Source organism: Nicotiana tabacum, chromosome 12 (genome assembly GCF_000715075.1).
Source record: "Nicotiana tabacum cultivar K326 chromosome 12, ASM71507v2, whole genome shotgun sequence".
In the NCBI taxonomy this organism is placed as follows: Eukaryota; Viridiplantae; Streptophyta; class Magnoliopsida; order Solanales; family Solanaceae; genus Nicotiana; species Nicotiana tabacum.
This window is the reverse complement of record NC_134091.1, coordinates 101706423-101778511: the sequence shown is the minus strand read 5'-3', so window position 1 is coordinate 101778511 and position 72089 is coordinate 101706423. Positions and strand designations below refer to the sequence as shown.

General features: G+C 39.9%; 3 protein-coding genes across 14 annotated transcripts; 1 reads left to right on the top strand and 2 right to left on the bottom strand.

Annotated features, from left to right (window-relative positions):
* Positions 1-28009: 28009 nt before the first annotated feature.
* On the bottom strand, positions 28010-34431 carry LOC107798941 (F-box/FBD/LRR-repeat protein At1g13570). Of its 10 annotated transcripts, none has more exons than XM_075226749.1 (7): positions 33861-34278; positions 33557-33752; positions 33374-33435; positions 32491-32999; positions 32242-32406; positions 31847-32170; positions 30216-30553 (listed from the first exon to the last, which is right to left on the bottom strand). In XM_075226749.1, the coding sequence occupies exons 3-6, from the start codon at positions 33381-33383 to the stop codon at positions 31874-31876; spliced, it is 981 nt and encodes a 326-aa protein (XP_075082850.1). In that variant the 5' UTR covers positions 33384-33435; positions 33557-33752; positions 33861-34278; the 3' UTR covers positions 30216-30553; positions 31847-31873. The 10 variants fall into 10 exon arrangements, 7 of the variants coding, with proteins under 7 accessions (XP_075082850.1, XP_075082852.1, XP_075082853.1 ...); XM_075226751.1 differs by having other exon boundaries at positions 33627-33752; XM_075226752.1 differs by having other exon boundaries at positions 33374-33432; positions 33627-33752.
* Positions 34432-48572: 14141 nt separating this feature from the next.
* On the bottom strand, positions 48573-53154 carry LOC107805862 (F-box/FBD/LRR-repeat protein At1g13570-like). Of its 3 annotated transcripts, XM_075226748.1 has the most exons (5): positions 52902-53154; positions 52014-52819; positions 51776-51931; positions 49156-50685; positions 48573-48995 (listed from the first exon to the last, which is right to left on the bottom strand). In XM_075226748.1, the coding sequence occupies exons 1-4, from the start codon at positions 52909-52911 to the stop codon at positions 50587-50589; spliced, it is 1071 nt and encodes a 356-aa protein (XP_075082849.1). In that variant the 5' UTR covers positions 52912-53154; the 3' UTR covers positions 48573-48995; positions 49156-50586. The 3 variants fall into 3 exon arrangements, with proteins under 3 accessions (XP_075082849.1, XP_016485444.1, XP_016485442.1); XM_016629958.2 differs by lacking the exons at positions 48573-48995; positions 51776-51931 and having other exon boundaries at positions 50460-50685; positions 52902-53040; XM_016629956.2 differs by lacking the exons at positions 48573-48995; positions 49156-50685 and having other exon boundaries at positions 51542-51931; positions 52902-53040.
* A 1246-nt stretch (positions 53155-54400) lies between these two features.
* Positions 54401-58156, top strand: LOC142167300 (uncharacterized). Its single transcript, XM_075227464.1, has 7 exons — positions 54401-54650; positions 54720-55709; positions 55853-56213; positions 56766-57198; positions 57325-57511; positions 57593-57672; positions 57851-58156. Exons 1-7 carry the CDS (start codon positions 54401-54403, stop codon positions 58154-58156), a joined length of 2607 nt encoding a protein of 868 aa, XP_075083565.1.
* Positions 58157-72089: the final 13933 nt, after the last annotated feature.

The window sequence follows — 72089 nt, the reverse complement described above, 5'->3', positions numbered from 1 at the left end:
TGGGTCATGACACATAGATTAATAACTTAATAGCGGAAAAATCATGAAATATCTGATGTGAATAACAAAAATATAGCTACAACCTTTCCCAAAATCTAGTGTAACGAGTACATGAGTACTACTGAATAACAAGATACAAGCAAAATCCTCTAATACAATTGTCTGAATAATAGAATAGTAAAGAGAAATCACATAAAGAGAATTTCAAGGACTGCAGACGACATAGCAGCTACCTCGTAGTCTCCCAACAACTAATAGCAACTCAACTCTGAAAATCGCCTCGACCGGATGCACATGGATATGCTCACGAAGTGCTAAGTGTAGTATGAGTATAACCGACTACATGTACTCAATAAGTAACAATATTAACCTTGGGCTGAAAGCAGTGACGATCTTAGAAACAATAGTCAGATGCCAATATTAATAACCAGTAACAATTTAGAATATAAAGGGAACCAGTAGAAACAAGTAACTCAATGATATTGTGTACAACTTATTCACATTTTAGAAAATTTAGGCATGCTTTCAAGTATAACAGTTAAAGCCCGACACAGACAAAATATTTCAATTATCAGTTAGCATGAAGAAAGTACATCTCTATGCCTACATGTCAATTAACAATATCATAGTGGATCCATCAATATTCACACTTAGCACTGTACTGGTGCCTGGCATAACTGCCCATCATCAAAGCACGTATATAAAATATTATGTCTGCGCCCACTGCTGGCATGTCAGACTCCGGAGGGGCGGATCCTGCCCAAGCGCTAATCATAATCATTTAGCCCAATGGTAAGGCGTGGTGCATGCATCGCCCCAAAACAATAACACTTAGCCCAATATGGGCCTGGCGGACGCGTCACCTCAAAATCAGTACCAAACCGGCTCTATGGCACAAACTCAGTCATTTACTGTTCAAGTCTCAGATAAACACATCTCAAAATACTCAGGTTATCAATGTTATACATAAGCGGAATCAACAACATGTGAGGAATCAAATAGAAACACCAAGATAGTGATATCACACACAGATATTGCATCATGACTGAGAACATCTGTACAATAAGGCAAATAGCTCTGAAACAGCAAGGATATCCCTAACAAGTCTCAAACAGGTAGAACATAGCCTAGACATGATGTCTAACATGAATCACAGTTCAAATAATCAAGCAAGTGGGGAACATGCAGGTATAACAAGGTATAATAGTAAAACCAGCCCGGCAATAGCCTAAAGGCCTCCCCACACCATGAACACACCAATGTACATACACACACCTGTCACCTAGTGCGTACGTCACCCCAATGTCTTTCATATAACGTAGTTCTCTGGGTTCTCAAATCCAAGTTTAGATGTATTACTTACCTCAAAGAGCGCGAATCAATACTTCAAAAGGTCCTTGCCTCGTGAAACGGCCTCCAAACAACTCGAATCTAGTCACAAACAACTTAATAACATCAAACAATGTCGTAGGAAATAACTCCAAACAATAAAGCTAAAGTATTTAACTCAAATCAAAAAGTCAACCCCGAGCTCCCACCTGGGAACCTGACAAAATTCATAAATTCTGAAGACCCATTCAATAATAAGTCCAACCATACAAATTTCATCCATTTCCATCCATAAAATAGACCCTCAAATCATCAAATCCCACTCTTCAATACCATGATCTAAAATTCACAAATTTCACCTCAAACACACTTAAACTAGGTGTAATAATCAATTTGTAATCAATATCTATCAATAAATGTGATGAATCTTCACTTACCTCTTCAATGGTAGCAAAATACCTCACAAATATAGCCCTTAGCCGATCCTCAAAACTCTCCAAATGATAAAAACCACGAAACCCTTCGAAATATAACATATCCATTCAATCCGCACCCGTGGCTCACTTAACCGCATCTGCGGTTCCGCAAGTGCGGTCGAATTGCGCATTTGCGGTCTGCCTGAAGCCTACGCTTTTTCGCTTCTTCGAGTCCGCCTCTGCGGACCACCTTCAAACATGTGCTTCCACAAATGCGGCTGCCCATCTGCATCAACAACCACAGCCTTGCCCAGCTCAACTAGGGGTAGGCGTCGGTTGGTTCAGTCGGTTAGTTGGTTTCCTCTTCCGTATTCGCGAGAGGAGCCTCGCATTCGTGAAGAGTGTTTCTGAGTTGGTGAGATTTTGCTCTACGCGTCCATGAAGGAAAGGACGCAAACGCGAACACGAATGTATGGCAGTGTGTGCATCGCGAACGCGTGGGTGGCGTCGCGTTCGCGAAGAGAGTAAAGCAGCTGGGGACTCCCAGTGTTTTGTTCTACACATTTACGGGTGAGGGACACATTCGCGAAGGTCTGAGTTTGCAAAGCTTCACGTTCGTGAAGCGTAGGTCGCATTCGTGAAGAGCTAAGTTGAGAGGCAGTCTGAGTTGGTCTAGGCGAACGCGAGAGGACAGTCGCGTTCGCGAAGAAGGAAATCTGGGCAGGCAGTATTAATTTCAAAAATGAGGGTTTGAACCCATTTTGCATATTTTGAGCTAGAGAACACGGAATTTGGCGATTCTTGAAGGGAATTTTGTGGAGTTGATTGGGGTGAGTGATTCCTACTTGGTTTTGGTTAAACCCCATGATTATATCTTTAATTTTATCATCTAATTTGTGATTTGGGGTGAAAATTGGGGAAGAAGATGAAGTGTTCTTGAGTTAGATTTTTGGGGTTTTGAATGGGATTTTGTTATCGGATTGGAGTAAATTTGGTAGGGTTAGACTCGTGAGTGAATGGAATTTCGGGTTTTGTGACTTTGGTTGGATTTTGTGACGTGGGTCCAGGGGCCGTATTCGGGCCAATTTTGGATTTTTGGCTTATAATTTCATGTTTTCTTGTGGGATTGATTATTTTATCTTATATTAATTATCTCGTACTGCTTGTGGCTAGATTCGGGGATTTGGAGACTGATTCGAGGGGCAAAGGCATTATATAGTAGCATTTTTCCTGATTTGAGGTAAGTAACAGTTTTAAATCTGGTCCTGTGGCTATGAAACCCCGGATTATTGGATAATGTGAGTATTTTGGAGGTGACACACATGCTAGGTGACGGGCGTGTGGGCGTGCACCGTAGGAATTGGTACTTAGTCCATTCCGTGAAACTGTAAAGTTGAATAACTTGTTGAGCTATATGCTATCCCTGTGTTATAGAAATTTAACTGCAAATCATGTTGGAAATCATGCTTAGGCTATGTGATGGTATTGTTGGTAACCGCAGAGGTCGCGTACTTGTGGAATTACTTGCTAATTGTTGTGTTGTACTCACTCATGGTTTTACTTGCGTATCATATCTCAGCCTCTTCTTGATTTTGTTGATACACTATGCTACATTTGTTTGGGCTGATCTTTGTGATTTTCGAGAGCCCGAGAGACTAGAGAGGTTGATGACTGAGTGAGGCCGAGGGCATGTCTGTGTGGTATTGATACTATGGAACGTGAGTTGTCCGTGCAACATGTTAGTTGTCCGTGTAGTTCCACATATTGATACAATAGCACGTAAGTTGTCGGTGCAGCACGTTAGTTGTCCGTGCGAATTTTAGCACTTGGGCTGAAAGGAGCCCCTCCGGAGTCTGCATACCCCCAGTGAGTGCAGGTATCTATTGAGTGCGAGTACTGAGGGCTGAGAGCCGAGCGATTGAGCTGTTGTGATGAGTTGAGTGTCTGTTGCCCTGAAAGGCTGTACTTGTTTTTCATTTGTTGATGCACTTAGTTGCTATCTGTCATTGTTGTGAAATTTTTGAAAGATTCTATATCCGGATTACTTGTACTATAATTGTATAAACTGATTTGACTTGAACTACTAGATTTAAAAGCTTGTCTATTTTTTGCTGGAATTATTGAAAATGAACTGTATTTGTATAGCTCGTCACTACCTTCTCAGTTCTTTATTTATTTCTATTACTTGCTGAGTTGTTTGTACTCATGCTACACCCTGCACTTCATGTGCAGATCCAGGTGTGTTTGATCTCAGAGGTCGTTGAGTTCGTGTGCGATCGAGTACCGGAGACTACAAGGTAGTTGCCGGCGTCCGCAGACCTTGTCTCTCCTTCTATGTTTTCTTTCTTTTCAGTATTGATATTCAAACACTGTTTGTATTATACTGGATATTTAGATGCTTATGATTCAGTAATACCCCGATGTCGGGCTATTTTTCCATACTTTTGTTTTATTTGGGTTTTACCCCCATTTTTTTTGAAAGACTCTGGTTAATTTAAATGTCTTAATTCATTTCTATTAAATTTTAAAATTATTTTGGAAAGATCGGCTTGCCTAGTATCACGATAGGCGCCATCACGACGAGTTAGGTTTTGGGTCTTACAGGCATAGTGAATGGTAGTATCGGCTACCTCCCATTAAATGGCAGCTCTGTAAAGCTGGTAACTTTTCCCAACGTTGGCACCAACTCGGAGTCAGCAAACTTGAAAACCACTTTGGCCGGATCGCAGAATTCTATCAGCAAACGGGTAAGCACCCTATCGGCCCGGATGTTCAGTAAGGCAGTCAATGCTCCTAGGTGCGACCTGATTTTATCTCGATGCTCTCGGTGGATGTTATTCCACCATTGCTTTAGCTTGTGCGGTGCTCATATGACCATATTGATATCGGGGATGTTCTGATTTATTTCCATTTCTGAATAGGGTAGAAAAATAGTTTGATAAGTGTTTGCTCCGGATCTTTAGTGTCTCATCATGATTGGTTCGTCGTTCCACAAAAGTCATGTCGTTGGGTGCATGACCCGTTGACATTAGGGTGTCTTTCCTAATTATGTATCGATACCAAGGGCCGACTCACCTAAGGTTTATGCAATATGACCTATGTTTCTAGAGTGTAGTGTTTCCTAATTTTGAGTTGGACTGAATACTGCGAGAAGTTATTTCAGTTGACCTGACAAAGCCATTCTCTAAACATACGCCCAAGTCCAAAATCATCATACGAACCTATTAGGACCGTCAAATCCCGGTTCTGAGGTCGTTTACTAAAAATATTGATCCAAGTCAAACTTAACCCTTTTAACTAATATTAAGGAACTAAGTATTGCGATTTCAACCCGAACCCTTCCAAACTCGAACTAACCATCCCCCCCAAGTTATAAAACAGTAAAAGCACATACGGGGAGTCTTATTTAAGGGAACGAGGATCTAGAAAGCAAAACGACTGGTCGGGCCATTATAATTATCCTTGACTTGAGGAAACTTTTCCTAAAATGGACTTTAATGCTAAATGCTATATGCTTGGAGGTGATGTATATGCAAAGTAATGAGCGTATATGCAGATACAAAGGTTGTACCATGCTTGGGTGGATTTTAGGCTTCTTTATACCTTGTTTTGATAAATGTTCTACTCGTGATATGCTTTACTTATTTGTATGACTACTTGAATACTATTACTCATGTTAGAGATCATGTCTAGGATTTTGGCATTTTATTTGCACATGAGGGCTAAATATGAGTTGGATTATGTGTTATATCCATGGTCATACATTATGTGTATTCATATACCATGCATATCGAGTATTTTTTGTACATATACATGCACCATGCATAATTATCCCTCTTGTACATATGCATTGCATCATGCATGGCAGTCTCTCATGTATATGCATGGTGAGGATGAGATGGATATTGTTACGATGGGTATTTCTGTGCGGATTGATATATATGTATGGTAAGGATGAGAGTGATATTGACACGATGGGTGTTTTCGTATGGATTTATATATATGCATGGTGAGGATGAGAGGGATATTGACATGATGAGTGTTTCTATGGAGATTTTATATATATATATATACACACACACACACACATGGTGAGGATGAGAGATATATTGGCATGACGGGTGTTTTCATGCTTATTTGATGATTGATTTTGGAGCTATTATACTCATATGGCACATAGATTAGATCCATCCCTTTGGAGTCACATGATTTCCCATGTTACTTTATTTCGTGTGTGTGCATGATGAGACAAACCGACGGGTTTTTGTTTTAACATGAGATACACATATCCATGCATTGTTACTGTATCATTCATGTATATCATCCTCATATGATATTCGATGCATTTTGCATATGCACAGGAGATATTAGCAGAGCGTTAGATACTTGGAGGTTGTCGATTGATGTAAAGTTTGAATCTTTACTATGTGTTGATTATCTCCTTTATATGCGAAAGTGGTGCATTTGTATATGCTTTTGACTTTGTTATCCGAAAAGGCATGCTTATTATCTTCTTCTTTGACGATGCCCCTTATTATTGATACTCACTATTTATTGGCAATTTTTCTGTTATTGTATATGCTTATGAACTACAAAGGTTATATAATGTGAGTATATTTTGATTAAAATCTTGCCACTACTTCATTGAGGCTAATCTTGATATTTACAGAGTACTCGGGGCCGGTTGTATTCATGTTATACTTCTACACTTTGTATGTAGATATTAGAGTTCAGATGTTGCTGAGTTCGAGAACGAGCTTTGGATATATTCTTGCTTTCCGCTTACAAGCTCTCATATTGTTCATAGTAGTTTAGAACTTGTATCTCCTTATATATATTCAAATAGATGTTGTATCTATCTTCATATTGGGATTGTAAATCTGCTCTTAATGGCTCATGACTTGTGACAACAGTTCTTGGATAGCTATTGAAATTTTATATTTTTGCTTCTTATTTATATGATTGTCTTATATTGTGGGTTGCACTTGAATTCGCTGGTTTGCCTAGTGGGTTGGGTTGGCTGTTATCATAACCTGATGGAATTTGGGTCATGACAATAAACACTAGGTTTACATCCGCGATCAGGATTTGTCATAAACTATAACGACTCGGCTGGTCATTTTGAGTATTACAGCCTCGTTCCCCCATTCACTACTCATTTGTGCCTTACAGTAGTTATGTGACTTGTCGGGGTAGTTGGTTCGGGTCCGGTGAGGTTTCGAAATGAATTGAGGTACGTAGTCTCAAGAATAAAAACTAAAGTCGAAAAGGTTGGCCGGATGTTGACTTATGTGTAAACGACTCCGGAATAGAGTTTTGATGATTCCAATAGCTCCGTATGGTGATTTTGGACTTAGGAGTGTGTCCGGATAATTATTTGAAAGTCCGTAGTTAAATTAGGCTTGAAATGGCAAAAATAAGAAATTAAAAATTTGGAAGGTTGACCGAGAGTTGACTTAATGATATCAGGGTCGGAATCTGATTCTGGAAATTGAAATAGGTCTGTTATGTCATTTATGACTTGTGCGCAAAATTTGAAGTCAATCGGACTTGATTTGATATATTTTGGCATCGAATGTAGAAGTTGGAATTCGTTAGTTTTCATTAGGCTTGAATTGGGGTGCGATTCGTGATTTTAGCGTTGTTTGATGTGATTTGAGACCTCGACTAAGTTCGTATGATGTTTTGGGACTAATCGGTGTAATTAGTTGAGGTCCCGGGGCCTCGAGTGAGTTTCGGATGGTTAACGGATCAAAACTTGGACTTGGAAAAAATCTGAAAAGTTTCCAGTTCTAGTGTAATCGCACCTGCGATGGAATTGGTCACAGGTGCGCGACCGTAGAAGCGAAATGGTGATAGCAGAAGCGGGCTGGAGCAGTGTGGGCATAGGTCGCAGATGCGTGGGAAGTTCCGCATCTGCAAGATCGCAGATGCGAAGATGCGATCGTAGAAGCGAGGAAACCGCATAAGCAAAGGAATTCTCGCATCTACAAGACCGCATATGCGGCTAAAAATTCTGCAGAAGCGAAAGCACTGGTCTGGTTGCAAAAATAGAGGGGTCTGAGATTTTCTCATTCTTGGACATTTCAAACACGGTTTGGGGCAATATTTCAGAGAGAATTTACGGAAAAATTTGAGGTAAGTCTTTTGACCATTGTTAATCAATAATATTGGATTATCATTGAGTATTTCGACTAGATTACGTATTTTTGAGATGAAATTCGAGGATTTGGGCCTAGGAATTTCAAAATAAGAATTTAAGATTTGGAGGTCAAGTTGATGTTAGAATTTGATAAATTTGGTATGGTTGGACTCATGATTGAATGGGCGTGCATATTTTATAACTTTTATCGGGTTCCGAGACGTGGGCCCCACTGTTGATTTTTGGGTGAATTTTCGGATTTTATTGGAAAAATTTAGTATCTTTATATGAAACTGATTCATATAATTTGTGTTGATTGTATCGAATTATTGTGACTAGATTCGGGGCGTTCGAAGGCCGATTCGCGAGGCAAGGGCTTGCTAGCGGAGTGATTCAAGTTGCTTGAGGTAAGTATCGTATTTATACTCAGTTGAGGTACTAGCTGCCTGAATTGTTGTGATATCCACGTGCTTTTGGGTGCGCACATGTGTGGGGATGGTCCCATGTGTAGGCGTCGGGATTGTTTATTCATGTTTGGGTTGTGCTCAGGCTGCTATAAGACCATAAATGACTGTTAAGTTTCGAGCTTCGATATCTAATATGTGGTAACAATTTATGTGATTGAAGTAAACTATGATGTGTTTACTCAGAGGTTTAAATCCAGGAACAAACTTGATAAATGCGTTTCATTGATGAAATTTCCAGATTTGTTATGATAGCATACTTAACATGTAGACTCGTGATTGAATAGGCTTTCGGGATTTGTAAGTTTTATCAAATTTCGAGACGTGGGTCCGGGGGCCGGCTTATGAGCCAATTTTTTATTTTAATTAATAGCTTAGAATTTTCTTATGGAGTTGATTCCTTTAGCCCGTATTGATTATATCACATTGTTATGATATCATACTTTGCACAGGCCTACACTTTAGCATGCTATTTATACCAGTTCGGGTAGAAAAAATCTTATTTCATTCATTATATACTTGTACCCTTGCTTTATAGCTATTGTATGATACTTTGGCACGTGAGTTGTCCGTGCAGCACATGAGTTGTCCATGCGGATCTATATATTGATACTTTGGCACGTAAGTTGTCCGTGCAACACGTGAATTCTCCGTGCGGATCCATATATTGATACTATTGACACGTGAGTTGTCCGTGCAGATTCTATTGTTAGCACATGAGTTGTCCGTGCAGCACGCGAGTTGTTCGTGCAATGTATGAAACTTGTATTTTCTTGATCATTATCTGATTTACTTGCTTTCTTCCCCCTACATGCCCTAACACTGTTGAGCAGGATATAGTTGTACTGATTTAACTAGTGAATTCAACAAATTAAGCTTCTCTTACCTTGCCCTATTTATTTGCAATACTTATTGAGTTGGTTCTACTAACAATATACCCTGCACCTCGTGTGCAGATCCAGGTACTTCCGGATACGGCGGTTGCTAGATTTGTAGATTTATCTGTTAGAGACTATCGAGGTAGCTGCTTGGCATCCGCAGACCCTGACTCTCTTCCCTTTCAGTTATTTGTGATGTTCTATATTTTCAGACAGTATTTTTACCAGTCAGACTGTGTCGTCATTTAGATGCTCATGTACTCAGTGACACCGGATTTTGGGAGTGTGTTGTATAAAGACAATATTTTATATCAAAAGTTTGTGGGATTTTACTCTTAAATTTATTTATTGTGTTTTCAACTTAAAAGAAATAGTGATTTATTGAGGTTGTCGGCTTGCCTAATATTAAGATAGGCATCATCACGACAGGTAAGATTTTGGGTTGTGAAATATAGTAATAACCTATACTTAAAGAATTTGAGCTTTATCAATACAAAATTATATTATTACTGTGTGTATTGATGTCAGCATTCATATTAGGACGACAAAGAAACATAGTAATAATTGTAGTGCATATTCTCATACAAACGTTTAATAGTTACGTGAGTCTGTTACTAATAAAACATGAATGCTCTTTTTCATAATGTACTAAAATTATATGCCTACGAAAACAAAAGACAATTTCATAATATACGTTCTTTATTATTTACAACTCATTTTTTATCATGTAGATTTGCTTCAAGTGGCTGGATTTAAACAATCACCAATATTTAAAGAGATGAAAAAACATAATATCATTTTAATGCATATTCTCATAAAGTTTTTTGGTAATTATATAGTTCCGTCATCATTGGGTACTAAAATAAAGCAAAAAACAATTCAACAACATTGGTATTGCTACTTATAAAATTAAGGGATTTTTACCCAGCTATACTATAATAGAAACCTATTTATCATCTTTATTTAGGTTCCTTATTAATTACTTTATATATCTATATTTACAAGTTATATACAAAGCCATAAAAAAAAATCAAGATCCCTTAATTTTAGCATGTCAGTTACACGATATCCACCCCCATTTCCAATAATCCTCCCCTACATTTAAAATTCTGTTTCTTTTTTCTCTCTTTCTTAATAATCACCCAAAATCTCTCTTTTATTTTACTCCCTCCCCCCAAATTTTCGATTCTTTTCCTTTTCCAAAGATTTTCAAACTCAATTTCTCTTTCTTTCTAATCACCCAAAATCTCTATTTCTTATTGATACAATGTAGACAAAATTCAGAATATTACTATATAATCAAGTTGTGGGTAGGTTTCAAATCATGTTTTCTTTCTTTCTAAATTTTTTATTGTATGTGACTTGTATATGGGGGCTTTTGCATCTATACCTGGTTTTGGGGTCACAATTGAATCTATACGCACTTTGCAAAAATATTTGCAAGCCTACCCACTTTACGATCAACTTCAAACTTATCGGGTCTGAAGTTAAAAAATATTAGTCTGAAGTAAAAAAATTACACTTTAGATGCACTTAAGGTCAAATAGGTCTGAAGTGTAACCAATGATTTCATGCACTTAAGGCCAATAAGTCTGAAGTAAAAAATTGCACGTCAGATGCACTTAAGGCCAAAAGGTCTGAAGTGCAACAAACGTTTTCCTACACTAAAGGCCAATAAGTCTGAAGTGAAAACTTGCACTTCAGATGTATCCAAATGGCACCATTTGAGGCATTGTATGGTAGGAGATGTAGATCTCCCATTGGATGGTTTGAGATTGGGGAAGCTGAGTTGATAGGGCCAGACTTCATGCATCAGGCTATGGAGAAGGTTAAGATCATTAAGGAGAAGTTGAAAATTGCTCAGAGTCATCAAAAATCCTATTCGGATGTTCGTCGCAGAGACTTAGAGTTTAAAGAAGAATAATGGGTATTCTTGAAAGTTTCCCCCATGAAGGGTATAATGTGGTTTAAAGGAAAGGGAAATTGAGTCCGAGGTATGTCGGGCCATACAAAATCATTCAAAGGATCGGTTAGGTATCGTACAAGCTTGAGCTACCACCTGAGATGTCATTAATACACCTGGTGTTCCATGTGTCTATGTTGAAGAAGGTAGTTGAAGATTCGGCAGCTATTGTGCAGGTTGAGACCATAGAAGTTAGTGAGGAACTGTCATATGAAGAAATTCAAGTTTCTATTATTTATCGGCAAGTCCAAAAGTTGAGAAATAAAGAAATTGCATCTGTGAAAGTGCTATCGCGAAACCAACAGGTTGAAGAGGCTACTTGGAAAGCCGAGGAAGAAATGAAGAAAACGTATCCTTATTTGTTTGAATAGCCATGTATTTATAAAGTTGTATTCTATGAAAATTCTAAGGGTTACCTTCTACGAATTATGTATCTTTTGTACAATTGTTGTTAAGGGTATTCTTTTTCTAGTAATATATTGCTCATGAGGTCATAGTAGGTGTTGTTATTGTGTTATATTGCGTCATTGGATTATATATATATATATATATTGAAGATGTGTTTTTTGGTCTCTATGACAGATGGATAGGCCTAGTCACAGGAGAAACTCTAGCGAACTTATTTTTGAAATTTCGGGAGTTAGTCAAATTTGGGGCTGCTGGTGTGTGGTGTGAAAACTGAGTTGCATAAGATGCTTATAGTGAACCTTGACCTTCATTCAAGGACGAATGATCTTAAGTGGGGGAGGATGTAAGGTCCCGTAAAAATATTTTCCTAAAACCAGGGGTTCCGTGATGCCGGGGTAGGCATAAGGGTTCTGTGATGCCGTGTTGCCGGGGTAGGCGTAGAGGTTAAATCTTCTACCATATCCTGCCATGTCGTCCAGTTTCGCGGATCTTGTCGAGTATACCAAGTAAGTGCTTCCCTTGTCAAGCTCCTGATGAACAGCTTCATTATCAACTTCTCGTTTCTTCCTACTCTAACTAACTTTTCACAATAGGCTCTTAAGTGCGTGTGGGGTTCACCTGTCCCATCAAAGATATCAAATTTTGGAGGCTTGTACCCTACCGGCATATCCACATTAGGATGGATACACATATCCTCATAGTCTAGACTTTAGCTCCCGCGAGCAAATTGAGGGTTCTTCATTTGCTTTCTCAATGCTCGTAACTGCTCAGACACTGATTCCTCATCCCTATACCTAGCTTCCCTCTCCAATTCGGCGTATTAGTCAATTTCATAAGGCATCCTGACTGTGACAGGCTCTATGAAGGTGTGTTCTGATATGTCATATACGGGAGGAACATATCGCTCATGTTCAGTAGTATGTGCCACGGGTATGTGCTGGTTTTGGTTAGTGTTAAAGGTGACTCCGTCTAGAGGAGGGGTGTGAACTGTGTAGGTGGTAGCTGGTGGGTTTTGTGGTGTTTGAACGTAATTTGGTACGTAGGGAGTGTGTATAGGGGGATTTGATGGGTTTGTAGGGGTTACTTGAGGTATAATCTGGGTGGTAGGGACCGAAGTTGGGGTATGATTGGTCTAGCGAGTAGTAGAAGTAAATTTGTCGGGGATTGAATCTAGAGAAGGAAAACGAGGTGGTTGTGGGAGCGTCGTCACGCCCAGGTGTGCCAATTCCTGGATATGTTGTACTTCCTCCCTCAAGGATTCCATCTCCTAGGCCATCCTTGCCACATGTTCACCATTCTTCGTAACGTCCTTCACTCCCGATCGCCTCGGGCTATCGACTATTACCAGAGCATGTTCGATCGGGTTATCTGTTGCAGACATCTTCTCTATCGATCTTAGATTGTACGGTGGTTCTGCCTATTTTGGGTCGACACAAACCAACTGTTCTTTCTGGAATAATAATAAAGTAAGAAAAGAAAATAAAGAAAAAGAAGAACATAAGTCAGTTTCGTCATTTATACAAGTAATAGGCACACAAAACAGTTAGTTCACGTATTCAGGAAAGAGCGTACTCCTAGAATTCATAGGACCTCTCTTTGTTGGTAGGCCTAAGTCACAAAATTTAACAAATAATCAGATTTGACACATTTAGATCCGAAGAAAATTTTGTTTTCATTGATAGTGTTTGGATTATGATAAGAGGGAGCAGAGGTTACATCATTGTTTCCAATTAAGGCAATGTGGTCTGACGTGTAACCAATGGTTTCATGCACTTATGGCCAATAAGTCTGAAGTGAAACATTGCACTTCAGATGCATTTAAGGCCAAAAGGTCCAAAATATGACCAACGTTTTCCTGCACTTAAGGCCAAATAGGCCTGAAGTGCAAATTACCCAGAAACAGAAATTTCTTCGAATTATAACAATCTAATATACAATTTGATACTTAAATCTACTTCAAATAAGCTCAAATTTGAAACATAACCTCCACCTGTCATCAAGAACAAACCCCAATCATCAATTTGTGAAAACAATAATAAATCTGTAACGATCCGGCCGATCATTTTGAGAGTTATAGCCTCGTTCCCCTATTTACTGCTTATTTTATACCTTATAACTATTATGTGACTTGTTGGGGTAGTCGGTTCAGGTCTGGTGAGATTTCAGAATGAAATAAGACACTTAGTCTCGAGGTTGAAGGTTAAAATGAAGTGATTGACAAGATGTTGATCTTTGAGTAAAAGACTCCGAAACAGAGTTTTGATGGTTCTGTTAGCTCCGTTAGGTGATTTTGGACTTAGGATCATGTCCGGATTAAGATTTAAAGGTCCGTAGTGGAATTAGGCTTGAAATGTCGAAAGTTAAATTTTTGGGAAGTTTGACCGGGAGTGGACTTTTTGATATCAAGGTCGTATTCAGAATTTGTAAGCTGGAGTGGATCTGTAATGTCATTTTTAACTTGTGTGCAAAATTTGGGGTCAATCGGCCGTGTTTTGATAGGTTTCGGCGTCGTTTGTGGAAGTCGGATTTCCTTAGTTTCAATAGGCTTGAATTGGGGTGTGATTCGTGTTTTTGAAGTTGTTTGATGTGATTTGAGGGCCCGACTAAGTTCGTATGATGTTTTGGGACTTGATGGTATGTTTGGTTAAGGTCCCGTGGGGCCTCGAGTTGACTTCAGATGGTCATCGAATCAAAATTGGGACTTAGTGCATCGTTGAAGCTGGAGCTCTTCTGGTCTGATCGCACCTGCAAGGGATTGGCCACAGGTGTGATGCCGCAGATGCGGCTGGTTTTACATAGAAGCGGAGGTGTGCTGGCCTGGGTAGGGCGCATGTGCGAGGGATAAACCGCATCTGCGATCCCGTAGGTGCGACGTCTGTTTCCGTAGAAGCGGATGGAAGGCCACAGAAGCAGCTCTGCAGGTGCAGAACATGGAGCGCAGATGCGGGCCTGGGGGATTTAAGTGGCTTCCACCGAAGCGGAGAATTTACAGTAGAAGCGGTTCTGCAGGTGCGGATATGTGGTCGCAGGTGCGAAAAGCCTGGGCAGATTATTAAAACAAGGGTTCGCGATTTTGGCTTCATTTCAAACATTTCAAGCACGGTTGTGATTCTTTAGAGGGTGTTTCGAGAGGTTTCTTGATGTAAGTCCCTTGTGCTCATTTTTTATCAATAATCTTGCTTCCCCATTGATTTGCCCACCTAGTTGGTGTGTATTTAAGGGTAAATTGGGAGTTTGAGGCTAGGGATTTGGAGAGTTTCATTTGGGGATTTGGGTGACGATTTGGTATCGAACTTTGATAAATTTAGTATAGTTAGACTCGTGGTTGAATAGGTTTTCGGGATTTGTAAGTTTTATCAAATTTCGAGACGTGGGTCCGGGGGCCGGCTTATGAGCTAATTTTTTATTTTAATTAATAGCTTAGAATTTTCTTATGGAGTTGATTCCTTTAGCCCGTATTGATTATATCACATTGTTTATGGCTAGATTTGAGGTATTCGGAGGCGACGCGCATGCTAGGTGAGGGGCGTGTGGGCATGCACCGTAGCAATTGTGACTTGGTCAAATTCCATGAAACTGTGTAGTTGAATAATTTGTTATTATTTGTACATTCTCCATGTATTAGAGAAATTGTACCACAAATCATGTTTAGACTACGTGTTGGCATTGTAGGGACCCACAGAGGTCGTGTACATGTTGAATTATCTGCTAAATTACATCTCAGTCTCTATTGTTCATTTTTGATACATCATATCATTGCTGTATGGGCTTCTTATTATGATTTTCTGAGAGACTGAGAGACTGGAGAGGTTGATGACTGAGTTAGGCCGAGGGCCTGATTGTGAGATATTATACTATAACACGTGAGTTGTACGTGCAGCACATGAGTTGTCCGTGCGGATCTAGATATTATATTATAGCACGTGAGTTATCTGTGCGGATCCAAATATTATATTATAGCACGTGAGTCGTCCGTGCGGATTATAGCGCTTGGGCTGAAGGAGCCCCTCCGGAGTCTGCACACACCCCCAATAAACGCAGGTACCTACTGAGTGCGATTGCCGAGTGCTGAGTGAATGGGAGGGCTGAGTGACTGTGGCTCTGAGAGGATGCATTTGATTTTATATTTGTTGAACTTAGCTTCCATGTATCACTATCTTGAAAATTTCTAAAAGATAATACACTTTGTTTCAGTTGAACTTGACATGAAATTACTGTTTTGGCCTTAATTGTCGAACTTGAAAGCATGCCTACCTTCCTATGTTAAAATCACTGTAATTGAACTATAACTGTAAAGCTCGTCACTAATTTTAGTTCTTTATTTAGTCTTGTTACTTATTGAGTTGGTTGTACTCACGCTACACCCAGCACTTCGTGTGCAAATTCAGGTGTTTCCAGACAGGATGGGTGTTGATTTCCGCGCATAGTTGATCTTCTGGTGATTTTGAGGTAGCTGCCAACGTTTCGTAGACCTTGTCTCTCCTTCCCTACCTTTTCGCTTATTGTATTTAGCTTCAAACTATATTAGATAGTGTTTTTTAGACTTGTGATGTATAGATGCTCATGTACTAAGTGACACCCCGATGTTGGGAATTTTTGCGTCGTATTTTGGATTTTCAATCCTGTTTATGAGAAGTTGTTATCATTTAAACTGCTTTAAATTTGTTTTCTATTAAGTGTTGGAGTTATTTCATAAATGTCAGCTTGCCTAGTACCACGATAGACGCCATTACGACAGGTTAGAATTTTGGGTTGTGATAAGTTGGTATCAGAGCCTAGGTTACATATGTCTCACGAGTCATGAGCAGGTTTAGTAGAATCTTGCAGATCGGTACGGAGACGTCTGTACTTATCTTCGGGAGGCTGCCCTTAGGAAATTTCACATTCATGTATTCTTTTCATGCGGATTTGTTGGTTCCGGTAACTAAACTTATGTATTCTATTCTCTCCCAGATGGTAAGGACATGTGCTACCGGACATGATGGACAGCCACCAGTACCACCAGCTAGGGCCACGAGAGGCCGAGGTCGTGGTAGGAGTAGAGGTGCAGCTCGTACGACAACTAGAGCAACACCTGTAGATACACCAGTTGCTCCAGCTCATAAGCAGGTTCCAGATGTAGCTGAGCTAGTGGGGCCAGCTCAGGCACCAGCTGTACTCATTGTGATTCCAGGCCTCCAGGAAGCCTTGGCCCACATATTGACGGTTTGTACAGGCCTTGCTCAGGTAGTATCGGCTCAGGCCGCACCAGCTACTTCTAAGGCCTAGGGAGGTACTCATACCCCCATTGCACGTACTCTAGAGCAGACGATGCTGGGACTTCAGACGTAGGAGCTGCTACCAGCCCAGTCGATTGCAGCTGATGAGGCCTCGGAGGTCCCTGTTATGACTGATGATGAGCAGAGGAGGCTTGAGAGATTTGAGAGGCTTCGACCTCCATCATTTAGCGGTGCTGAGTCAGAGGATGCCCAGGTCTTCTTGGACAAGTGCCAGTGGGGTCTCGTTCACTACTTTTCAATTTTCTAATGTTGCCTTCAGATGGTGGGAGGCTTATGAGAGGCGCAGGCCGGTCGGTGCAGCACCACTTACATGGCAGGAGTTCTCCGTTCTCTTCTTGGAGAAGTTCGTGACGTAGTATCGTAGAGAGGAGTTGCACAAACAGTTTGAGCATCTTCGACAGGATGGCATGTCTGTGACCCAGTACGAGATGAGGTTTTCTGAGTTAGCTCGTCATGCAGTTTGGTTGGTGCCCACTGATAGGGAGAGGATCATGAGGTTCATTGATGGCCTCACGTATCAGCTGCGGTTGCTTATGACTAGGGAGAAGGTATCGAGTACTACTTTTGACGAGGTGGTTGACGTTGCTCAGAAAATAGAGATGGTCCATAGACAAGAGCGTGGTGAGAGGGAGGCCAAGAGGCCCCAAGGTTCGGGCGGTTTTGGTGGTGTACCTTCTGGGGGCAGTCCTACCACAGCAGGGATAGTCCTTATAGGGTCGCTCAGACGATTCGTCCAGCTCAACGTGGCGCATCAGCTAGCCACGGTTCTTATAGTGCTCATTTAGGCCAGTCTTCATTCAGTGCACTACCAGCGCAGAGTTCTCACCATGCCTCGTCCGCTCAGGCTTCTACAGGTAGTTCCCCGGGTTATCCGAAGTAGCAGTTTCATCACAGGAGGGGTTGTTTAGAGTGCGGAGACTTTGGTCATATCAAGAGGGATTGCCCTAGGTTATTGAGTGGGGCTCCACAATAGAGTTCTCGGCCGATGGCACCAGCACCAGCAGTTACGCCACCCCACTCAGCCAGCTCGGGGTGGGGGACAGGCAACTAGAGGTCACCCTAGAGGGGGAGGCCGAGCAGGGGCGGTCAGGCCCGATTTTATGATATCCCTGCCAGACCAGATATTGTTGCCTCCGATGTAGTGATCACAAGTATTGTCTCAGTATGCCACAGGGATGCCTCTACATTATTTGACCCTTGTTCCACTTATTCATATGTATCATCGTATTTTGCTCATTATCTAGATATGCTCCGTGAGTCCTTAGTTTTATCTGTTCATGTATCTATGCCAGTGGGCGATACTATTATTGTGGACTGTGTATATCGGTCGTGTGTAGTGACTATTGGGGGATTGGAGACTAGAGTTGATCTCTTATTGCTTAGTATAGTGGACTTCGATGTGATCTTGGGTATGGATTGGTTATCTCCATGTCATGTTGTTCTGGATTGTCACGCTAAGACCCCGACGTTGGCGATGTCAGGGTTGCCAAGGATAGAGTGGAGAGGTTCTCTAGACTATGTTCCCAGCAGAATGATTTCATATTTGAAGGCCCAGCGGATGGTTGGGAAGGGTTATTTATATTATTTGGCCTTTGTAGGGAGTTGATAATCCTACTATTGATTTTGTCCCGGTGGTGCGAGATTTTTCAGATGTGTTTCCTGCAGACCTGTCGGGCATGCCGCCTGACAAAGATATTGATTTTGGTATTGACTTGGCGCCGACACTCAGCCTATTTCTATTTCACCGTAATGTATGGCACAGGCTGAGTTGAAGAAATTGAAGGAGCAGCTTCAGGAACTCCTTGATAAGGGGTTTATTAGGCCTAGTATGTCGCCTTGGGGTTCTCCTGTCTTGTTTGTAAAGAAGAAGGATGGTTCTATGCGAATGTGTATTGATTATCGCCAGTTGAACAAGGTTACGGTGAAGAACAGGTATCCATTGCCATGTATTGATGACCTATTTGATCAGCTTTAGGGTGTCAGGGTGTTCTCTAAGATTGACTTGCGTTCTGGCTATCATCAGTTGAAGATTTAGGAGCCAGATATTCCGAAGACTGCTTTCAGGACTCAGTATGGTCATTACGAGTTCCTTGTGATGTCTTTTAGGCTAACCAACACCCCAGCAACATTCATGCACTTGATGAATAGTGTATTTCAGCCCTATCGTGACTCCTTCATCAGTGTGTTTATTGAAGACATTCTAGTGTACTCCCGGAGCAGAGAGGATCATGAGCAGCACCTCAGGACTGTGCTACAGACCTTAAGAGAAGAGAAGTTGTATGCAAAATTTTCGAAGTGTGATTTCTGGCTAGATTCAGTGGCATTTTTGGGCCATGTGGTATCGAATGAGGGGATCAAGGTAGATCCAAAGAAGATTAAAGCAGTGCAGAGTTGTCCCAGACCATCCTCAGCTACGGAGATCCGGAGTTTTCTTGGCTTGGCGGGGTATTACCATCGATTTATAGAGGGTTTCTCGTCTGTTGCAGCACCTATGACCAGATTCACCCAGAAGGGTGCTCCATTTGGGTGGACCAAGGAGTGTGAGGAGAGCTTTCAAAAGCTCAAGACTGCTTTGACTACAGCCTCAATATTAGTGTTGCCTACTGGTTCGGGGTCCTATACAGTATATTGTGAAATATCGCACATTGGTCTCGGCGCGGTGTTGATGCAGGACGGTAGGGTGATTGCCTACGCGTCTAGACAGCTGAAGGTGCATGAGAAGAACTATCATGTCCATGACCTCGACTTAGCATCTATTGTTCATGCCTTGAAGATCTGGCGGCACTATTTTATGGTTTCCCTTGTGAGGTTTTCACCGATCACCGGAGTCTACAACATCTGTTTAAACTGAAGGATCTTAACTTGCGGCAGCGGAGATGGTTGGAGCTTCTTAAGGATTATGATATCACCATCCTCTATCATCCCGAAAATGCCAATGTGGTGGTCGATGCCTTGAGTCGCAAGGCGAAGAGTTTTGGGAGTTTAGCATATCTACCAGTAGAAGAGAGGCCTTTAGCCTTGAATGTTCAGGCCTTGGCCAACCAGTTTGTCAGATTGGATGTTTCCGAGCCGAGCAGAGTTTTGGCTTATGTGGTTTCTCGGTCTTCTTTATATGATCACATCAGAGAGCGCCAGTATGATGACCCCCATTTGCTTGTCCTTAAGGACGCAATTCAACACGGTGATGCCAGAGATGTTACTATTAGGGATGATGGGGTATTGAGGATGCAGGGTCGGATTTGTATGCCTAATGTGGATGGGCTACGTGAGTTGATTCTTGAGGAGACCCATAGTTCATGGTATTCCATTCATCTGGGTGTCGCGAAGATGTACCAGGACTTGAGGTAGCATTATAGGTGGAGAAGAATGAAGAAGGATATAGTGGGGTTTGTAGCTCGGTGCCTCAACTATCAGCAGGTAAAGTATGAGCATCAGAGGACGGGTGGATTGCTTCATAGGTTAGAAATTCCATAGTGGAAATGGGAGCGGATCATCATGGATTTTGTAGTTGGGCTCCCACAGACTTCAAGGAAGTTTGATGCTATTTAGGTGATTGTGGATCGGCTGACCAAGTCCGCGTACTTCATTCCAGTTGGGACTACTTATACTTCGGAGCGATTGGCTGAGATTTACATCCGAGATTGTTCGCCTCCATGGCGTGCTAGTGCCATTTCAGATCGGGGCACTCAGTTCACATCGCAGTTTTGGAGAGCCGTACAGCGAGAGTTGGGTACCCGGGTTGAGTTGAACATAACATTTCACCCTCAAGACAGACGGACAGTTCGAGCGTACTATTCAGATATTAGAGGATATGCTACGAGCTTGTGTCATAAATTTTTGGGGGTTCTTCGAATCAGCTTCTGCCATTCACGGAGTTTGCCTACAACAACAGCTACCAGTCAAGCATTCAGATGGCTCCGTATGAGGCCTTGTATGGGAGACGGTGTAGATATCCGATGGGTTGGTTTGAGCTTGGGGAGGCTAGGCTATTAGGTACTGACTTGGTCCAGAATGCTTTGGACAAGGTTAAGATGATTCACGAGCGGCTTCGCACAGCGCAATCTAGACAGAAGAATTATACCGACAAGAAGGTCTGTGATGTTGAGTACATGGTTGGGGAGAAGGTACTGCTAAATATTTCACCCATGAAGGGTGTTATGAGGTTCAGGAAGAAGGGCAAGTTAAGCCCTCGGTATATTGGGCCATTTGAGGTACTTCAAAGGATTGGGGAGGTGGCTTACAAGCTTGCCTTGCCACCTAATTTGTCGAGTGTGCATCCAGTATTTCATGTTTCTATGCTCCGGAAGTATGTCGGCGATCCGTCTCATATTTTGGATTTAAGCACAGTTCAGTTGGATGGTAATCTGACTTATGATGTGGAGCCGGTGGCTATTTTGGATCGGCAGGTTTGAAAGTTGAGGTCAAAGGACATAGTTTCAGTAAAGGTGCAGTGTAGAGGTCAGCCAGTTGAAAAGGCTACTTGGGAGACCGAGCGGGAGATGCGCAGCAGATATCCACACCTATTTGAGGCTCTACCTATGTTTTTAGACCCGTTCTAGGACGAACGTTTGTTTAAGAGAGGGATGATGTAATGACCCGGCCGGTCGTTTTGAGAGTTGTAGACCTGTTCCCCCATTTACTTCTCATTTTATACCTAATAGTTGTTATGTGACTTGTCGGGGTAGTCGGTTCGGGTATAGTGAGATTTTAGAATAAAATGAGACACTTAGTCTCGAGGTTTTAGCTACGTACGAACTCTCGTCACCTCGTGCGTACGTAGTACCCACAACTAGTTGCACATAACAATAAATATCACCTAGGGGTAGTTTCTCCCTCACAAGGTTAGACAGGAGACTTATCTCGCTATGAAGTTCTAAAACCAAGTTCTAAAACCGGCTCCAACGCCTCTCTAACTCTTCAATTCAAGCCAAACGATCCGAAACTAGTCAAACAATGTGCAACTCAATCAAAATATACTCCAATGCTTATGCTTAATCAATTCCTAACAATCCCCAACTCTGCTCTAAAAGTCATTAAAGTTAGCTCTCGGGCACACATGCCCGGATTCCAAAAATTTTCGAAGATAAACATTACACATAACAGTACGAACTCAAATATATAATTTGTTCCTAATTCAATGTCCAAATTCGTGGTAAAAATCCAAAAGTACCAATTTCTAGATTTTTCCACCAAAATCTCAAATTTCTACAAATTCGCATGTTTAAATCCATATACAAACCATGTATTTAACTCACAATGTGAAGATATTACTTATCCCATAATAGATGATGAAGATGGCACTCCAACATTGCTCCAAAATCGGCTCCCGTGAACGAAATGAAGTGGAATTGAGCCAAACCCCCGTTTTAAAGAACACACTACCCAGTGACCTTTCGCATCTGCGGTCCATTAGCCGCTTCTACGGCTCCGCACCTGCGTAAATAACCATCGCAGGTGCGGTTCCCACCAAGCTCAGCCAAGTCCGCTTCTGCGGACAAAATTCCGCACCTGCGGCCTCGCTTCTGCGACACTTCATCAGCAGGTGCGGTTCCACAGGTGCGGTCCCAGCCTTCCCCAGTAAACTCTACTTCTGCGCTCCAGTGGTCGCATCTGCAATCACGCAGGTGCGCAGAAATTCCTGCGCACCTGCGACCTCAGCCCAGCTCACTCCCAGCCGCTTATGCGGTTCATTGCCTCGCTTCTGCGAGGTCGCTACTGCGGTGAATCTTCCACAGAAGCGGTTGCACTAGCAACCAGAATTCTCCAGCTTTTCCTTAAGTCCAAAATCTAATCTGTTAACCATCCGGAATCTACCTGAGGCCCCCCGAAACCTTGACCAAATATACCAACGCGTCCCAAAATACATTACGAACTTACTCGGGGTCTCAAATCACACCAAACAGCATCAAAGTTGTGAATCGACGATCGAAACCTTCCTTTAAACTTTCAAACTTTCAAATTTCGACGAACGCGTTCGAACTATACCAAAATATTCCGGAATGACGCCAAACTTGGCGCACAAGTCATAAATCACAATACGAACCTATTCCAAGGCTCAGAATCTCAAACGGACATCGACAACACCAAAGTCCACCTCAAACCAAACCTAGAAAATTCTAAAGCCTTCCAAATACCAAATTTTCACAATAAGCGTTGAATTGCTCCCGGGCGATTTGATACTCACCCGCAACAAACGCCCAAGTCCGAAATCATCATACGAACCTATCGGAACCTTCAAATCCCAATTTCGAAGTCTTTTGCTCAAAAGTCAAACCTTAACCAATTCTTCCAACTTAAAGCTTCCGAAATTAAAATTTTCTTTCCAAATCAACTCCGAACTTCTCGAAATTCAATTCCGACCATACGTACAAGTCATAATACCTGAAATGAAGCTACACAAAGCCTCAAACCGCCGAACAACGCGCTAGAGCTCAAAACGACTGGTCGGATCGTTCTTGGCGTAGATTAAGGAATTTTGATGGAAAAGGGGGAGAGAGGAGAGGAAAGGCAAAAAAAGGAAATGATGTAATTGAATTCCTTAATTGAATGCACTATTAATGGGGTGGGAGCCTTTTAAGGAGCAATGTATATAATTTGTAAGAAAAAACTAGGTACTTATTAAAATCTGCAAAACATAGAGAACATAAGTAAATAAGTTTCAAATATAGTATAGTTAGGTAAAAATCACTAAAATTAATTATGAATGAAACTTTGCGAATCTCATCTCTTCACGTTTTTAAACAAATAAAGTGTCTCTTGATATTCAGTTTGTTATCCAATATTGATAAATCGTTTTTTTTCTAAAGCAGATTTGCTTTACGCGCCTTCAATAGGTCCTCGTCACCTTGAAGTCGCCTCACCCTAATCTCTCCTTCTAACTTGTTAGGATCAAAAAATCGGGTAGTGCAGAATTTAACCAAACAACGTTATAATGACAATAACAAAGACAATGCAAGTTGATAATAACGACAATTAAAGCAGATAAAGAATACACCAATTTAACGTAGTTCGGTAAGTGTGACCTACGTCCACAAGCGGATAGGAGCAATTTCACTATACCAGTAAGAGTACAAAAAAGAATATAAAATTAGAGTAAATACTCTAATTAACCTCAAATAGCCTAAGAGAATAACCTCACAAGATCACTCCAAAGAAAGGGTTCACACAAGTGTTTCCCAACACCCAACTCTCTTACAAATTACACTTAATAAATAAAGAAGAAGAAAGAAAGACAAGAGTGAAAATCTCTTGAATTGGTGTGTTTAAAATGAACTAATGGTCTTTCCTTTTATAGGTAAAAAAATATTGGCCTCTTAGTTATAAAAAAAAGATATAATTTGTGCAAATGATATCTACCACACAATGCAATATTTTTGGGTCCCAAAGAATATTGCCAACAAAGTCTACTATGCAAATAGGCTTATGCTTATGTGAGATGAACTCCATTAGCCAAAATATTGTCCATAATTACAAATCTCCACCTTGGCCTGATTTTTGCTGATATAGTAAATTTGCTTCACCTTCTCCGCAAAAGCCCCAATGAACATATGTCAAGTTGTCTAATACTGAAACTATAGTAGGGCTTATAACAGTGGATCCCAATAAAGTATACAACGAACCAGATCTGTGTACTTTCATGATTACAAGAGCACTTTGAAACATTTTTAGAACACCACCTTCACCAGTGAATTTACACCAAAGGGATTCTAAAGTGTCCAAAGAGATGATATTTTTCTTCAACTCAGGAACATATCTAATATCGGTGAGAGCCTCACCACACCATTGTGTATTCTGATCTGAATTGTACCTTTGCCAATAATGTTACAAGTAACATTGTTACCCAATTGGACAACTCCACCTTCAACTGAATCATATGTAGAAAACAAGTCCCTGCTAGGACACAGATGATATGAATAACCGGAATTTAAAAACTACTCATTGTCTGATCTGAAATTAGTTTCAGTTGCTAAAAAATATAGTTCCCTCAATCTCATCAGTTGCTACACTAGCTTCGGCGGTGTCAGTATTTTTGTGCTCATTTTTTCTTTCTTTATGCTTTTTTTTATTTTTCATTTTATAGCATTCAGAGATACTATGACATTTCTTATGACAATAGCGACACTCTAAATTATTGTATCTGGATATGGAGTCGGTTTAGCCCCTAACAAACAAGCCAACTTCCGCTTGAATTCCACTAGCTTCCCTAGTAATATCACTATCTATCTGTTCTTTTGATTTTAAGATAGATTTAATATCCTTATAAGAGAAATTATCCTTTGCATAAAGTATAGTATCTCTTATATGCTTAAAAGATGGGGGTAGAGAACAAATCAGTTACACGGCTTGATCCTCATCTTTAATTTCAGCATCTATATTACTCAAATCCATAAGAATGAAATCAAAGGTGTCAAAATGAGAGAGAATAGAGGTACATTCACCCATACATATTGTATAAAGCTTCTGCTTCATGTAAGTCTATTTTTCACCGTCTTCTTCATGTATAAGGTTTTCAATTTTTCCCACATGCCTTTGGCTGTGGTTTCTACAAAACTTTCACGTAAAATCTAATTTGAAAGATCTAAAATGATACATGCTTTTGCCTTTTTGTTTATAACGGCAAACTCCTCGTCCGTCATTTTATCTGACTTCTTATCCTTTCCTTGCAACGCCAAATCTAAGCCATCCTGAATTAGGATAGATTCCATCTTTAATTGCCACATTTCGAATTTTGCACTTCGATCAAATTTCACAACATAAGTCTTTGTTAAAGTCATATTGGCTACTGAAACTAACCCGATTAGATCTGGCTCTGATACCAATTTGTTAGGATCGAGAAATTAGGTAGTGTGAAATTTAGTCAAACAACGTTATAATGATAATAACAAAGACAATGCAAGTTGATAATAATGACAATTAAAGCAGATAAAGAAGATACCAATTTATTGTGGTTCGATAAGTGTGACATACGCCCACAAGCGGATAGGAGCAATTTCACTATACCAGCAAGAGTACAAAAAAGAGTACAAAATTAGAATAAATACTCTAATTAATCTCAAATAGCCTAAGAGAATAACCTCACAAGATAACTCCAAAGAAAAGGTTCATACAAGTGTTTCCCAACACCCAACTCTCTTACAAATTACACTTAATAAATAAAGAAGAAGAAAGAAAGACAAGAGTGAAAATCTCTTGAATTGATGTGTTTAAAATGAACTAATGGCCTTTCCTTTTATAGGTAAAAAAATATTGGCCTCTTAGTTATAAAAAAAAATACAATTTGTGCAAATGATATCTACCACACAATGCAATATTTTTGGATCCCAAAGAATATTGTCAACAAAGTCTACTATGCAAATAGGCTTATGCTTATGTGAGATGAACTCCATTAGCCAAAATATTGTCCATAATTACAAATCTCCACCTTGGCCTAATTTTGGCTGATATAGTAAATTTGCTTCACCTTCTCCGCAAAAGCCCCAATGAACATATGTCAAAATTTAATGCCATCAAAATCAGACAAGTTGTCTAATACAGAAACTGTAGTAGGGCCTATAACAGTGGATCCCAATAAAATATACAACGAACCAGATCTGTGTACTTCCATGATTACAAGAGCACCTTGAAAAAAATTTAAAACTCCACCTTCACCAGTGAATTTACACCAAAGGGATTCTAAAGCACCCAAAGAGATGAGATTTTTCTTCAACTCAGGAACATATCTAACATCGGTGAGAATCTCAACACACCATCGTGCATTCTGATCTGAATTGTACATTTGCCAATAACGTTACCAGTAACATTATTACCCAGTTGGACAACTCCATCTTCAATTGAATCATATGTAGAAAACAAGTCTCTGTTATGACACAGATAATATGAACAACCAAAATCTAAAAACCACTCATTGTCTGATCTGAAACCAGTTTCAGTTGCTAAAAATATAGTTCATTCAATCTCATTAGTTGCTACACTAGCTTCAGCGGTGTCAGTATTTTTGTGCTCATTTTTTCTTTCTTTATGCTTTTCTTTATTTTTCAGTTTATAGCATTCAGAGATAATGTGACATTTCTTATGACAATAGCGACACTCTAAATTATTGTATCTGGATATGGAGTCGGATTTGCCACTAACAACAAGCCAACTTCCGCTTGAGTTTCACTAGCTTCCCTAGTAATATCACTATTTATCTGTTCTTTTGATTTTAAGATAGATTTAATATCCTTATAAGAGATATTATCCTTTGCATAAAACATAATATCTCTTATATGCTTAAACGATGGGGGTAGATAACAAAGCAGTAACACAACTTGATCCTCATATTTAATTTCAGCATCTATATTACTCAAATCCATAAGAATGGAATCAAAGGTGTCAAGATGAGAGAGAATAGAGGTACCTTCACCCATACGAATTGTATAAAGCTTTTGGTTCATGTAAAGTCTATTTTCCACCGTCCTCTTCATGTATAAGGTTTTCAATTTTTCCCACATGTCTTTGGCTGTGGTTTCTACAGAAACTTCACGTAAAACCTCATTTGAGAGATTTAAAATGATACCTACTTTTGTCTTTTTGTCTATGACGGCAAACTCCCCGTCCATCATTTTATTCGACTTCTTCTTTTTTCCTTGCAACGCCAAATCTAAACCATCCTGAATTAGGATAGCTTCCATCTTTAATTGCCACATTCCGAAGTTTGTACTTCGATCAAATTTCTCAACATAAGTCTTTGTTAAAATCATATTAGCTACTGAAACTAACCCGATTAGATCCGGCTTTGATACCAATTTGTTAGGATCGGAAAATCGGGTAGTGCAGAATTTAGTCAAACGTTATAATGACAATAACAAAGACAATGCAAAATGATAATAACGACAATTAAAGCAGATAAAGAAGACACCAATTTAACGTGGTTCGATCAGTGTGACATGCGTCCACAAGCGGAGAGGAGCAATTTCACTATACCAGCAAGAGTACAAAAGAGAGTACAAAATTAGAGTAAATACTCTAATTAATTCCAAATAGCCTAAGAGAATAACCTCACAAGATCACTCCAAAGAAAGGGTTCATACAAGTGTTTCCCAACACTCAACTCTCTTACAAATTATTCTTAATAAATAGAGGAGAAAGAAAGACGAGTGAAAAGCTCTTTAATTGGAGTGTTTAAAATGACCTAACAACCTTTTCTTTTTATAGGCAAAAAGCCTTGGCCTCTTAGTTGTAAAAGAAAAGATACAACTTATGCAAATGATAACTACCACAATGCAATATTTTTGGGTCCCAAAGAATATTGCCAACAAAGTCTAGTTTGCAAATAGACTTATGCTTATGTGAGATGTACTCCACTAGCCAAAATATTGGCCATAATTACATAATTGTTCCATTTCCACTTCTAGCGATTGTTTCCACTCGAGTCTTCTAAAATAATAGTCGATCTTCCTCTGATAATTTTCTTTCTCCTCCTGCCATAACATCATCAAATTTTAGATAAAGAACCAGCGCATAGAGTACACCTAAGGATGGTGTTAAATAACTTGAGCAAAGATTTATAGCTCGCAGCTTTTAACAAATCTTGATCTGCTTTGCAAAAATTGGTCCAGACCAAAATCTTCACTGGAATTCATGGGCAATAATATTACTTGAGTTCTATTGGTTTGCTACGTAATTGTAAAGCCGTGGGTAGTCATGACATAGCAAAAGAAACAAACCTCTACATGAAACTGAAAACAGATTCAATTTGGTGATAGCTATTTTGAATCTTTGGTTACTAAACTGCTACTGTAGAAGACTTTAAGCATCCAACTTAAAGACCCAACATGTGACAGCATATTTTAGGAAAGAAAGGGGTCCAAATACATAACCATTAAAATTTATCCATATTCCCCCTAATGTAATTAATACTATTCTTCTTCTTTACCCTATTTAGGCATTCAATTTTCTTTACCATTCGAGAAGGACTTTGGTATATACAATCCAATGATCCAGAATCCCTACTTGTACATAGAAGACGGAAAGGTCCAACAGACTCATTTCAATTCCTTCTCATGTCTTTCATATTATGTCTCATGAGAGATTTTATCATGCTACTATCTCAGAGGTGCTTGGAAATTGGGATGAAGAGCTTCCAAGTTCAACATTACACTTGTGATGTTGTCAATCACATCACAATGGGAGATGAAGTGGCCCTTGCCAAGATCAACAATGGAATTGCTTCTTTGCTCGAATAGAAAGGGGCTATCTAAACATTTAAAGAAGACCTAGAACACTGTAACTGCTGCCATCTGGTGGTGGATTTGGAAAGAAAGAAATAAAAAGGGCAGCCTGGTGCACTAAGCTCCCCGCTATGCGCGGGATCCGGGGAAGGGCTAGACCACAAGGGTAAATTGCACGCAGTCTTACCCTGCATTTCTACAAGAGGCTGTTTCCACGGCTCGAACCCGTGACCATGGCAACAACTTTACCAGTTACGCCAACGCTCTCTTCTGGAAAGAAAGAAATAAAAGATGCTTTAAAAGACAAAAGGAGCTCTATCTGGAAAATCTTATCTGACTGTATGTTTATGGTTTCTTTTTGGTGTAAATTGGATTTAGTTGAAGAAGCCAATGCCCTGGCTACACTTTATACAATCATTTGTATAGTTAGTCAGGGTTTACTTTCTTAGTGCTGACTTTTAACATCAATAATACTTACCTCTTCAACCCAAAAAAAAAAAAAATGATTCCAGTGCCACTGAATCTCTATATTTTTGAGAATGGTCAGATTTGAAATAAAAAGATGTAGAACAACACTAAGCTAGCGTTTGGCCATAGATTCCCAAATTTGTTCTAAAAAATCTGATTTGGGTGAAGTTTGGTTTGAAGATGAAAATGTGCTTGGACATCAGTTTTCAAAACATAAACTACATGATACACTATCAAGTGACCGAGAAGACGAAGCATCATTGTTATAAAATAATAAATGGTGGACTCTTTTATAAAATACAAAAGTTTGGGGCAATTTTTAAAATATGTAATAGTAATATTTTGGCCCAAAACCAGCTATTGAGCTGGTTTTGGGATTTGGGATTTGGGATTTGGGATTTTGCCAAAATATAGGCAAAATCTATGGCCAAACATGTGTTTGCCAAATAAAACCCAAATTTATTTTGGCAAAATCTATGGCCAAACGGGTCCTAAGCCTTGGTACAAGTTCGGATCGGCTACATGAATCCTCACTTGCACTCTAGAGAAATTTAGTACTCTAGCTTCGAAACACAGTGGATAACCAGTGTTAATTTAATGAAAGACAACCTATGTCTAGAATGATTTAATTTCTCTTGTTCCACGAAAATAAAAGATAGCCAGTAAGTTGACTCCACTTAGATATTAGAAGTAGCATTTACATTTGACAACATGAACTCTCAAATCTTACTAAGACAACGTGATAGATAAGTTCTGCTTACCAAAAAGCAGAAAAGCAGCACCAAAAGGCAAATCCAAATCAAAGGGAAGTTCTATTTGTATCAAACATAGAAAAAATCTCTTACTTTTTATAAGCTATACATACTTGGCTGTCTTTTTCCCTAGAAGCCAGCACTGAAGCATTTTCCTAAATGTTTTCCCATAATAAGAACGCAGATGCCCTCAAAATATATGATACATCTCATCGAGAAGAGTAAGGAATCCAATCCTGGAGATCCTGCAAGGTTCCAAAGAAGTTGATATCATGTAAGACCAAGCAAACTTGCAGCGGTAAGTAGGCATAGATGCTACATATCTTAAACATAGTCTATCAGAGTTCATTTTTGTGTTTGTACTTTTACTGCGTTCAAAAGAGAAAATTACACAAAGCATTTCATCATTTGAATGAACATAAAAAGGATTCCGTACTGTCAATAAGAAAGTAAACTACATGACTAAAGCGTCCATCCTAAATATCATCAAGAAGAGTAAGGAGTCCAATCCTTATAAGTTGATTAAATGTACTTAGAAGTAGAAAATTCCTACCTAAAAGGTTGTGTCCGCTACCTCTTTATGGTCAAGAAGTGGTGAAAGAAAGTTTTTCGTACATGCTTTAAACCTGGTAATCACCTATAGAAAATTGAACAATTGGTTATTTTTTATGTCTTCTTCATTTTTTGCTTGCTCCATCAGACATAAAACTAGCAGCATATCCCTTTTGTCTGAGAGTAGGTAATTACAGAGTAGATCAATCAACTATCAAAATGAAACAGAAAATCTATATCTTCAAGTAACACTGATAAGACCATCCATTAATTAAACGCTTGAATGTTTTTGTGCTAACAAAGAATATAAGAAATGTGTTAGCTTTAATCAAATGTGTCCTTGTGCCACGCAGGTGGACACTGATTTAGTAGAATCAACTTAAAAGCTTCGAAATTTAACATATCCATGTATTCAGAGTACACCCTTTTGTCCAGTGATACATGAATGTATATATGTTTATTTTAGCTAAAGAACTAGTGCATTATAGTAAATCATAGAATTAGTTTAACCTACTGATGGCGTTAAATAACTTGGCCAAAGATTTATTCTTGGAAGCTTTTAATTGTGAATCTGATTTGCAAAAGTAGCCCAAAACCCAGGCTTCTTTATATGCAATTCATGGGCAATATTACACAAGTTCTACTGGTTTGCTACAGCATTGTAAAGCCAGCCTCCGTAACACAGTGATGACATAGCAATTGAAAACAAACCTCTACATAAAAATATAAATATATTCGATTTGGCTATAGCAATAGTGAATCTTTGATTATAAATTTATAATCAAAGCGAAAGCATGAATTACTAAATTACTACAGTAGAAGACTTAAAATATCCAACTAAAAATCTTAAAGTAATGAGCAAAGCACGAGGGCACGACTATTATAAACTATTTGGAATTTGAAAATGTGGGGATAGATATATTGTTTTAATACTTTCTTGCACATGTGACAATACTTCAGGAAAGAAAGGGGTCCAAATATCTTACCTTACTGTCAGCTGGTAGTGGTACTATTTAAGACACACATGGAAAATAAAAAAGCTCAGCCTTGGGAGATGCTCTCGGAAAACGCATTAATTCTGTTGTGATATTTCTTTCTTCTGTGGAATCAAAGGCTCTATTTTGCTTAATGTTCATCCTTACCAAAGATGGAGTACGAGCAAACAATAGCTTTATGAAAAGCAGTTCCTCTTTTGAACCCATAAACGAACATATGACCGCATGTTTGAGCTTGTTTAACGGTCGGTCCAAGCATACTGGTGTGTCTACATATTTTAAAACTGCATCAGCATTGTTGCTAGTAGTAATGGCCTGATGGTAAAAATAAATACCAAAGTCAGTTTTAGCTTCTCATATGTATATATACACATAACCATATGTACCTTTCTTATCCGAATCTCAAGGTTACTCAAATTGGGGGAACAATCAATTAGTTGTAGAGCACAAGAAGTCTGACCCAATTTGCCAAAGTCTACACTTAACGTTAGCTTCCGCACACAGTCGAGTGTAAAAGGAAGCCCCTTAGGAACTGTGTTTGCACTCAAAAGCTTTGGAGCAAATACAATAATTAGAATCACGTGTATATGATTCTCATTTTAATATATCCAAGCCAAAAAATGTTTGTTTCTTACCTCAAGGAAATACGAATCCAATTGAAGTACCTCAAGTGAAGGCAAGCGAAGAAGAAGCTGTTCCAGAGTTGATCTCTCAACATATTTCACACTATCAACCACTTTGCCTACAAGTCCTAACCGTTTCAACTTTTTGCAGTTTGTAAAGCAATTTAGCTCAAGATAGTGACTCTCACAAACAATCAAGGACAACAACTGCGATGAAACAATTTTCAGGTGTTGAATGCCATCACAGTACTTCAACGTCAAATTGGTAAAAAGGGGGGCCTTGATAACAAAAAACTCTGAGGCTAGCACAAAGGTTACTTTTGACAGATAGAGTGTTATAAGATTGGGAAAGCCTAGAAAAGAGGTTGGTGGTTTGAAGACACAGTTGAAGAGTTTCAAACGTGTTAGTGTTGGACAATTAAATATATAAAAAGGCAGTTTATAAGAAGTATTATTTGACATGTTAAGAGTTAGCTCCTTGACGCCATTTCTGGTAACATAGAGCATCCATCTATCAATATCTGGATAAGGAGATAAAAATGTCATTGAAACATCAAGGATAAACTTCACTATGTCTCCAGTATGCTGTAACAGAATCTTATCTATTGTGTCTATCAAGTTGAAAGCAGACTTTTTTGTTAACTTAAGGCAAAAATTCTTATCGAGCACTAGATATGGAAGCGTGGCCCAAATATATCGCCATTCTTTGGACAAAATACTAGTTCTTGCCGCTTCTTCTACAGGCAGGAGCTCAAGAATACCATCTATAACATCTCTTGGCAGAGCGCTGATTCTATCTTCTCTATTCCCCTCAACAGAAGTTCTTTTAAGTTGAATTAGTCTTAGGCATAAAAGTTAAAATCCAAAAAGAAAAAAAACGCAGAATCATATATACCTTGGGTCATGATGATTCTTAATTACAGAGCAGAACAGTACAGTACCCAAATGCAAAAGCTGCTGCCATCATGCACAATTAAAATGACATGAGACAAATTTTGAGTCTAATAAATTAAAGTAATAAATATACATACATATAGTAAGTGAAGATATAAATTTTAGCTCTTCAAATGATATTTACTCTCCGGCGTTCTCAACAACAACAACAACGAACCCAGTGTATTCCCATAAATGGAAGGGCAGTGTGTAACCTTAACCCTATCTTACAGAAGTTGTTTCCGATAGATTCTCGGCTCAAGTAACAGTGGAACAACTTGAAATCTCGATGAATCGAGGAGAAAAGCATCTACCCTTTCGAAAAAAGATGGAATGGCGACCTGTGGTAAGAGAGCCTTTAGCACAAGAGCGAAGGATGATGACTGATTCAATTGCCCTCTCTACTCAATTGATTGAATATAGTTGCGTGAAGCAGCATAAGTGCTAACCTGATCTAAGGAAGGAGGGGAATGCGAAAGCAAGGCTATTCCGGGGCGTCAAGCGTTCTCAATTAGTGAATGAATATGCAATACTATGGCTCATTATTTTGAGTTGCTCTCAATCTTCATATTTCATTCATTTGTTAAAGAATCTTGAGTGTCAACAGTGCTAGTTAGGGAATTTGAGCATGATTTGCGCCAACTATTCCCGAGCTATGTGCGTTAGGCGCCAACTAAATAGTGTCCCGCCCGGGGCGAGCCGCGGGAGCCTCAAAGCGAGCCCGAAGAAAGCGTTGTGGTTTTATATGGGGCGAAGTGCAAAATCAGCCAATTTTTAGGACCCTTATTTAAGGAACAGCTAAAACTTACAAAAGTTTATTAAAATTTACAGCACCACTTTAGCATGTAAAAGAGAAGTATGAATGAGACTTACCGAATTAGAACCCTGCTACCCAGAGAGACAGGATACCGTGGCTGAAGAGAGGGAGAGGAAGATAGGGTAAAATCTTTGGTTTTAGGGATTTTTGGTTTGGGCCCTTTGCCTTTCCTTTTTATTGTGATTTTCTTTACTTGTTTTTTGAAGTCTCGGTCCCCCAGACAAGGAAAGATTTATTAAACATCAAACAGCGAACCAACGAAAAAAAAAATTGAAATTTGATGTTTTTATCTCAATTTTGATATAATTTTGTGAAGATTCGAGGTGATTTTTGTTAGAATTTCAGTTTGAAACTCGAAAAAGAAGACATATGCAAATTGTATATATTTTATATGTCGGGTGTATAAATGACATACAAAATATATACAAGTAATATAATTGTATACAAATTGAATTTAAAATTATAATTTTTTACTGTACTTTCTGTAAATAGGAAAACTTAGATAAACCAGGTAAATAAGTTTAAAATCTTTGTATATATACAAACAAAAAAAAAGTCCCGATTTTTATAAATAGTTCGGAAAAGAGGACATATTCTCAATCTCTTTTACATTTTAAACATATTAAATTTGAAAAAAAAAAATAAACACGCGACTTTTGACTGGCAAGAAGCAACGACCTTCTAGTAGTAGAACTGCAGAAGTACAGTGAAGTTTTTGGTATATACAATCCGATGATCCAGAATCCCTACTGTTTGTGAATGTAATATTGGCGATTGGTCACATTTGCGATGCAAGGATTTCGTTTGCATCAAAAGAATTATCAGATGGTTGAGGCGGAGTCAGGATTTGAAATTTATAGGTTCAGGATTCTAAATGTTTTAAATTACTGAGTTTTAAATTAATAATTTATACATGTTCAATGAATTTTTTTAAAAATACATGATTTGAACGAAAGCTACTGAGTTCGGCCGAATCCGTAAGTTATACTCTCCATCCGCCCCTGTCAGATGGGATGGTGCTAGGAATGGTAATGGGGTGGACTAGCGGGTTTAAACCTATGCGGGTGCGATGCGGGTGCGATGCGGGTTGAAGCTTATGCAGGTGCGTGCTGCCGTGCGGGGTGGGGCGTATTTGTATAAAAAAGAGATTAAATTAAATGCGTACGGGCGGGTTCTTTACCCTCCATTGCCTTTATATATCCAGTTTTTGGACACAGAAAGACAATTCCTTTTTTAATCAAAATCTTCAAATACATATTGAACCCCATTCTATAGGAAAATTATATCGTTGTTTTTTCTTTTCTTTTTTTTATTTTTTGCCAAAAAATATTTACCTGATTATGTGTTTGATTTCTAGTAATATATTTTTAATTAGGAGTAATAAGATTCTTGGAAAGCAGCTTATAAATTACGTTAATCATTTATTACTATTAGTTCATAGTTTATCAAAACAAAATATTAATCAAATTTCAATACTATAATATACCTTGATTATAAGCACAGCTGCCAATTTATCTTTTCGGGATGTTATATATTTTTTCCATTCGCATGTGCTAATATTTTGTAGATAATGAAGTTTAATTGTCAGATTTTAAAAGTTTTACCTTATATACTAATCGATAAGTGAAATTTTATAGATATCATAAAAATTTTAGTCCTAAACTGTTTTATAAATAGCATAATTTTTGGTTCAACATATTGAGTGAAAAATAGATAACTGGGTCATTAAAATATGTTACTAATCAATAGAAATGAAAAAGGATAAATAGAAAACAAAATTAAAGAAAACTTATGCGGTGCAGGACAGGGTGCAGTACAGGGCGGATCTAGCAAGGTGAGGCGGGACGGGTTGAAAACAAAAAAAAATTCACTATGCAGGGTGGATTGAGCCATTGCGGGTTTAGGCTGAACCCGCCCCACAACCATCCCGCCCCATTGCCATTCCTAGATGGCGCCAGTAAATCATCAAATGCAGTTACTAATAGATAAATAGATGTAGTATTCGGAAATTTATAATTGAAACGATTATGGAAGTTGGTAGCACTGCGAATTTCTTTGTTGATAATCGAAAAAATCCGTAATTTAAGCTTTGAAACGAGATGAACTCTATGTCAAGAATGATGTAATTTTTTTTATTCCAATTTGAAAACAAAAAAGATACTAGTAAGTTGTGACTCCACTTAGATTTTGGAAGTAGCAATTTTACATTTTTAGAAATAGGAACTTTCATATCTTACAAAGTCAAAGTGATAGATAGGTTGTATTTTAGAAAATTGCATAGTTTTGGCAGTCCCTTTCCTTGGAAGCAGCACTGAAGCATTTTGCTGAATATTTTCCCATAGTAACAACATTACTTCACACCGGAGATCAGCCTGCAAGGATCAAAATTAAGAACTTGATATCATCTAAACATAGATGCTACATTAAATTGAAAGGCATGCATACATCCTAGTAATCACCAATAGTAAGTTGAACAATTTGCTTAATTTATAACTTCTTACTTTCTCGCATGCCCCATCAGAAAGTTAACAGCATATTCAGGACAAAAGAAACAGACAAGGAAATTATTCTACTAGAGGTAATCACAGGGTAGACCAATAAACTCTCAAAAATAAAGAGAAGATCTAAAGCTTTGGCTAACAACAAAAAGACATGAACACTATAACCTTGATTTTGTGCTAACAAAGAATATTAGAAAATGTTATTGTTTACCCTAAAAATCGGATAACAATTGAATTTACATGCGGTTTTAAGAATACATGATATAACTTGATACAAATTAAGGAAACATATTAGAATTGAAATTGACGATAAAAGAATAAATGTAAACCACACAAATCGAATAGCCTTACGTCAAACTGTTTACCAAATCGAACAGCCTTGGCCCTCGAGTTCGATCACCCTTGAACCAAGAGATGTCTCAACTGATGTATGAACAGAATTCAAACCCTTGAACCAAGAGATGTCTCAACTGATGTATGAACAGAATAACAAGATGATAAAAGCTAGAAAATGACAGTATATTACTTTATGTTACGTAATGTGTTCTGTGTTACAAATAATCAGACTCTCTTTATATAGTAGGGGAATCCTACTCTTGATACAATTCTATACAATGTAAAAAGTCTCATAATTTTTAATCAATCAGCATATCCTTGATACGTGCCGAGATTTCCGTCGTGATCTACAACCGATCGCGGATATTTCGTCCTTCTGTTATTCGGCTCGGCAAATTTTCCTCAATCTCGTCTGATCTCGATTTTTGTTCGATGACATGGTCTCGAGCTTAACGATATAACTTCGCACCTTGGTTCGATATAATTTGTGGTCGAACTTTAACCTACTATATTTCAGTCTTGATTAGTCACACAAGAGGCAAACCTGGTTTTGACCGTACACAGATAATTTTCTCATTTCTCGGAGAGAAGATGACAAGAAATGATATGAACTTCTAAATCCCCTCTCGATGGGCCATGACGTAAGCGACAAACGGCCACTGAGACACCCGACTATGACGTACGCGACAAACGGATACCGAAACGTCCCGTCGATCCAGTTACCAAGGCATTAAATACCTGTCAGTTGTTGGTCATCCACTACGGGTTCTGAACCGTCATCAGCAAGCTATAGATACCCTAACGTTCATTTATTCAAACTTTACATTCAAAGCTCCTCATATTCTTGTTCTTCAAAAATCCCTTTGCTCACCAACTCTTGCACCCAAATTTCTTGAACTTTTAGCAAGCCCCTAAACATACCTTCCTAATTTCCTTTTCTTCTGTTCTACAATGGCGAAAATATCTAAGACTGTCCCGCAAAAGGAGGCCGCCTCTTCATCACGACCAGCCGGCGACGGGGCTATGGCAGAACCACACCCTGAGGAGTTCGTTCCTGCAGGGTGCCCGACCGTTGCCGATTTTAAGATAGAAAAAACTTCCTCGGTACCGGGTCGATGCGAGCCGATCTCGAGGTACATATGTACGATCACAGATGATCTCCTCACCAAGGTTAAAGAAGATTGCAACTGGGCCAATAAATATGTGCTGGTGCCTTCGCCTGAGGAGTCAATCACTACCCACATAGAGGGTTTTTTAAGTGTTTACACTTACCCCTTCATGTTGGGTCCCTTAGATCCAATCATTATTGCCTTCTACAAGAGGTACGCCGTGACTCATGGCCAGATTCACCCTTCATTCTGGAGAATAGTGATTCTCCTTTGATTCTTCGTAAACAAAATCGAGGGGTGTCTCTTCACCCTCAATCACCTTATGCGTCTCTACAGTCCCCGACTTTATCGAGGGGAGCTAATCAAGCTTGCTCGCCGGGCCAGTAGGGCCCCATTCTCGAGTATAGATGACGCTCGGGACCAATGTTGGATGGGCCGTTTTGTTCGAATAAAGACTTCAAATTTGATCCCTGCCGAGAACATGCCATTTCCCGAGAAATGGAACAGGAAACGTAAGTATTACTTTGCCTTGAAGTTTTAATATATTGTTTCTCCTCTTATCTCCTTTCTTATGGGAGTTTTTGGTGTTACAGTTGTGTCTAAGATGCCGGATGTGGTTCCTCAACTCAAGGAATGGGTCGAGGACCTTTTGTCACAGATATCATACTCCGATCGTGCTTGGATAGAATTATCGATGGCCGGTGGGAGGCCCGTAAACTTGGTAAGTTTTCTTTTCTGGTTCGATAAGGTTTTGACTTTCTCCTTGTATTGTCGAATTCTTATCGGCTCTATTTTTTTTTTATAGATCTCCCCAAGGACGTTGCTATGAGGCATCCATCCGAGGGTGGTGATGTGCCTCTCAAGTCCCCTTCTCTGAAGCAAGGTGACGAGAAGAAGAGGAAAAGGGCCCCAAGCTCTCTGGACTCGGAGAAGAAAAAACCAAAGAGGAGGCTGGCACGTAAAGCTAAGGAAAATACCAGCACCCTCCCATAGGACTTGATCCACTGATTGAGGGATGAGTCCGAAGAAGAAGAAGAAGAAGATAACTCTAAGCTAGTGACTCGGGTGCGGACCAATTTGCCTCGAACTGAGAAAGTTGTTGAGAAGGCATTGGCCGGTACCTGCGAACCGAAACAAGGCCAGGGAGGTCGAGAGAGAGACCAGGGCTGACACTTCTCGGACAGAGGGAGTGCTCCGAGGGACGAGCTTGGGGTGATCGACTTTACCGGGTCCCCTCAGATCTCAGATGCCATGATACGCGAGGCCGGTATGCTAGAAGGTCGTTCTTACGAGGGGCCTCATAGGGCGACTAATATTTATAACTTCTTGGATGGGTTAGAGTCCCCTGCCTCAGAAGATGTCACCGGGCTTGGTGACTTGCCGGTTCCAAGAAAGGTGCCGTCATCGGGTGCCAGCGAGTCTTCATCGATCCCAAAGCTGGTGGATCGATTCCCGGCCCCAAGTGTTAACCCTGACCGCAGGCGGTCGATAGTTTTCTCTATCCTGGAGGATGCACAGGTTTTCTCTGTCCCCGTGGGGATTGCTAGCTACCTTAGTTGCTTGGTGACCGAAGAGGACCAAGCTGTGATGGACGCGGTAGAAGCGCCTTGCCTATTCAATGAGTCCCAACACGCTTTAAATCGGGTAACTTAGAGTGTCACTTCATTATTTATTTTAAATCTGAAGTTGTAAATAATCCTAACACCTTTCTTTACGCTTGCAAGCCTCGGTATTGCACCATGAGGCTTTCCTCCGAATCCAGGAGGAGTTAACCCAGCACTAGGCTGAGGTTCGGGAGCTCACCGAGAAGAGGGATACTTATAAGCTTCTGAGTGAGAAGCTTCAGACCGAGTTAGAAGCAGCTCAGAAGGAGCATACCGAGTAGGCCGAGCAGGTAAATCGATTACTTGAAGATAGTGACGACGAACTAAACTCAGTGGCTAACGACCCGATCCTGCAGGTTTGACAAAGGCTTGAACAAATCGGGCAGCTCCAGACGTAGGTAGACACGATACAAACTTAGGCCGAGAAGTTCAAGAAAAACATGGATCTCATAACCTAGCAAAAGGAAGTTGTCCAAGCACAACTGGCGTTAGCCGAGGCTCAGCTTCGGGCTGCAAAGGAGAAGACCTCGGTGCAGTCCAAAAGGATCGAGGAGCTCCAATCTGAGATTAACTAGGCTATTTCTGGCCAAGAGAGCCTGGCCACAGAGCTCGAGGCGGCCAAATCTGAGGTGGTCGTGGCCAATACCAAAGAAGATGCTAAAGTGGCCCAATTCAAGGTTGACGTCGAGGCTATTCAGGCATAAGCCAAGAGCATGGTGGATCATGCAGGGTGGGAAGCTCGAAAGGAAGCCCTCGAGGGAGTCCATGCTTAGGGCTTTGGCATACTGGCAGAAATCGAGAATGCCAAGGTAGAAGAAGTCGGGGCTCGAAAGCTGGCATTTCCCGAGGAAGGCTCCGAGAGCTTAATTGAATCTGAAGGTGGGGAAGACCCCGAGGATGAAGACGCTGCCCCTGATGAGGACCAGGCCACTTAGGCCTTTAGATGTTTTTATTTTTTGCTTTTTGCATCTTTTTTAGACCGCTTTGGCAATTGTACATTTCTATATCGGGCCATTCTGGCCTTTGTAAAAAGATTATATATACAAGGCTTTCTTTCCCTTTTGGCTTTCAAATTTTTCCTTTGCTTTATTACTTGTATTCATAAGGGCCGAAACGACTTAACATAAAGTAATTTAGGCTGTGTTCGAAAGTTCAAACAAACATTGCCTTTGTCCTACTTTGTTTTAAGGCGTCTTGACGGTTTAGTGTTATCGGAACCTTTTCCCCAAGTAGGTAGCCGAGATTATAGTTTGCTGAGGGTAGCCTTTAGAACAGGTTGTGAAAATTTTCTTTTTCGAAGGCCTAGTTTTTGTTACGGGTTTCAGACGTCTTTGTACGGTCCTTCCCAGTTCGGACCCAATTTCCCTTCGTTCGGATTCCGGGTGTTTAGGGTGATAGTCTTTAGCACTAAGTCCCCAACATTAAAGTATCGAAGGTTGGCCCTTCGATTGTATTACCTCTCGATCCGTTATTTTTGGGCAGCCAACCGAACAAGGGCGACCTCACACCTTTCATCCAACAGTTACAAGCAAGTATTCATGGCCTCGTCATTTGACTCCTTTGTTGTATATCGGTATCTGATACTTGGTTCCCCGACTTTGACCAGTATTAAGGCTTCGGCACCATAAACCAATGAAAATGGAGTAGCCCTGGTACTGGATTTTGAGTAGTGCGGTATGTCCAAAGGACTTCGGGTAGGATCTCCTTCGATTTCCTTTTGGCGTCGATTAACCTCTTCTTAAGGTTTTGGATTATGGTTTTGTTGGTTGATTCGGCTTGCTCGTTCCCGCTAGGGTGATAAGGTGTCGATAAGATTCTTTTGATCTTATGATCTTTGAGAAACTTGGCCACTTTGCTGCCGATAAATTGCTTCCAGTTGTTATACACAATATTGGATGGCATCCCGAACCGACATATGATATGGTCCCAAATGAAGTCGATGACTTCCTTCTCCTTAACCTTCTCGTATGCATGTGCTTCAACCCACTTAGAAAAATAGTCAGTAATAAATAAGATAAATTGAGCCTTACCTGGTGCCCATAGAAGAGGGCCAACGATGTACATTCCCCACTTCATGAATGGCCATGGTGACAAGACTGAATGCAGCAGTTCCCCAGGTTGGTGAATTATTGGAGCATATTTTTGACATTTGTCACATTTTCGAACAAACTCCGTTGCATCTTTTTCCATATCGATCCAGTAATAGTCAGCTCTGATTACCTTTTGAACCAATGATTCGGTGCCTGAATGATTTCCGTAAGTGCCCTCGTGAACTTCCCTCAAAACATACTCGGTATCTCCCGGTCCCAAACATATTACTAGTGGTCTATCAAACATTCTTCTTAACAAGGTTCCATCTTAGAACAAGGTGAATCGGGCTGCCTTTGTGCACATGGCCCTCGATTCTTTTGGATCTGAGTGAATTTTCCCGGTATTCAAATATTCTACGTATTTATTTCTCCAATCCCAGGTTAAGCTTGTGGAATTTATCTCGGCGTGACCTTCTTCGACTACTGACCTCGTGAGTTACACAACGGGCCCTGAGTTGAGCTCGTCATCCTCGACCGATGTCCCTAAGTTTGCGAGGGCATCGGCCTCGCTATTTTGATCCCGAGGCATGTGATACAAAGTCCATTCTTTAAATCTATGTAATGTTACTTGTAACTTATCTAGGTACATTTGCATTCGTTCTTCTCTGACTTCGAACGTATCGTTAACCTGATTCACCACAAGGAGGGAGTCACACTTAGCTTCGATCACCTCTGCCCCCAAGCTTTTGGCTAGCTCAAGACCTGCAATCATGGCCTCATATTTGGCCTCGTTGTTAGTCAACTTCACAGTTCTAATGAATTGTCTAACCACGTTGCTCGTAGGTGTCTTCAGTACGATGCCAAGTCCGGACCCCTTTACGTTCGATGCACCATCCGTAAAGAGGGTCCAAATTCTTGAGTACGTTCCCGATTTTACCAACAACTCTCTTTTGACCTCGGGTATTAGGACCGGCATGAAGTCGGCCATGAAATCTACTAAGATTTGAGACTTAATGGTTGTTCGGGGTCGATATTCGATATCGTACCCGGTGATTTCCACGGCACATTTGGCCAATCGTCCCGAGAGTCCGGTTTTATGCATTATATTTCGCAATGGGTAAGTTGTCACAACACATATATGGTGGCATTGAAAGTAGGGTTTCAGTTTCCTAGAGGCGCTTAACAAAGCGAGCGCCAATTTTTCTAGGTGGGGGTTATCTTGTTTCGGCCTCACCCAAGGTCCGGCTAACATAATAAATCAGAAATTGTGTACCTTGTTCTTCCCGAATTAGGACTCCACTTACCTCTATCTCTGATACTGCCAAATATAAATATAGTTGTTCATCTACCCTCGACTTGTGAAGCAGTGGCGGGCTCGACAAGTATCGCTTAAGTTCTTTTAGGGCCCGTTGGCATTCCGAAGTCCATGTGAGGTTATTTTTCTTCTTCGGCAACGAGAAAAATCGATGACCCTTATCGGGGGACCTCGAGATGAATTGTCCCAGGGTGGCTATGCACCCGGTCAGCCTCTGCACGACCTTCACATTGTCCACTATCGTGATATCCGTGATAACTTTATCTTGTTGGGGTTGATCTCGATTCCTCAGTTGGATACCATGAATCCGAGAAATTTACCTAACCCGACTCAGAACGCGTATTTTTTTAGATTCAATTTCATGTTGTACTTCTTCAATATACTGAAGGTTTCCTGCAAATGCTTCAAATGGTCATCTGCTCGCAGGGACTTAACTAACATGTCATCAATGTAAACTTTCATAGATTTTCCTATTTGTTCTTCGAACATCCGGTTTACTAGGCGTTGGTAAGTGGCACCGGTATTTTTTAATCCAAATGGCATTACGTTATAACAGTATGTGCCATACTTAGTGATGAAGGAGGTCTTTTCCTGATCATCCAGGTTCATTTGTATTTGGTTATATCCGGAATAGGCATCGAGAAAATTGAGGATCTCGTGGCCGGCCGTGGCATCGATCATACGATCGATATTTGGTAAAGGAAAAAAGTCCTTGGGGCATGCCTTATTTAAATCTTTGTAATCCACACACATTTTTAGTTTGTTCCCTTTCTTAGGGACTACTACTACGTTTGCTAGCCATTCGGAGTATTTGACTTCCCGGATGGACCCTATTTTAAGGAGCTTAGTTACCTCGTCTTTGATGAAGGCATGCTTGATCTCGGTCTGGGGTCTCCTTTTCTGCTTTACCGGATGGAATTTCGGGTCCAAACTCAGTTTATAAGTGGTGATCTCTGGTGGGATTCCTGTCATATCGAGATGGGACCAAGAAAAACAATCCATGTTAGCTATAAGAAATTGAATGAGTTTTTTCCTGAGCTCGGGAGTTAACCCTGTGCCCAGGTATACCTTTCGATCAGGCAGATGTTCGATCAGTATGACCTTCTCCAGCTCTTCGACCATTGATTTGGTAGCATCGGAATCATCGGGGACTATGAAGGATCGGGGAACCCCATAATCATCATCTTCGTCAGTCCCCTGCTTTTCTAGTTGGGTCAAGGCCGGCGTCTGTGATTGCTATTCGGCTTCCTGTTTTGCTTTCGAATCTGACTCATTTGTCGATGAGAGTGTCGATATTGGATTCACTTCATCAACATCAAACATTTCCTTCGTGACGGTCTGCTCCCCGTAGATTATTTTTATCCCTTATATTGTTGGGAATTTTAGCACCTGGTGAAGAGTCGAGGGCACAACCCTCATGTTGTGGATCCACGGTCTCCCGAACAGGGCGTTGTGTCTCATGTCCCCTTCGATCACATAAAACTTGGTCTCCTGGATGGTCCCGACTGCGTTCATTGGTAATGTTATTTCTCCCTTAGTAGTTTCACAAATCATGTTGAATCCGTTTAGCACTCGAGCCGCGGGCACGATTTTGTGTTGTAGGTCGAGTTGTTCTACGACCCTTGATCAAATGATGTTGGCCGAACTACCTGGATCAATTAACACACATTTAACTCGAGTTTTATTCATCAGTACAGATATTACCAGTGCATCATTATGGGGCTGTATGATTCCTTCTGCATCCTCGTCATTGAAAGATAAGGTTCCTTCTGGTATGTAGTCCCAAGTTCGTTTCTCCCTCGTGATTGATTACTTGGTGCGTTTTAACATCGGACCTTGGGGAACATCAACCCCTATGATAATCATATGAATGACATGTTGAGGTTCTTCTTGCTCGTTTTATTTATTGGAATCCGTATTTCTGAAATGATTCTTGGCTCGATCACTCAGAAACTCCCGAAGGTGCCGGTCGTTGAATAACCTGGCTACTTCTTCTTTCAACTGTCGACAATCTTCCGTTCTGTGGCCATGGGTGACATGATATTTGCACATTTGGTTGGGATTTCTCTGAGCTGGATCGATTTGTAAAGGTCGAGGACATTTGGTATCTTTGATGCATCCGATAGCCAATACGATGGCGGTTGCGTCAACATTAAAGTTATATTCTGATAATCGTGGTGCCTCTTTAGGTCCGACAGGCCTGTCGAAGTCGTTCTTACTCATAAGCCCTTGAGAGCTCTGGCCTCGATTACTCCTCCTTTCATTTTATACAGGATTTCGCCAGATCCGCTGCTCCTACGATCTCTATTATACGGCTGGTATCGATCCTTATTCAACTTCGGTTCTCGGTCAATGTCCCTCTTGATTCTATCAACGGGCCTGATAGGATTAATGGACCCGGAATGAGCCCCAAGCTAGTCGTCTTCAACCTTGATCTTTAATTGATACCGATTGTGCACATCGACCCAAGTAATAGCCGGGTATTCTATCAAATGCTACTACTACGAAGCCACTGAACTTCGAACATTGAGTCCTTGGGTGAAAGCTTGAACAACCCAATCATCGGCGACCGGTGGCATATCCATTCATTCTATTTGGAATCAAGACACGAATTCTCTGAGCATTTTGTTATCCTCCTGCCTTACCTTGAAAAGGTCTGACTTCCTGGTATCAACCTTGATGGCCCCAACGTGTGCCTTTACAAAAGAATCTGCAAGTATAGCAAATGAATCAATAGAGTCATGCGGTAAATTATGGTACCATATCATAGCTCCCTTTGACAGGGTTTTCCCAAATTTCTTTAGCAAGACAGATTCGATCTCGTCATCCTCTAGATCATTCCCTTTGATAGCACATGTGTAAGAGGTGACATGCTCATTTGGGTCGGTCATTCCATTGTATTTAGGAATATCGCGCATGCAAAATTTCTTGGTAATCAGTTTGGGAGCCGCGCTGGGGGGGGAAATGGTTTTTGCACGAACCTTTTAGAATCTTGGTCCCTCCGGGATTTGATCGACCCTGGAGTTGTAAGTTTCCTCCTTCTTGTCGTTTGCCTCGATATTCTTTTCCCCCAACTCAACTCATTTTGTCAGTTCTTCGAGCATCTTCATGATTGCAGGATCGACCCCCGCTTCCTTCTCGTTCGATTTCCTTGAAATCGATTCGACCCTGTGGACAACTTCCTGGGATAGCTCGAGCTCGATCCTGCTCAGTGGGTGATTCTGGTTTTAAAAATGGGCTATCGCTGCTTGTTGAGCTTGCAATATTTCGAAGATCACCCGCAGGCCGATCCCGCCCTCTTAGCCACAATGTGTGCTTTGAGCGGCTGATCGAACGTCTCTACGGATGCTGCTCTCGGGATCAACGGCCAAATTTGCATTGATGGCTACATGCAAGCTGACGTCGATTGGATCTACAGTTGGAACTCCGTCAAGCCAACTGGAGGTACGTCGTTCCCTGGTGCTATGTTATCATTTTCGTCGTGGTGACAGAAATCATTGTCCACGTGTAGGGGTACTAACTGAGAATTCGACATTTTGATCCTAGAATCAAAGATACTCCAAAGAACAAGTATAAAATAGTGTGTGTTATGAAAGTTTGTACCAGGTAATCACTATTATCCTTAACCCCACGATGGGCGCTAAACTGTTTACCCTAAAAATCGAATAACAATTGAATTTACACGCGATTTTAAGGATTCATGATATAACTTGATACAAATTAAGGAAACAGATTAGAATTGAAATTGACGATAAAAGAATAAATGCAAACCACACAAATCGAATAGCCTTACGCCAAACTGTTTACCAAATCGAACAGCCTTGGCCCTCGAGTTCGATCACCCTTGAACCAAAAGATGTCTCAACTGATGTATGAACATAATAACAAGATGACAAAAGCTAAAAAATTACAGTATATTGCTTTATGTTGCATAATGTGTTCTGTGTTACAAATGATCAGACCCTCTTTATATAGTAAGGAAGTCCTACTCTTGATACAATTCCATAAAAGGTAAAAAATCTCATGATTTGCTAATCAATCGGCCTATCCTTGATACGTGCTGAGATTTTCGCCGTGATATACAACCGATCGCGTATATTTCGTCCTTCTGTTATTCGGCTTGACAAATTTTCCTCGATCTCGTCTGGTCTCGATTTTGTTCGATGACATGGTGTCGAGCTTAATGATATAACTTCGCACATCAATTCGATATAATTCGAGGTCGAGCTTTAACCTACCATATTTCAGTCTCGATTAGTCACACAGGAGGCAAACCCAGTTTTGACCGTATACAGTTATCGTAATCAAATTGGTCTCCTTGCAAAAATTATCTCAAGCCAAGAATATGTAACTGTAAATTTTTGGGATATACACAGGGGCGGCCCTTCCATAAAGAAAGTAAAACAATTACTTTAGACCCCACATTTATGGGCCCCTCATTTTTTGTTACACCTAATAGGCTAGGTATAATTAAAAAAAAAGGTTATGTGAAGTGAAAAAGTTTAATTTTTTCCTTCAAAAAGTATAGAGAAGAAGGATTTGCAACTACTATGATTTCTGCCAAGAAAATTACACTTGAAATGAATATCGAATCCGAATTTCGTAAGAAACGTGTGATATATATAGGAAGTAAAATTTTTATGAGAATGTTGATAATAAAATCTCAAAATCTTTCGAAGAGTCCTTTGGAGTTGATTACTTTATGCATAGTAGACAAGATTATTTTTTTCATTTCAAAATAGATTTGGACAATTTGAAGCACATGAAAATATTTTTGGTTTTCTATTTAGCGGTAAAAGTTAAGATCACTAGATGATGGAAATTTAAAAAAATATTGCCTTAATCTTGAATGTTCCTTAAAGCATAATAATCAATTCGATATTGATGGTTTAGATTTATTTTCGGAATTTAAAGTATTAAGGAAAATAATACAATTAGAAGATAACATTTTGATTGATACACTCCGTCAAATAAAAAGATTTGATTCTTTTTTCAATGCCTATATTGCTTATGGAATAATGTTAATAACTCTTGTTACCGTCGCTTCAACGGAAAGAAGTTTTCAAAATTAAAATTGATAAAATCTTACTTAAGATCAACAATGTTTCAAAAAAGGTTAAATGAATTAGCTATATATATATATATATATATATATATATATATATATATATATATATATTGTCACGACGAAACACTTATTAGGAGTTACTGATTATAAGAAAATTATAAATAACTTTGTATCTAAGAAACGCTAGAAAAATAGATTTCAAATAAATAAATAAATTTCTTTTTTAAAAAAAAGTTAAGCCCCTCATAAAGTTTGGTTTTAGGTCACAAAACTCGTCGGGCCGCCCCCGAATATACAACTCACGCTCTATTGGTTTGCTACGTAATTATAAAGCCATGATCTCAAAAGTAGCGGTGCTTACCAAAAGAAAACAAACCTCTGCATAAAAATGTAAATAGATTCGATTTGATTATGGACGTTTAGAATGTTTGGTTAAAATCGAAGCAAAAACATAAATATTATTTTCAGAAACAGCCTCTCTATCTTCCCAGGGTAGACATCGATTATGACATTCCAACGTGTCCAAAATGATCCGAATCACACCCAAAACCCCCGAGCCCTATTCAAACATACTTACAGGTCCTAAAACACGTCACGAACTTAGTCAAAACCTTAAATCATATCAAACAACATCGAAAACACGACTTTTACACTGTCCACGACGGCGATGTTTTCGATAACCTTGATTTTATCGGGGTTGATCTCGATCCCCCGATTCGATACGATGAAGCCAAGGAACTTGTCTGACCCTCCCCAGACTCCACTTGTGAGATTCAACTGGATTGTTGTTGTTGTTGTACTAAGCTGCAACCACGTAAAACTTTAAAGAAACGAGCAATCGACAATTATAAACTATCTGGAAATCCTTAAATAACTGAAATGGGGCAGATATATTGTTTTAACACTTTTCCACACATATGACCAACTGACACATTTTAGGAAAGAAAGGGGTCCAAATCATTACCATAGTGTTGGCTGGGAATGGGACTTTTAAGGAGCACCCGGAAAATAGAATAGCTCTGCCCCAGGAGAAGCTCTAGGGAAGTGCATCAGTTCTATGGCAATATTCCTTTCTTTCCTGAGACTAATGTCTGGCTCCTGATCAATGCACATCCTTACCGGAGATGGAGTGCGAGCACACAATAACTTCACAAAAAACATTTCAGTTTTTGAACACTCAAAAGAATTGATGGCCACATACTCGAGCTTGTTGAGCGGTTGGTCCAAGCAGGCTGGTGTGTCCAGATACAGGGGCGGTCGTCCATAAAGCAGGTAAAACAACTGCTTTAGGTCCCACATTTATGGAGACCCCATTTTTTAAAAAACCTAATAGGCTATATATAAATTTAAAAACAAAGTTATGTGAAGTGAAAAAGTTTGATTTATTTATTTAACAAATAAAGAGATGAAGGATTTGCAACTTCTTTAATTTCTGCCAAGAAAATTGCATTTGAAATTAATATCGAACCCGAATTTTATAAAAAATATGTAATATATATGAAGAAACAATTTGAGGTGAATGTTAATAGTGAAATCTCAAAATCTATTGAAGAAACCTTTAGAATTGATTACCTTTTATACATACTCTCACTGGTCCATAATAAATGACTTTTTAACCTTTGTTGTACCCCTTAAGAAAATACTGACTCCTAGAACAAAAATGTATATTGAATAAAATTATCTTTAATTAAAATTTATATGTTGTTAACTTGACACATTAAGATATGTAAATAAGGGAAAATTTTGAAAAAATAAAGTTAATTCCTTCTCGATTATATACAAGGACACTTATTTTGGACCAAAATAAAAGCAAAAAAAATCATTTATTATGGACCGGAGAGAGTAGTAGACAAGGTTATCTTTTCACTTTAAAATAGATTTGAACAATTAGAGGCATATGAAAATATTTTTGGTTTTCTATTTAGCGGTAAAAACTGAAATCAATAGTTGATGAAAATTTGAAAAAAATATTGTCTTCATCTTGAAAGCTCCTTAAATCATAATAATCAACCCGATATTGATAATTTAGATTTATTTTCTGAATAAAAAATATTAAGAAAAATAGTACAATTAGAAGATAACAATTTAATTGATATACTCAATCAAATAAAAAGGTTTGATTATTTTTCAAATGCCTATATTACTTATAGAATAATGTTAATAACTCCTATTACCGTTGCTTCGGCGAAAAAAAGTGTTTCAAAATTAAAATTGATAAAACCTTACCTAAGATCAACAATGTCTCAAAGATATTAAATGAATTAGCTATATTGTCAATTGAGAAAGACTTATTAGTTGAAATTGGTTATAAAAAATTAATAATAACTTTGCATCTAAAAAAAGTTAGAAAAATAGACTTCAAATAAAAATAAAATATTTTTTATTAATAAAAAAGTTAAAGCCCCTCATAAAGTTTGGCTTTAAGCCACGAAATTGATCGGACCGCCCTGTCCAGATATTTCACTGCTTCAGCATTGTCGCCAGTACCATAGACCTAATGATATAAAATAAATACCAAGTCAGTTAAACAACTTGTGCCTACATATACATACCACATATACCTTTCTTACCATAACGCGAGGCGTATCCGAATTGGAAGGATACAGTTTGCATTAAGCCGACTTAACTTATAGTATACACTTAAAGTTTATCAGGTTATTTAAAAGATAACCGGAAACAAGTATCTTATGTGTAGGTTGAAAATCTAAAGAAAAGGCAAGTGACATGTACGTTAGATTAAACTACAATAACAATGTAAAATTTGTTTGCCCTTGTCTTATCAGTCCATTTAATAATAACAATCTAACTTGATTCTTGAGATTTAAATAAATTGCTTCCTAAATAAATAAGATTGGTCTTATCTCAAAGGGGCAACTCAGTAGCTTAGCTAGAGAGCCTAATTTAAACTTTATTCATCAATTTGAATTCTAATGACTTCTTGACCGCTGCTACTAACTGGATGCATTGCTTATTCATGTTAATTATGTACAACAACAACAACCCAGTATAATCTCATTAGTGGGGTTTAGGGAGGGTAGTGTGTACACAGACCTTACCTCTACCCTGGGGTAGAGAGGCTGTTTCCGATAGACCCTCGGCTCCCTCCCTCCAAGAACTCCCCACCTTACTCTTGGGGTGACTCGAACTCACAACCTCTTGATTGGAAATGGAGCGTGCTTACCACTATCTTGGTCCCAAGAAAGACACAGCATACCAAGTTCCAGCCACTTTCAATAACTTCTCGGTCTACCCTTTGATTATGAACTATATAAGAGCACTTCCAATCATTGCTATCCTTATTCTTTCTTCTCCATTTTTAGTCAAAGCTAGATATCACACCCATCTCTCATTCAGAGATGAGTGAAACTGGTATTTATAACAGCATGCTTACAGTAAGAAACTCAATATATGGTGTTCTATGTTGCAATAGTTATAACTAAGCTCCAACGCGTACTATGATATACAATGCCCTAATAGTATAAAGAAATACCAAGTAGATTCTCATGTTCACATGTATGAAGTGCAAAAATCAACCAGATCATAAGCATATCAAGTGCGTGACCACAAAATTTTCCATTACTTACCCAAATCTGAAGTTTACTCAAATGGGGAAAACTCTTAATTAACTGTAGAGCGCAAGAGATCTGACTCAATTTGCCAAAATCTACACTTAATGACAGATGCCACAAGCAGTAGAACGTAAAAGGAGGGCCCTTAGGAACAATGACTGCACTCAACAGCTTTGGAGCAAATACAAAAATTAGATTCACATCAATAGGATTCCTATAAGATATCCAACTAAAGCAGCATTCAGTTTCTTACCTCAAGGAAAATAGAACCCAAAACGAGCACCTCAAGTGTAGGCAAGCTAGACAGAAGCTTGTCCAAAGTTAATTTTTCAACCACTTGGTCAAATTCAAGAAATACTAACGCTCTCAAACTTTTGCAATTCATAAAGCAATTTAGCACGAGAGAGTGAAACTCACGAAGAGTCAAGGACTCCAACTGTGGTGAAACTATGTTCAGATATTGAGTGCCATCACAGGAAATCAAACTCAAAATGACAAGACGAGGGACATTGATAACACAAAACTCTGGGGTTGGCACAAAGGTTATTTTTTTAAGATAGAGGTCTATAAGATTCTGAAATCCAAGAAAAGAATTTGGTGGGTTGAATAAACAGTTTTGGAGTTCCAAATATGTCAGGGTTGGACAATTAATTATATATGAAGGCAGTTTATAAGTTCTAATATCTGGCAAGTCAAGGGTTAGCTCCTTGACACCATTTCTGGTGACATAACGCATCCATCTATCAATATCTCTATCTGTATATGTTGAAAAAGGTAATCCTACAAAGTCAAGAACAAACTTCACAATGACTCCAATATGCTGTAAGAGAATCCCATTTACTATTTCTTTGAAGAGACGAGGTGGTATTTTTCCGAAAAAACACTTATCTAGCACCAGATTTGGAAGCATCGCCCAAATATATCTCCATTTTTGGGCCAAAATACTAGTTCTTGCTGCATCTTTGACCGGCAGGAGCTCAAGGATACCATCTATAACGTTACTTGGTAAAGCACTGATTCTATCTTCTCTATCCCCTTCAACAGCAGCTCTTTTAGTATCTGTTAGAAGAAGTTGAATAATCTTAAAGCTTAAAATTTATACTCCAAAAAAGAAAAGAAAAAAGGTGGGGGAGGTAAATACCTTGAGCCATGCGGGTTAGAAATTAGAGTCCCCAAATATTCAGAGCAGGAAGTGTCTTGTTGTTGTAGATAGAAGACAATCTAAGACTTGATTTCTAACAAATGAATTTAATTGGAGAATTGATCGACCTTCCACTGCCTATTGTTAAAGAAAAACATAAAAGTGAAGATATTGGTTTAGGACTCAAAAGTACAAAGGTATTCCTTGACAGAAGTTGTATTTTATTTTCAAATATAATGGGAGTGTGTGCTGTGAAATGATAACTGTATCCTTGAAGGAGATTATGAATGTGTTTGGCATCAATCACAATTTTTCCATGTTTGGTTGGGTTAAATGTTTTGGAAAATATTTTTTTTATAAACTCATTTTTCTTCCATTGGAATAAAATGTTCTTTCTCAACCTTCCTCACCCACTCCACACCCTCACACCCACCCACCTAACCCTATCCCCTCCCCTCTCTCCAAAAAGGCTTTTGTTTTCAAATTTTAGTTTTTTTTATCGTTACCACCCACCCTACAACCCCGCAAAATTTTTTTTTACTTTTTTTTGTAATTTTTAAATTTCTGTTTTTTCGTTTTTCTCCACCACCCATCCACACCATCCACCCCACACACAAAAAAAAGTTTTTTTTTACTTTTTTTTTGTAATTTTCAAATTTCTATTTTTTTTTCCTGCACCACTCCACTACCCCCACCTCGCACAAAAAAAATATATTTTTTTTAATTTCAGATTTATGTTTTTTTATTTTTCTGCACTCCCGTCGTCGCCCCTGCCCCTCTCCCTCGGGATTTTTTTTTTTTTTTTGTATATATTTCAGTTTTAGTTTTTTTATCTTTCGGTTTACAGGTTCGAAATTTTACAAGTTTCAAAGTTATGAGTTCAGAGGTTTATGTATTTGGAAGTTTACGGGTTTGAAATTTCGCACTTTCGAAAGTTTAGCGGTTCCGAAATGTATGAAATTTGTGGGTTCGAAAGGTTGTTGGTTCGAAAGTATATGACTTCATGTTTATTATATCTAAATTATTTATGAATACTCTTGAGAAGTTATTTTTCTTAATTTGCGTACCAAATATCGAAAAATGAATAAGATTACTACTTGTTTTCCAAGAAAATATTTTCTTGGAAAATATTTTTCACAGAAAATATTTTCCGTTATACCAAACACACCTTATGTCACGTGCTTTACAATCCAGCTATCCATAATAGCAAAGGAATATTTTGCAAGAATATTCTAGAGATTCCTTAGCTGTATTTGATATTTCCTTGTATATATTTTATTAACAAGAAGGACAAATTGTACATGGACAGGTATGGAGCAGTACATAGGGTAAATTGAATAAATTAGCTACACTATATACAATTTTTTGATTTAAGACAATACACACCAATTCATATTGGGTTCAAAATTTTCTCTGTCTTTACATGGTATCAAGAGCAAGTTGACCAACCTGATATTTGAAACCCAAATTCATTTTTCAACTTTGCTCTATTCCTTACAATGGGAGAAACAACAGAAGTTGTAATTGCAGCAACAACTGATTCAACCAATAAAGGTGTGATTGATTCAACACACCATTTCTTTCTCCATCCTTCAGACTACCCAGGCATGAACCTTGTTTTCTCAGCTTTTGATGGCAAAAGCTATGGAGCTTGGCGTAGAGCAGTAGTCATAGCTCTTTCTATCAAGAATAAACTAGGTTTCATAGATGGAACTCTTTTCATTCCAGATGAAAACTCTGGTCTTCAAAGTGCATGGGCTAGAGGAAATGAGATGGTGTTGTCTTGGCTCCTTAACTCTCTGTAAAAAGAAATTGCAGGAAGTGTTCTTTACTCACACAATGCAAAAGATCTGTGGAATGATTTAGAAGACAGATTTGGTCAGACAAATGTGGCTAAACTTTTTCAACTGCAGAAAGAACTAAGTGCTGTGGTTCAAGGTAACTCTAGTGTTTCAAGTTATTTCACAAAAATGAAAAATTTGTGGGATGAACTAGATACCTTGATCAATTTTTCTACTTGTTCATGTGAATGTGTATGTGGAGCTAAAAGAAAAAGTCTGAAAACGCACCAAGACCAGAGACTGCTGCAATTTTTAATGGCCCTGAATGACACCTACATAGGTGTGAGAAGCAACATACTATTGACTTGTCCTTTACCTTCTCTTGGCCAAGCTTACTCTATGGTTATCCAGGATGAAAAGCAAAGAGAAATACATGTTTTTCCTGTTTATCCGGGAGAATCAGCCTCATTTATTGCTGCACAACATGGGACTGTTGGTAAGAGAAACAATGTGAGAGATTTTAAAGGGAAAAAACTTGGGTATGAGGGAAAGAAAAATAACTCTACTTGTTCATATTGCAAGAAGCTAGGTCATGTTATGGAACAATGCTACATGCTTGTTGGATTTTCCTCAGATTTTATGTTCACAAATCAAAGAAAATGCCAGAGGTTAGTTCAAGGTAACAATACTTTCAGCACTGAAGAAAATGCAGTACAGACTACGGGGATCAAGTCACTTACTCAAGAAAATATCAGCCAGATCTTACAACTCCTTCAGCAAGTGCAGATGGGAAAACACGGAACCAACAGCTCTGAAAACAATGCAGATGTGAATTGTGTTGGTATATCTTTCTCACATAATTGCACTACTTGGTTTGCATATAACAACAATGAGACATGGATATTAGATAGTGGTGCATCTGAACATATGACTTTTGATGAAACTGCTCTCTATAATATAGATCATTTACCTAAACCTTTGAATGTAAATTTACCCAACTCTCATAAGGCTAGAGTCACGCATTCAGGTTCAGTTTCATTTTTTTCAAACATGATTCTTCACAATATGTTGTATGTCTCTGCTTTTAGATTCAATTTATTTTCAGTTCATAAATTGTGCAAACAAAATAACTATCTCATATTATTCACTTCTCTTTTCTATTTTTTGCAGGCCCCTCAATGAAGAGGCCTCTGGTGATTGGTAGGGAGAGTTGTGGTCTTTATGTTCTGGAATCAAGGCATTTGGAACTCATTGCCAAGAAGTCATCTTCATCTAGAAGTTTGTTTATGTTAGGAAAAAATCTATGTAATCAGAAAGTTCCTTCATCTTTACTTTCCTTCTCTAGTAATTCTGATGTAAAGAACAAGTTGTGGCACTATCGTTTAGGCCACTTGCCTTTGAGTAATATGAAGAATATTTCATCTATTCCTAATTCTTCATGTGATAATTTTTCTGTGCCTTGTGCGATATGTCATATGGCTAGACAGTCAAAAATACCCTTTTCCACTAGTTCAACTACTTCTAAAACTATGTTTGATATAATTCACATACATACATGGGTCCTTACAACACAACCACTTATGATGGATATAAGTACTTCTTAACTATAGTTGATGACTATAGTAGAGGTACTTGGACATATCTTCTTAGCACAAAATCAAATGTGTTTCCAGTATTGCAATCTTTTTAGCTATGATGGAGAGACAGTTTCACAACAAAGTCAAAATCATACGTTCAGATAATGCTTTTGAGCTTGGAACATGGAATGCACATGCAGATGTTTTTTCAAAACAAGGAATTTTTCATCAGACAACTTGTGTTGGGACTCCTCAACAAAATGAAATTGTGGAGCGCAAACATAAGCATCTTCTAGAGACTTCTAGGGCTTTGCTCTACCAATCGCATCTACCTATTCTTTTTTGGGAAGATTGTGTGTTGACTTAACACATTTAATTAACAGGTTCCCTTCAAAGGTCTTAAAGCTTAAGACAACTTATGAGATATTATTTAAAACTAAGCCTAACTACTCCAGACTTAAATATTTTGGATGTTTATATTTTATTTCTATTCTTTCATCTCACAGGAAAAATTTTGATCCAGGGGCCTTACCTTGTGTTTTCTTAGGATACTCACATGGTAAGAAAGGGTATAAAGTCCTTAAACTTGACACAAAGAAGACTTTTGTTTCTAGGGATGTGATATTTCATAAGGATATCTATCCCTTTGCTTCAATGAACATTTCAAAGCCTCATAAATTAATTTTTCCTACTTCAAATACACCTCGAGTAAATCTTGAAGTTCCTGATTTGCAGACTACCAATTCAGTTGGACATTCTCATCATCCGAGTAATCTTCCAAATCAAGATGTTACAGAATTTCCTACACCACTTTTCAGTCCACAACCAATAGATGGAAATCCTAAGAACTCACCAGTTGCACTCAGAAAATCCATTCGGATTCACAAAACTCCCTCTTACCTAAGTGACTACATTACAAATGCAGTGCAATTAACTGATGTTAGCACACCATGTTTTCTTTCTCCTATAACACATGCTTCTTACTTTTTTTCTGCCCTCTCAACTTCAAATAAGTCATTTTTAAATTCACTTTCAAATGTTCAAGAACCACTAACCTTCAGCTAGACAGCTCATCACCCAGGATGGCAAGAAGCAATGCAGAAGGAGATTGAGGCACTAGTCCAGAATGAGACTTGGGAAGTTGTTGAACCTCCTGCTGATAAAAAGGCTCTCCCATGCAAATGGGTATACAAAGTTAAACATCATTCAGATGGAAGTATTGAACGACTGAAAGCAAGATTAATAATCAGAGGTGATGTATAATGTGAGGGTACAAATTTTAATGAAACATTTTCTCCAGTGATTAAAATGATTACAATCAGATGTCTTCTAGCTACTGCAGTCAAAAAGGGATGGGGATTATATCAATTGGATGTTAACAACGCTTTCTTACATGGAGATTTAAACGAAAAGGTATACATAAAATTTCCAGTAGGTATGAACTCTCCAACACCCAAACATGTGTGCAAGTTAAAGAAGTCACTTTATGGACTTCGTCAAGTATCAAGACAGTGGTATTCAAAGCTTACAGGTGCTCTTAGTTTCAAAAGCTATTCATATTCCCTAAATGACTACTCTTTTTTGCTTTAAGAAGAAAGGAACTTCAATCTCTATTGTAGCAATTTATGTTGACGACATCGTGCTAACTGGTAATGACATTGAGGAATTGAATGCCTTGAAAATTTTTCTTGATCAAGAATTCAAGATTAAGGACCTCGAAAACTTACATTATTTCTTGGGGATGGAAGTTCTTCGAGAATCAACTGATTTGATTCTTTCTCAATGCAAATTCACCTTGGATTTGCTAAAAGAGTTTGACTGCATTGATAAGCAACCCGCTTCTTCACCTTTGGATCCGACACAAAAACTTCTTGCACACTCTAGAGAAGTCATTTAAGATCCAACCTTATATCGCCACTTGATTGAGAAGTTGAATTATCTTACTTATATAAGACCAGACATTTCCTTTACAATACAACATCTCCGTCAATATATGCAGGATCCGCGACAACCACATCTCGAAGATGCTCTCCAAGTACTTCGTTATCTTCTTACAGACCCATGACTTGGGCTTTTCATGATTGCATCACCATCTTTTAAACTCCAAGCTTTTTGTGATTCAGATTGGGGTTCATGTCCAGATTCTCGGAGATTAGTGAGTGGTTTCTACATCTCATTAGGATCTTCACCAATTTCCTGGAAATCGAAAAAACAAGCCTCAATTTCTCTCAGTTCCGCCGAAGCAGAGTATCGATCGATGTAGAGAGTTATGGCAGATCTTACCTGGTTAGCCCGCTTCTTCGATGATCTTTCAGCACCAATCACACTTTCGGTTCCACTTCACTCTGACAGTCAGGCAGCTATTCATATAGCTAAAAATTCCGTCTTTCATGAGAGGACCAAACATGTTGAAATTGACTGTCATTTTGTGTGACAACAGTTCATCTCCGGTCTTATTTCCCTCTCTTTTGTCAGAACTAACTCTCAGCTCGCCGATTTATTCATGAAATCACTCACCGGACCTAAGCATCACACCTTACTGGGCAAGTTGGGTGTTTTCTCAAACCCCTCCAATTTGGGGGGTTGTTGAAGAAAGGATAGAAGACAATCTAAGACTTGATTCAACAAATGAATTTAATCGGAGAATTGATCGACCTTCATCACTGCCGATTGATAAAGAGAAACATAAAAGAGAAGATATTGGTTTAGGACTCAAAGTACAAAAACATTCCTTGAGATATCTGAAGTAGTATTTTGTTTTCAAATATAATGGGAGTATAAAATGACAACTCTATCCTTGAAGGAGATAATGTCACGTGCTTTACAATCCAGCTGTCCATAATAGCAAAGGAATATTTTGCAAGAATATTCTAGAGATTCCTTAGTTGTATTTTATATTTTCTTGTATATATTTTTTTATTCACAGTAGGACAAATTGTACATGGACAGGTATGAGAGTAGTACATAGAGAAAAAATGAATAAATTAGCTATACTGTACACAATATTTCGATTCAAGACAATACACACCAATTCATATTGGGTTCAAAATTTTCTCCGTCTTTACACTTGTGTGGTGAAAGTAGAGTATTACCAAAAGCAAAAGTTGTTGCAGCATTATACTCTGTTCCCCTATGATTTTACCTCCATCAGCATACAATGCTGAAAAGTAGTATCAAAATATCTGGAGAAGATAACAAGCATTTAAAGGCTAAAACGCACCATTCAAGAGTCAGAACCCAGTTGTTCACTAATAGGAGCGTAAAACATATCGCTACATAGAACTTATAGTACCGGTTGCCAGCAGTTGTGAGAAGTCTTAGCAGGCGTTTGGGCATAAATTTCAAGATTTTTTTTTTTTAAATTTGGAATTTCACTAAATTTTGATTTGAATATGAAGTTGTGTTTCGTTATAAATTTTGCAACATATTTGGATGTATTTTTTTTAAAATCATTGTCACGACCCAAAATCAATCATCGTGATGGCGCCTATCATGGAACCAGGCCAGCCTTAACTCAACAACCCAACACCAACAACAATAAGTTTGAAAACGTTAACGAACGCATTTAACATTAAAGAAAAAAACTGTTTAAAACATATGAAAATCCCAAAGTGATATAATCCAGCCCAAAACCAGGGTGTCACTGAGTACATGAGCGTCTAGATCAGAAATATAGTCTACTACAGTTTCTAGAGATATAAACTGAAAGTACGACAAAGCTAAAAAAAGAAAAAGAGAGTCAAGGCCTGCGAACGCAGTGCAACTACCTTGATGGCCTCCAAAAATCTAGGATCCTCAATCAGCAATCGCCGCTATGACCGGTATCGCCTGGATCTGCACATGAGTTGCAGGGAGTAACGTGAGTATACCAACTTAGTAAGTAACAAGTCCAAACTTTGGATTGAAAAGAAGTGACGAACTCAACCTCAACAGATATAACAGAAATAAGTGTGCAGAAACGTAGGCATGCTTTCAAGTCAAATATACAGCTCAACAGTAAAGGAAGTACATATCTGAACAGTGTAAGGTATATAACTCGGCTATCTCTACATGCATATGCACAGACTGTATGAAATGCACCATGTGCTCCACTCTCAAGTATTCAACCACTCAGTACTGTATATGGCCATCCGGCCCAGGGAAATCCATCCCGGAACATATGCAACACCGACTATAAGTCACCAGTACTGAGGAAAAAGGGCAATCCAACCCTGTGGAGAAATGCATCTCCAGGTATCAAGTACTTCGGACAAATCCATGTCCAGGTAAATCCATCCCTCAATAATATCATTCGCACTCACTGGGGGTGTGTTACAGACTCTGGAGGGGCTCCTACAGCCCAAGCGCTATCATAATCATCAATATAACTGCTGCGGCGTGCAGACCAATCCCATAACTGTCACTCATAACCAGACACTCGGCCTCACTCAGTCATCAACCTCTCCAGTCTCACCACGGGCTCACAATGTCATGAAAATAACCCGGAACAATGATATGATGAATCAATAATAACTGAGACCGAGATATGATATAAAAATGCATGATCATGACTGAGTATGAAATAGTAAATGAAAACTAGTGAGATGACTGCAAGAAACGACTACTAAGGGTCCAAACAATACCGGCACAAAGCCTAAACATGATATCTAGCATGATTTACAATTCAACTGCTTTAACACATGATGGAAACGTGGATATCAACAAGATAGAGTCACTAAACGGTGCCATGGAATCACCCAGGTCCCAATTCTCACGGTGTACACCCGCACGCCTGTCACTTGACATGCGCGTCACCTCAATACCAATCACATAAAGAATAACTTGGGGTTTCGAACCCTCAGAACCAAGTTTGAAAGCGTTACTTACCTCCAACCAAGTAAAAATCCTACTTCGCGACGCATTTGCCTCTCAAATCGGCCTCCAAATGTTCCGAATCTAGCCACAAGCAATACAATACGATTAATATAGGCTAAAGGGGTCAATTCCACAAGAAAACTATCAAATTAGAGTCAAAATCCGAAATCACTCAAACCCGACCCCCAGGCCCACGTCTCGAAATCCAAAAAAAGTCGCAAAACGCAAAAGCCCATTCACTCACAAGTATAACCATACGAAATTCATCAAAATCCGACATCATTTGGTCCCTCAAATCCTCAAATAACACTCTCCAAAATCCCAAGCCCTAACCCCCAAATTTCACTTCAAAATCGCACTAATTAGGTGAGAAATCAATGGGAAAACACCATAGCTAAGGATAATTAGGCTCAAGGAACTTACATCAGTGATAACCCTCGAATTTCCTTCCAAATATCACTCCAAAAGCTCCTAAGTCCGTGTTCCAAATTGTTAAAATGGGGAAAAATCTCGACGTCCCCTTTTTATACTTTCTGCCCAGCAAAACCGCACCTGCGGTCTCTTTTTTCGCTTCTGCAACGCCGCACCTACGAAATTTCCATCGCAGGTGCGGAACTCACTTAAGAGCCTAGGTTCCGCATCTGCGGCCAAATCTCGCACCTGCGGAAGTGCATCTGCGCATCTCCCTCCGCTTTTGCGAAGCCTGCCATAATCCTCTTTTCCGCATCTGCGCCCCAGGTCTAGCACCTGCGGGCTCGCAGATGTGACAGCCTTCTCGCACCTGCGGTTCTAGCCCATCTTAGCCTTGCCCGCACCTGTGACTTCTCCAAGCGCTTCTGCGCCTTCGCACCTGCGGCTCCCCCTCCGCAGGTGCGAAAATACCAGTAGCAGCAGCTTCAGCTGCATTTTTCCAACTTCAAACAATTCGTTAACCACCCGGAATCACCCTGAGCCCCTCGAATCACTCGGTCCTTCAAATCACTCAAAACAATATCAAAACACCAAATTACCCTCGGATTCAAGCCTAAGAACTTTTAAATTTCTGAATTCCACAACGACGCCGAAACCTACCAAACCATATCCGAATGACCTCAAATTTTACACACACGTCACAAATGACACCATGAACCTGATCCAACTTTCGGAAATCTATTCTGACCCCGATATCAAATTTTTCACTGCCGACCGAAATCGCCAAATTTCCAACTTTCGCCAATTCAAGCCTCATTCCACTACGGACCTCCAAATCACATTTCGGATGCGCTCCTAAGTCAAAAATTGCCTAACGAAGCTAATGAAACCATCAGAATTAGATTCCGAGATCGTTTACATATAAGTCAACATCCGGTTGACTTTGCTAACTTAAGCTTCTAAATAAGAGACTAAGGACCCGTTTGGCCATAGATTTTGCCAAAATAAACTTGGGTTTTATTTGGCAAACACATGTTTGGACATAGAATTTGCCTACATTTTGGCCAAATCCCAAATGCCAAATCCTAAAACCAGCTCAATAACTGGTTTTGGGCCAAAATATCACTATTATATTTTTTAAAAATTGCCCCAAACTTTTGTATTTTATAAAAGAGCCCACCATTTATTATTTTGTAACGATGTTGCTTCGTTTTCTCGGTCATCTGATAGTGTATCATGTAGTTTATTATAAAAATGATAATTTTGTATCAAATTTATTTATGTTCAGGACTATGGTTAGCGATAATATAATGAATGTTATTGATAATGGTACTGTTGGGTATTTGTGATAGTTTTTAAAACTTGTGGGTATAAGTCACGTTCCATGTTTTTCCAAACCAAACTTCACCCAAAACAGATGTCCAAACACATTTTCATCTTCAAACCAAACTTCATCCAAATTAGATTTTTCAGAATAAATTTGGGAATCTATGGCCAAACGCTAGCTAAGTGTCTCAATCCACTTCGAAACCACTCCGGACCCGAACCAACTAATTTGGTATATTATAACATAGCTGAAAAGCACAAAAGGAAACAGAAATGGGGAAAATGGGGCTATAACTCTCGAAATGACCGGTCGGATCGTTACATCCTCCCCCTCTTAAGCAAACGTTCGTCCTCGAACGGGTCTAGAAACATACTTGGAGTCTCAAATAGGTGTGGATATCTATTTCGCATCTCCCGCTCAGTCTCCTAGGTGGCCTCCTCCACAGGCTGACCTCTCCACTGCACTTTCACCGAAGCTATGTCCTTTGACCTCAACTTTCGAACCTGCAGATCCAAAATGGCCATCGGCTCCACATCATAAGTCATACCACCCTCCAACTGAACCGTGCTGAAGTCTAAAACAAGGGACGGATCGCCGACATACTTCCGGAGCATGGAAACATGAAACACTGGATGCACATTCGACAAGCTGGGTGGAAAGGCAAGCTTATAAGCCACCTCCCATATCCTATGAAGCACCTCAAAAGGCCCAATGAACCGGGGGCTCAACTTGCCCCTCTTCCCAAACCTCGTAACACCCTTCATGGGTGATACCTTCAGCAAAACCTTCTCCCCAATCATAAACGACACATCAGGAACCCTCTTGTCCGCATAGCACTTCTGCCTAGATTACGCCGTGCGAAGCCGCTTATGAATCAATTTCACCTTATCTTATGCATCATAGACCAAGTCTGCACCCAAGAGTCTAGCCTCACCCAACTCAAACCATCCTACTGGAGACCTACACCGCCTCCCATATAACGCCTTGTACGGAGCCATTCGACAAGCTGATTGGTAACTGTTGTTATATGCAAACTCCGCGAGCGGCAAGAACTGGTCCCATGAACCCCCAAAGTCAATGACACAAGCGCGTAACATGTCCTCCAATATCTGGATAGTGCACTCGGACTATCCGTCCGTCTGAGGGTGAAAGGTTGTGCTCAACTCCACCTGAGTACCCAACTCTCGCTGCACGACCCTCCAAAACTGTGATGTAAACTAAGTGCCCCTATCTGAAATGATGGAAACTGGGACACCATGCAGGCGAACAATCTCCCGGATGTAAATCTCTGCCAACCGCTCTGAAGAGTAAGTAGTACCAACTGGAATAAAGTGCGCAGACTTGGTCAGTCGATCCATGACAACCCAAATAGCATCGAACTTCCTCGAAGTCCGTGGGAGCCTAACTACGAAGTCCATGGTGATCCGCTCCCACTTCCACTCTGGGATCTATATACTCTGAAGAAAGCCACCCGATCTCTGATGTTCATACTTAACATGCTGACAGTTGAGACACCGAGCTACAAACCCAACTATATCCTTCTTCATCTGCCTCCACCAATAGTGCTGTCTCAAATCCTGGTACATCTTTGTGACACCCGTATGGATGGAATACCGCGAGTTGTGGGCCTCTTAAAGAATCAACTCCCGAAGCCCATCCACATTGGGCACACATATCCAGCCATGCATCCTCAACACGCCATCATCACCAATAGTCACATCTCTGGCATCACTTCACTGAACCTTATCCTGAAGAACGAGCATGTAGGGGTCATCATACTGACGATCCCTGATACAGTCATAAAGAAAAGACCTGGAGACCACACAAGCCAATACCCGATGAGGCTCCAAAATATCCAATCTGACAAGCTAGCCCGCCAAGGCCTGAACATCCAATGCCAAAGGTCTCTCTACTACTGGAAGATATGCTAAACTCCCCAAACTCTCTGCCCGGCGACTCAAAGCATCGGCCACTACATTGGCCTTCCCCGGATGGTACATGATAGTGATATCATAGTACTTAAGCTCCAACCATCTCTGCTGATGCAATGTAAGATCCTTCTACTTAAACATATGCTGCAAACTTCGGTGATCAATATAGATCTCACAATGAACCCCATACAAATAATGACGCCAAATCTTCAAGGCGTGAACAATGGCTGCTAACTCAAGATCATGGACATGATAGTTCTTCTCATGGGTCTTCAATTGGCACGAGGCATAGGCATTCACCCTACCCTCCTGCATCAGAACACATCCAATACCTACCCTCGAGGCATCACAATACACGGTGTAAGAACCTGAAGCTGATGGCAGAACTAACACTGGAGCTGTGGTCAAAACAGTCTTGAGCTTCTGAAAGCTCTCCTCACACTCATCCAACCACCTGAATGGAGCACCATTTTGGCTAAATTTGGTCAAGGTGATGCAATAGACGAGAAACTCTGAACAAACCGATGGTAATAACCAACCAACCCAAGAAAGCTCCAAATCTCTGTAGCTGAGGACGGTCTGGGCCAACTCTGGACCGCCTTTATCTTCTTCGGATCAACCTGAATACCCTCACTAGACACCACGTTCCCCAAGAATGCTACCGAACCGAGCTAGAACTCACACTTGGAGAACTTTGCATAAAGCTTCTCCTCCTTCAATCTCTGTAATACAATCCTCAGATGATGGGCATGCTCCTTGTGGCTACGGGAGTACACCAGGATGTCATCAATGAATACAATAACGAATGAGTCCAAATAAGGCTGAAATACACTATTCATCAAATGCATGAACGATGCTGGGGCATTGGTTATCCCAAAAGACATTACCAAGAACTCATAATGGCCATATCAGGTCCTGAAAGCTGTCTTAAGAATGTCCGAATCCTGAATCTTCAGCTGGTGATAACCGGACCTCAAATCTATCTTGGAGAACACCCTCGCTCCCTAAAGCTGGTCAAATAAATCATCAATACGAGGCAAAGGATACTTGTTCTTGACTGTGACCTTGTTCAACTGTCTGTAATTAATACACATCCTCATGGAACCATCCTTCTTCTTTACAAATAGAACCAGTGCACCCCAAGGTCACACACTAGGCCGAATAAACCCCTTATCAAGGAGTTCCTCAAGCTGTCCTTTCAACTCCTTCAACTCCGTCGGTGCCATACGATACGATGGGATAAAAATGGGCTGAGTGCCCGACATCAAATCAATACCAAAGTCAATATCCCTATCAGGCGGCATGTTCGACAAGTCTGTAGGAAACACATCCGAAAAATCACGTACCACCGGAACAGAATCAATGGTAGGGGTCTCTGCACTAACATCCCTCACAAAAGCCAAATAGGATAGACAACCCTTCTCAACCATACGCTGAGCCTTCAAATATGAAATCACCTTATTAGATACATAGTCTATAGAACTGCTCCACTCAACCCTTGGCAACCCCAGCATCGCCAATGTCAAGGTCTTAGCATGGCAATCTAGAATAGCATGACATGGAGATAACCAATCTATACCCAATATCACATCAAAGTCAACCATACTGAGCAGCGAAAGGTCAACTCGGGTCTACAAACCCCCAATAGTCACCATACATGACCGATATACACGGTCCACGACAATAGTATCACCCACGGGAGTAGATACATGAACAGATGAGACTAAAGACTCACGGGGAATATCCAGAAAATACGAGGAAACATATGAATAAGTGGACCCAAGGTCAAATAATACCGAGGCATGTCGGTGGCAAATCGAAACAATACCTGTAATCATATCATTTGAAGCAATGGCATCTGGTCTAGCTGGGAGGGCATAGAAATGGGCCTGGCCGCCCCCTGATTGGCCTCTCCCTCTCGGGTTGCCCCTAGCTGACTGTGCTCCACCCCTAGCTGGTTGGGCGGGTGGTGGAGGAACTGGTGCTGAATTCGAAGGCTGACTCCTCTGCTGAGATGAACCTCCCATCAGGAGGGGACAAAACCTCTTGATATGCCCCAAATCCCCGAGCACTAGAATAACCGCTAGAAGGTCCTAACATAGATGAACCCTGAGTTGATGGTGCATGCAACAAACTTTGAGCTGGTAGCACACCGAATGATGTCTAGCCCTGCTGATAACCAAGGGGCCCATTGCCGGATGATACACCCCGGTGCACTAGGCGAGCCGTCTGAGCATGCCTGAAAGGACGACCTCTACCGTACTATAACTGCCCCCCAAAATGAACACCACTAAATCCTCCCTATCCACGAGGCATCTTGGCCTCCCTCTCAACCCTCTCCTGACTGCGAACCATCTCAATCTGACGAGCGATATCGACAACCTCGTCAAAAGTAGCACCCGACACTCTCTCTCTTTGGTCATAAGCAATCACAGCTGATAAGTGAGACCATCTACAAACCTCATGATCCTCTCCCTGTATGTGGGAACCAACCAGATAGCATGACGGGCCAACTCTGAGAATCACATCTCATACTGCATCACAGACATATCACCCTGATGAAGCTGCTCGAACTGCCTGCACATCTCCTCTCTGCGGGATTGAGGCACGAACTTCTCCATAAAGATCATAGAGAACTGCTGCCAAGTAAGGGGTGCTGCGCTAACAGGCCTACGCCTCTCGTAAGTCTCCCACCATCGGAGTGCAGTCCTAGAAAACTGAAAGGTAATGAATGAAACCCCACAAGTCTCCAGAATACCAGTAGTACAGAGTATCCTCTTACACCTGTCCAAGAAGTCCTAAGCATCCTCTCTCTCTGTGCTACTGAAAGGTGGAGGCTGGAGTCTCCCAAACCTCTCCAATCTACGTTGATCATCCTTAGGCATAGCAGGAATCACATAGTCCTGAGCAGCTGCAACCGGATGGGCTGGAATCCCTAAGTAACTTGCTCGGGTGTGCGAGCGGCGGGAGTCTGAGTGCCTCCCCCATCCTGAGAAGTGGTTGCGGCCATCGAGATAGAGACCGCCTAAGCAAGGCCGGTAAATGCTGTCAGAATCTGAACTAGGGCCTCTTGGAGGCCTGGAATCACAATAGGCATAGGTGGTGCCTGAGCTGGTGCATCAACAGCTGGAATCTGGTCCTGATCTGGGACAAATGGTGGATCTGCAGGTACTGCCTCAGCTGCTGTGCGAGCTGCACCTCTGCCCCTACCATGGCCTCGGCCTCTCGCGGCCATGGCTAGTGGTACTGGTGGCTGGTCCTCCTGACCGGTAGTGCGAGTCCTCACCATTTGTGAGAGAATGAAATAACATGTGTTTAGTTACCAAAATCGACAGATTAACACGACAAGAATTCATGAATGTAGAATTTTCCTAAATGTTCTGCAGCCTCTCGAAGTTAAGTACAGACGTCTCCGTATTGATCCTCAAGACTCTACTAAACCCGCTCATGACTCGTGAGACCTATGTAACCTAGGCTCTAATACCAACTTGTTACGACCCAAAATCAACCGTTGTGATGGCGCCTATCGTGGAACTAGGCCAGCCTCAACTCAAAAACCCAACACCAACAACAATAAGTTTGAAAATGTTAACGGAAGCATTTAACATTAAAGAAAAAACTGTTTAAAACATATGAAAATCCCAAAGTGATACAATCCAGCCCAAAATCAGGGTGTCACTGAGTACATGAGCGTCTAGATCAGAAATACAGTCTACTACAGTATCTAGAGATATAAACTAAAAATACGATAAAGATAAAGAAGGAGAGTCAAGGCCCGCGAACGCAGTGCAACTACCTTGATGGCCTCCAAAAGTCTAGGATCCTCAATCAGCAACCTCCGCTACGACCGCTATCGCCTAGATCTACACACGAGGTGCAGTGAGTAACATGAGTACACCAACTCAGTAAGTAACAAGTCCAAACTTTGGATTGAAAAGTAGTGATGAACTCACCCTCAACTGATATAACAGAAATAAGTGTGCAGAAATGTAGGCATGCTTTTAAGACAAATATGCAGCTCAACAGTAAAGGAAGTACATATCTGAATAGTGTAAGGTATATAACTCGGCTATCTCTACATGCCAATGCACAGACTATATGAAATGCACCATGTGCTCCACTCTCAAGTATTCAACCACTCGGTACTGTATATGGCCATCCGGCCTAGGGAAATCCATCCCGGAACATATGGAACACTGACTATAAGTCACCAGTACTGAGGAAAAAGGGCAATCCAACCCTGTGGAGAAATTCATCTCCAGGTATCAAGTACTTCGGACAAATCCATGTCTAGGGAAATCTATCCCTCAATAATATCATCCGCGCTCACTGAGGGTGTGTTACAGACTCCGGAGGGGCTCCTACAGCCCAAGCGCTATCATAATCATCAATATAATTGCTGCGGCGTGTAGACCGATCCCATAACTGTCACTCATAACCAGACACTCGGCCTCACTCAGTCATCAACCTCTCCAGTCTCACCACGGGCTCACAATGTCATGAAAACAACCCGGAACAATGATATGATGAATCAATAATAACCGAGACCTAGATATGATATAAAAATGCATGATCATGACTGAGTATGAAATAGTAAATGAAAACTAGTGAGATTCAAGCAAGAAGCGACCGCTAAGGGTCTAAACAATACCGGCGCAAATCCTAAACATGATATCTAGCATTATTTATAATTTAACTACTAACACATGATGAAAACATGGATATCAATAGGATAGAGTCACTAAACGGTGCCATGGAATTACCCAGGTCCCAATTCTCATGGTGCACGCCCGTCACTTGACATGCACGTCATCTCAATAACAATCACATAACACATAACTTGGGGTTTCGAACCCTCAGAACCAAGTTTGAAAGCGTTACTTACCTCCAACACAGCAAAAATCCTACTTCGTGATGCCTTTGCCTCTCAAATCGGCCTTCAAACGTCTCGAATCTAGCCACAAGCAATACAATACGATTAATATAGGTCAAAGGGGTCAATTCCACAAGAAAACTATCAAATTAGAGTCAAAATCCGAAATTGACTCAGACCCGACCCACGTCTCGAAATCCAACAAAATCATAAAACCCGAAAGCCCATTCACTCACGAGTCTAAGCATACAAAATTCATCAAAATCCGACATCATTTGGTCCCTCAAATTCTCAAATTACACTCTCCAAAATCCCAAGCCCTAACCCCCATTTTTCACTTCAAAATCCCACTAATTAGGTGAGAAATCAACGGGAAAACACCATAGCTAAGGATAATTAGGCTCAAGGAACTTACCTCAGTGATAACCCTCGAATTTTCTTCAAAAAATCACTCCAAAAGCTCCTAAGTCCGAGTTCCAAATTGTGAAAATGAGGAAAAATCTCGGAGTCCCCTTTTTATACTTTCTGCCCAGCAAAACCGCACATGCGGTCTCATTTTCCGCTTCTGCGACGTCGCACCTGTGGAATTTCCATCGCAGGCGCGGAACTCACTTAAGAGCCCAAGTTCTGCATCTGCGGCCAAATCTCGCACCTGCGCATCTCCCTCCGCTTCTGCGAAGCCTGCCAAAATCCTCCTTTCCGGATCTGCGTCCTCCTTCCCGCACCTGCGACTTCTCCAAGCGCTTCTGCACCTTCTCACCTGCGGCTCCCCCTCCGTAGGTGCGGAAATACCAGTAGCAGTAGCTTCAGCTGCATTTTTCCAACTTCAAACAATCCGTTAACCACCCGGAATCACCCCGACCTCCTCGGGACCTCAACCAACCATACTAACAAGTCATATATCAACATACAAACTTAGTCGAGCCTTCGAATCACTCAAAACAACATCAAAACACCAAATTACCCTCGGATTCAAGCTTAAGAATTTCTAAACTTCCGAATTCCACAGCGACGCCGAAACCTACCAAACAACGTCCGAATGACCTCATATTTTACACACACGTCACAAATGACACCACGAACCTACTCCAACTTCCTCAAATCCATTCCGACCCCGATATCAAATTTTCCACTGCCGACCGAAAATGCCAAATTTTTAACTTTCGCCAATTCAAGCCTAATTCAACTACGGACCTCCAAATCACATTCCGGACGCGCTCCTAAGTCTAAAATCACCTAACGAAGCTAATGGAACCATGAGAATTAAATTATGAGATAGTTACATATAAGTCAACATCCAATTGACTTTTCTAACTTAAGCTTCTAAATAAGAGAGATGTCTCAATACACTCCGAAACCACTCTGGACTCGAACCAACTAATCCGGTATATTATAACATAGCTGAAAAGCACAAAAGGAAACAAAAATGGGGAAAACGGGGCTATAACTCTCGAAACGACCGGCCGGGTCGTTACAATCATGAAACATGATTTATACCACATAATTTATAAAAATATCAAAACTACCCCGACTTGATTATCCTACTTGAAACAAACGAGTTTTTGGCCAATATTGTCCCTTGTCTTTGAGGGTAGGTCTATTTTGGTCCCTTAAATATAGCCCTAAGCATATTTAGTCCCTTAAGTATGCTAAAGTGGAGCACATTTAGTCTCACTGACACAATGTGTTCAAAAACTCACCGACATCTCTTTTTTTTTTTTTTTCAAATTTAACTTTTCTTTTTGGAAAAATCAATAGAAAATTTTAAATGTATATATATATATACAAAAAACTATACAAAGTTTATATATTTGTTTGACTATTATTTTTACAACGGTTATACAATGTCATTTTCTCATTGAAAACTGGCACAGAAGGGGATATTTTCAAGGTCAAAATTTTAGAAGATATTATCTAAAAATGAGGAATTAAAGTGATAATTTGCGTTGTCCAATAAAAGAAGGGGAAATATTTTGCTTCAGAGCAAAAGATTTTCTTCATGAATCAAAGTTGAATAACACCGTTAGTTTTTGAACATATTGTGTCAGTGAGACTAAATGTGCTCCACTTTAGCATACTTAAGGGACTAAATATGCCCAGGGTTATATTTGAGGGACCAAAATAGACATACCCTCAAAGATAAGGGACAATATTGGTCAAAAACTCTGAAACAAACAATCAAACATACTGATTGTTTAACTGTACGAACAATCTCTAATAGAAGTTGTAGTAGCTCCTTCAGATAAAAGTATAAATTATAGATCTCAATAGTGGATGACAAAATATAGTCCAAGGCCACTCAATCATATGATGGATAGTTGTAGGTGTTACCTAGGTTTAATAACTAATTGGGGTCCTTTTATTTTTAAAAATATAGGGTAAATCTGTAAAACTTTAAAATACCAACTTTCTAATTTTTCAATTGAAAAACTGG

Coding starts and splice junctions, on each gene's coding strand:
- LOC107798941 (XM_075226753.1), bottom strand. Junction 32,407..32,490: donor TGGATTCGTATTTCCTTGAG/GTAAGAAACAAA, acceptor TTTGCTCCAAAG/CTTTTGAGTGCAAACACAGT. Junction 32,171..32,241: donor TTGAGATTCGGATAAGAAAG/GTACATATGGTT, acceptor TTTTACCATCAG/GCCATTACTACTAGCAACAA.
- LOC142167300 (XM_075227464.1), top strand. CDS start 54,401: ATGGGAGAAACAACAGAAGTTGTAATTGCAGCAACAACTGATTCAACC. Junction 56,214..56,765: donor TCAACTACTTCTAAAACTAT/GTTTGATATAAT, acceptor TTCATCTCACAG/GAAAAATTTTGATCCAGGGG. Junction 57,512..57,592: donor AGCAAGATTAATAATCAGAG/GTGATGTATAAT, acceptor GATGTCTTCTAG/CTACTGCAGTCAAAAAGGGA.
- LOC107805862 (XM_016629956.2), bottom strand. Junction 51,932..52,013: donor TGGGTTCTATTTTCCTTGAG/GTAAGAAACTGA, acceptor TTTGCTCCAAAG/CTGTTGAGTGCAGTCATTGT.